We start from the raw sequence: 72,089 nt of genomic DNA on the forward strand, positions 1-72,089 counted from the left end.
ATCCGAAAACAATTTTTTTCTTTCCCATATTCTTAGAATTCTAAAATTTTTGCTAGGTGCTGTAGCGTCCAACGCATTTACTATACTATCAACAAATTTCTTCGCTCTCACATTAACATCCATATCTTCTCTTTTCTAATTTATTTTCCACTAATTTAATAAATTTATTTATATTAAACTCTCTATAATTCCTAATACTAAATTCTCTGTATTTATTATTAATTTTATTCGCATTTAGTTCAACTTTTAGCCATGCATGATCCGTTATTTTAGGTTTATGCATTACTTGCACTTCTATTTTATTATTAACGAAAATTAAATGTATAATTATCTTACTATCTTTCGTAATTCTCGTTGATTTATTTACATATTGTTTTATGCCTCAACATTGTCGTTTGCAACTTCCTTGTAAAACGAATCTAACATAATATCTATATTAAAGTCTCCTATTACTATATACATTCTCCCCGTATTATTATTAACTCTTCTATTATCTCCTCCAGAAATCCTACGAAATCACCATGCAATGCACTCGGTGAACGATATATTATCATTATTATTCCTCTATACAATTTTTCTTTTACCTCAATCACAGCACACCAACAATTCGATTCTAATTTTTTCACTGATATTATCTCATATTTAACATCATTTCTTACATATAAAACAACCCCTCCTGTATTTCTATTTACAGCATCACATCTAATTACTATAACCTGGTACGTTCACTTTACTGTTTTTAATTTCAGCAGTCAATCTACAATAGTTTCTGATAATGCTATAAATGCCGGATTTATTTTTTTCATAATCTGATGTTGTATCTCATCTTTATGCGCCATCAAACTTTGCGCGTTTGTATACAATATTATTTCCGCTTCCTTCTGTAGTTGCTATTTCGCATCTTCCCACCCGGCTCTCCTCTTCTCCTCCTGTATCGCCCTTTTAAATGTTGGACATTCTGGACTAAGGGCGTCGTGTTCATCACTTATCTTCAGGTTGTATGTTCGAATTTTAAACATACAATTTACACATTTTTTCTTTGTTGCCGCACATTCAATCGCTTTATGATTTCCCGCACATTTGTGGCATGTTTCATCTCGCGTACAGTTTTTTGCAATATGATAGTATCCCCAGCATTTAAAGCATCTTTTAACATTAATGTGATTGAATATAGGATATTTTCTCCATCCTACATTTAGTTTCTCTTTTTTCAACATCAATTCATGCGGTTCTTCATCTACTTCAATTATTATCAAACCTTCTTCTTTTTCTTTTCTTCTAAGTTGATCATTATCATTTCTTTTTTCTTGAACTATTTTCTTCACTATTCGCATTTGGAATCCATCATTTATTGCATCAATTCTATTTTGCTTCTTGATTGTAGTTATTAAGTCATCATCATCCAATCTCATTTCTTCTTCGCTGACATTGATAATTTTTATTTTGGGCTTCATCTGCGATGATTCCGTAACTTTGAAATTTTCTCCTAGTTTGTCCTGCACTGTGGCTTTCAACGTTTTCATTTCTTCTCCAGTTTCACAACCCATGATCACTATCCCCCTTGCTTCCTTTTTTTAGCTTCGTTATTCCCATCGCCATGATTTTGATATCTACCTTTTCTTTTATCAATTTTTTGTAACTTCACTCTCTTGTTGAATCTTGGGTTTGATAATTATAACATTCTCTTTCTTTTTCTCTTTAACCGCTTACTATAGCTCCTTTGTATTCCTCCTGTTGATCCACTTACTTCTCCCTGTATCATTCTTTTCACCTCTTCTAGCAGTTCCTGCTTAACATTTCCCGATTCTTCACGAACTATTTCCTTGACCATCATTTTAATTTCCTTCTTACATGCTGTTTCATCTTTTATTTCTTTTACAACTTTTACCAGCCAATCTATTTTTACGTCAATAGTCGATGATCCACTCGCTCCTGATATTCTATTTCCACTACTTGGCGTCGTAAACGAACCTGTAGATCCTAGCCTGTCCCTGCCGCCCCCGCCCACTGCCGATGCCTTCTTCATGTCTGCTTCACTTTCAATTGTAAATCTGACAAAAGGGCCAGAACACGGTACGAATTCTTGATTTTTATCGTAAATTCAATGCTTGCTTACACATCCTGGATGGTAAAACAGCTTAATACGATTTACCTGATAGCAAAACTTGCATGTTACCACCTGATTTTTTATTGTCTTTTTACATGCCGAGCATCGATATTCAGCATATTTATCGTCCATGCCGATAATTATCGGCCGAAACCGCTAATATCAGCGTAAGCGATCAGTCACCTCTGTTCCACTGTCACATGTCAGCACTTTTGTGTCCACCTTTAATGTCTATCTTTCGTGTGAGACTTTGGTGTCCCAGACAGAAAATGTACTTCTCACGCCCACAAAACAGCATATCCCGGCTAAATAACTCATGGCTAATGCCGGTCTATGCCGCTATGACTTGAATAACTTTCTATCACTCCCCGTAACTATTTAACCGTTTAAAAGTTATTACTTTTGCGGAGCAATGTTTGACACGTCTTCTCCACAGAGAGAGAGAGAGAGAGAGAGAGAGAGAGAGGGAGAGAGAGAGAAAGAGAGAGAGAGAGAGAGAAATCCTCCTGCCGCGTAGTTCGCTCCACTCCGTCTCGCTACTCTCCGATCGCCACCCCACCTTTTCTGCTTTCCGCTGTAGACGGCCGCTGATTAGCTAACTTTAACATCGTATAACAACGAAAAAAAAACTCAGATCAAAAAATGGTTCAGGATTTTTCGATTTGGATTGCTGTTCTGTATCTGATAGTATTGGCAATATGGGTTTGTTTAGTTACACTCTGTATATATACACATCATGACAAAATCAAAAGAAACAATATGAGCAATATTATATTATTGTGTTCAAAATATGTATGCGACATAGAGATCTGTGCTCTAAAATTGCTTGTACGAGATAGAAATACAACATTTTTTCTGTCTCCACATATTTAACACAACCCGAAAAACTTGGGTTTTATTGCTCTGTCTAAAATATGCATATGTCCCTGACTCTAATTATTCTACGTAATACTGTCGATAACGTAACTATAAAGTGTTGGTAATATACGGACACTTTTAGTTACGTTTAGATGAGGGCGCTAACCCGTCGGAGTTCGCGCGTCGCTCCAGCATTCACTTAAGGGTGTGCATTTAATTTTTTTGGTAAATCTTTTTGGTGGATCAGATGATATGCCTGACGAAGAGTCAAGAGACAATGCTGGAGATACTGATTCTCGATCAAGTTGTGATAAAATTATTTCATTAGGTGAAGCTTTTGAATGTGGAGCTGGAGGAACTGTTTTGTTTTTTAATAATGTTTCTGAACATTCTAATGGAGAGAATATTTCATTGTTACTAAATGCATCTGGGCTATGTGGTGAAGGAAAATCATCATTGCTATCAAATGATTCTGAAGAAGAAAATGAGGAGGAAGAATGTGTTATTATTAATTCATCTTCAGTATTGATATATAAAGGTTTGCAAGCGAGGGAGTCCCAGAAGCGGATCGGCGAGACGACTCTAATTCCGGGAGCTATTCAACGAGAAACGAGAGCTGATCGGATGCTGCTAGAAATCCGCATCTCTAAGCCGAAATCAGCTAAAAATTGGGAAATTACGGCGATGAACCCGCTAATACAACCATGACGATTACAAGGGCCGCGAGGATCACAGGACTGCGGAACAAGAAAGCGTCACAGATATAAGCGCGTTTTATCGGACCGGTATGTCTCCTATAGGACTCTCGCTCGGTACTGTTCGGCGAGATAGCGGGAAGAGCGCAGGCCTCAAAGAGCCCAGCGACTCGTGAAGATAAGCGAGCGATTTTTTTCGACCGGTAGGACGAGCGTCGTCGACGTTGTTAGAGCTGCCGATTTTTGTGTGTAATTAATCCGGATGAGTCGCGCCCTAATAAGTAGTTGGCGTGCTATGTGTTTTGTGAATTTGATATCTGTATAATTTGAGTAAATTGCGTCATAATGACCGACGGGCACAAGCCATTCACCTGGATCCTAAAATAAGCGCTCTCTTTCTCTCTCTGATAATTACCCGCCGCCGACAGTCATTTGTGTTAATATTGTGATTTCGTTTTTCGGTTATCGCATATAAGTAATAGCTATCGAGATTATTTGTCTCGCGTCGATCATGAGTATTGCGTAGCGACATCGTACACCACAGTCGCGCCCAGAAGTTTCTGTCTTTGTCTGTGTCCGCGAAACTCTTTGAGAATATTCGTAGTTCAAGTATAGTAATTTGAGGAGGAATAAAGTTCGAATAACGTTTAGAATATCTATCGGGTAGCTCTGAGCTCGCTGTTAATTTTCGCGAGTCTTTATATACGAAAATTGTATCCTGCGCATTCCAATGCAAAAGTCGTCGCTATTATCATTGAGACGCGTACCGATTCACCGTGAGCTCCGTTAAAGGAAATATTCGGGTCATATGGTGTTGAAATATCTATTGTATCGGAGCGGGTTCACGATTGTGTATAAAGTGATTACCGGTGCATTCGAGAAGTTTCTTTAGTTGTCATGGTTCAAATAAGCCACGTACGGCGGAAATCTTCGCGACCGAAAAGTCAAGCTTGCATCGTGTTAGATGTCCGGTAATTCGATACTTGTGCACGGTCAATCCCCGCGGGACCATGACGATCTCTTATTCGCGCTGAACATACCTTTCGACATTGAGGTTCATTATTTATTAATACGACTTGTTCTATATTCTTGCTTAACATATTCTTGTTAATTTTAATTTACATCTTGAGTGCGTACTGTTTGGCTCCCGGGTGTTCTCGATTCTCAAGCTCTCTCCCGTTCCCTCGAATCAACCCCTCTACCTTTTTGAGTGTACTGAATAGCCGCGTATTTTGTCGTTGTGTTAATTATCGGTTGACTTTTTTTCGGTGTTGTTATCGTTTTGCGTGGTGCGGCCTGCCGTACTTGGCGTCCAACAATTTGTTTTGTAGTAAATCAAATGCTCAGGATCGCGGAATCGATACTCGAGACACGCGCCGAAGGTGTGCCGAGGGCATTGAAGAATCGCCCGCCAAATAATTAAATAATTAATAAAAAGTAACACGATCGCAATATATATATGTATATACACTACGCGAAACAATTAGGAGAGCGCTTTAAAACTTGCAAATTTTGCCGATTTTTGACAAGCTATATCTTAGCTTAGGGGAATCGTAGGATAATGATCCTTGGCGCGTTTTAACAAGTGAAGCCTCGACTTTAAGACGGGTATGGTTGAATTATTCGCTTCATCGAACTGTTTTGTTTGCGACGGCCAAAATCAGATCGTAAAAATATTTTGGAAATTTCATGACTTTGTAGCAGTCCATGAGAAAAGCAGGGATGGGGCCAAAAATTCCACCATATGGGCTTTGAAGTGGGAAACTTCCCCTTTAAAATGGCGTAAAGAACATTGATCTACCGTACCTAAGAGCCGAGTCGGATTTCATAGTCACCCCTGCATTTTACAAGACTTTTGGTAATACCGCCGGCATTCGCGTTATCCAAAATGCACTACGGGGAGGGTGCTCGTTCGGATTTTGGATCATGCGTATGATGTGCGCGCGCGCGCGTGCGTGAATGTGGGTATCACATACAGAGATTAGGACCCATGATTTGTCACTTCGACGGTATTTACTAACTCCAAACCTCTCTGTTGCGAGTGTGTGTGTGTGGGTATCACATGCAGAGATTAGGACTCCATGATTTGTTATTTTCACGGTATTTACTGACTCCAAACCCTTTCTGGTGCGTGTTGTGTGTGTGCGCACGCGCGCGCGCATTATTTTTAAAATGAGGTGTTGTCGCCCCTTTGGTTACTAATCACTTCAGTTAGTTTATCCTTGATATTAATGCATCTGCTAATTTCAACTTGAGGAATTTCCTGGAAGATTCTTTCTAGTTCGGCTAATGTAGTTGGCTGTCTTGAACGATCTCTCAACTGATGACCCATCAAATCCCAAACGTATAGTAGTGATATTAAGATAGTTCTAACGCGGGTCCTCTGAGGGGGGGAAGGGGGTGAAGGGCGAAGGGAAACCAGCGCGAGGGGACCGCGGAGAGGGAGGAGGGGAACCGCGGCGAAATTGATTGGCGAGGGGTCCGCGGGGAAGAGAGAACGCACGCGTCCGCGAATAGGTGCGAGAGAGATAGTATGAGGCCTCCGCGAGTAGGTACGAGAGGGATAGCGCGAGGCGTCCGCAAATAAGTGCGAGAGGGATAGCGCGAAGCGTTCGCAATGTGTGGGAGAGAGAGCGTCCGCAAAGTGTGGAAGAGGGATAGCGCAAAGCGTACGCGAAGCTGTGTGAGAAGGATGGCGTTCGCATGGATGTGGGAGAGGGATAGCGTTCGCATGCAGTTGGGAGAGAGAGAGAGATAACGTTCGCATGCTAAATTTTGCAGACTGTGGATATCTATTACACTATTTTATTCCTACGTAAAGAATGGGATAAATAATTAAATTCACAGATATATAGTAAAATAACTTATTTATTACAAGCATCGTAAAGAATATCATTTACAGCACATGTCAATAACTCGCAATCTATGAGTGATTCGCCGTTAAACATATCACTTTCATGTATCGCTTTTGCAGCGTCGCATATATTAGCGATATTATTACGTTGTAAAATAGTTAGAAATTGTTTGAATTTTTCATTTATGATATGCGTATTTTCGTATAACCAGTAATACATATGATCTACACATTTTTCAAAATCGAATAAATATAATAAAGTTGGTGGTTTCATATATAAAGAATTATTGAATAATTCTATTTTTATAATATTCGAATCAGACATTTTAACTTCGAATGTCAAATCTCGAATCTGTAATGGAGTTTCAGCCGATTGTATTATAGAAGTCGTTCAATGTCCGCACGTTTCTGCATCAACGATTTCCATGTTTCAAAAGGCAATATTATTTGATTTCCTCGATTGACGCCAAGAGTCAATTCCACGCAAGATGCAGCTCCAACGTTTATTTCAATGTCCAAATATTTGTATGACGTCGGAGGTAAGGCGTATCGTCTATACGAACCGCATGACGAGGTTTGGATAAAATGCTAAGAAATAATAAAATATTTATAAAAATATTTAAAAAGGATAAAAATATTTAAATAATTCTTTAAGTTAATTAAAACTTACTTGCTATATTTCTTCTTCTTACACGGTGAAGTTTCATCAGCATCTTGAATCGGAACGTAATGATTCATGCGGCTTCCTTCAGTGGGATACATTTTTTATATGAATCTTTCACACAAGTGGTCAGATGAAATACTGAACGTATTAAACATATTTAAAATATGTATTAGCATTGCAAAATTGCAATGTAGTGGGGATTATTGCTGACACGATATTTTTTCTATTCAAGCGCCGATGTATGGCTGCTTCGCGATGACATCACTCTCCAGGTAGAGATTTAACCAAATGCACAAAAATGCAATGTAATATAAAATTTTCAAGCGCTAATATGCGGCTGCTTCGCGATGACATCACCCATAGATATCAGAATTCAAACACGCGTGTCAAAACATGACAAAACCGTGAAATATAAGAATAATTATCAAGGTTAAATTGTGCCAATATACAAGTAATTTAAAACTTTGCGATGCATCTGGGCTGAGTTAACATCATTACCAAATGTGAGATTTAGCCAAATGCACAAAAATGCAATATATTATAAAATTTTCAAACGACCATGTACAGCTGCTTCGCGATGACATCACCCTTAGATATCAAAATTCAAATGCGCGTGGCAAAATCATGAAATATAAGAATAATTATCAAAGTTAAATTGCACTAATATACTTGGACAGCAGCATGTAATTTGAAACTTTTGCGATGCATCTGGGATTTGACATCATCTCTAAACGACAAAAATACAATAATCGACATTAGTCAAAATGTACGTGACAAACCGCGAAATAAAGATTTAATTGAAATATGATATACATGATAGAAAGAGACATCAAGATAGAATATAAAATCGAGATAAAGAGTCAGTATTTTCGTCAAAAGTTCTGAAACATTATTAATAAGCGCATCTTGTTAGCAATATTTTTGGCATAAATTTGGAAATATGGCGGAAAACAGTGCCGAAATCTGCGTAAGCAAGCTGCAAGGGTGAATTCGATAGAGAAGTGCGTTGCTTGGGAGCAACGATGCGACGAATATATCGAATCGTTGGAAGAGCAAAGTCGAATCAAACGTCCATTATCGATTGGGATTCGAAATCGCTGATTGCCCGAATCGCGCAACTTGAGGGATTGAAGAACTCGTTATAGGCGTTTTGTATATGCGGGTGCAGAATGCAGTACGCGACAACACGAATTGATTTGGCGAGAGATCGATACGGCGTTCGACAGCCGCATATTGACTGGTGCGGTTATAAATCAAAATCACATCGAGCCTCGCCAATTTTTCGAGGATGCCAAAGACATTGTGCTCGAATACGTGCAAAATGTGATGAAAAAATACTTCAATGTGAAAATTAATCCAGTGTTCAATGTTGAATTTGTGACGGGTGATAAATGTGCAAATAAAAGTATCAATACGAGAAACTATGAACTCTTTCGCACATCCGATTTACTCGAATGGTAAGAGCGGCGCATTATCGAGCCCACTCTAGCATTGCTCGAAGAATTTCAGGAACGCGATAGCGGGTGGGCATTGTCGCAAATACTCGATTTAATTGTAAATATAAATAAATATAATTCTATGCGTGCGGGATATCATATAAAATTACCGCGGGCGATAATGATGAAGAAAGCAGTAATTAATGTGCAATTTAATGACAATGCGTGTTTCGCATGGTCTGTGATCGCTGCTCTACATCCTGCTGAAAGGGACGTAGGTCGGGAATCTTTGTATCCTCATACGACAATGCTGAATTTCCAGGACATTGAGTTTCCAGACTCAAATTAAAAAATTCGAGCTTCTCAACGATATCTCATCAATGTATATAGTATCGAAGAAAAGAACATTATTCCAATATGTCTTAGCAAGTTAAAGAGAGATAAACACATCAACTTGCTGTACATTGAAGACAACAACGTTGGACACTTCGCGTGGATCAAGAATCTATCCAGACTTGTGAGCTCGCAATTGAGCAAACATAATGGTCAAATACATACATCTGTGATCGGTACGTATATATTTAATAAAATATATTGTAGAAATAATTGAACAAAAAATAAAAAATTATTTTTTTGTAACGCGGTCACCTCGCTCGACGCTCGGATCAGCTTGTCGGTGTCCGGGTTCGAGAGGAGGGGAGATTCAAGCTTGCGTAGACACAGTATAGGTAGAAAGATAGTTTATTTTAGTCAGAAGCAAATATATACAAAGCAGCGTGCAGGGCCAGGCGGTGTCGGTCAGCGTGCAGTAGGCAGAAAGCAGGTGTTAGGCGCGGGGCGATGTGCAGCGGACGTGCAAAGCGGCGGGCGCGAAGCGGTAAGCGGCGAGAAACGCAAGGAGGCATGCGGCGGTAGCGCCAAGTGGGCGCGGCTTAATTTCTACGGCGGTTTTATTTACAGGCGAGCTTAAGATTACGGTGAGGTTATAACTAGCAGGCTCTTAGGACTAGCAGGCTTATCATTAACAGGCTTATTACTAGCGCGCTTAGAACTAGCGGACTTATAGCTAACGGGTTTATTACTAGCGAGCTTATTCCTACGGCGCGGTTAGAAGTAGTGGAGTTCTAACCAGCGGGCTTAAGACTACGGCGCAATATCTACAGGCGACTTATCACTACGGTGAGGCTAGGCGGCTGGGTATTGCCGGCAGGCCCGAGTGTCACGTCGAGCTCCGCCTGCAACGGAAGCCGGAGAAACCCGGCGGGGCTGAGGAAACCTCAGCCTGGGCTGGTGCGAGGAACCGGAGAAACCCGGTAGGGCCAAGAGAAACCTCGGCCCCTAAGGTAGCGAGAGCCAGAGAAACCCGGCAGAGCTAAGAAAAGCCTTAGCCCCCAGAGGTAGCTGGTTAGGTCGATGTCGGGAGTCGGATCGCAGGATGGGATCTGGTCCCGATGTCTCGGCCGGCCGGACTTATATACCCGGCCGGTGCCCCCACTATCCGTTGTCGGTCCGTTGATAGGAGTCGGTTCCGTGGGGGGGTAAGCGAGATAGCGCGAGTGGCGTACGTGCGAGCGAGATAGCGTGAGCGGCGTGCGTGCGAGCAAGATAGCACGAAGAACGTTATGCGCAAGTAGGATAGGTATAGCAGGGTGAGGAAACGAGGCATGCGAAGTTATATATATATTTACATATATTTACATATATTATTTACAGGGACGACTCGGTCGTTACATCTTTTTACAGATGTTTGCACTACTTTGGCTCAAACGGCAAGTTACGGTCACATACGGTGGAGAGATGAACGTGTGCGCTATCCGATTACCGAGCGATAAGAACAAGTGGCTCACGTTCAACAACTATAATCGGAAAGAGCGGCTTCCTTTCGTCGTGTACGCCGACTTGGAGTGCGTTTTGGAAAAGATGGAGGAAGAGATAAATTACCAACATCATAAAGTATTTAGTATTGCTTATTATGTACACTGCTCGTACAAAGAATTGTTAACCGCGTATCATTCTCGTCGCGGTACCGATTGCATGTCATGGTTCGTCGAAGAACTTAAAAATTTTGCACAGCGTGTAAAAAGTATTTTATCAGCTAATGTTCTTATTGTTACGTCCAGACTCGAAAAAGGATGAGTCGATGGAAGGGCGCAACAACTATCCTAATTATCCTGAAATCAGACGCCTTACGGCGTAAGAATCGGGTCGAACAAACTCTTAGGTCTGAAAGCCAGGTAAACGACCGTTCGGGTCGCTATTACGCTGTTTATTCAGACGTTCGCTCGGTGGTCCCTTTTCGGTCAGGGAATTTAAACCCTTTTCCCCGGGATGGGACCTAGTGCGATCTTCGTACTGGGAACGAGAGAGAGGTTAAGAATTGTTTAACTAGTTAAATAAAATATAACTTTATTCATTAAAAAAGTAAAAGATTCGAATACATGATATATATATATATATATATATATATATATATATATTTGTAGAAAGTGATAACATTTATCGTGTGAGTGTGAGTGTTTGTGTGTGGTTGAGCTTATCGCTCCGCGGGTTTTACAATGGTTCGGGGGACATCAGCCAGACTGAGTTGGGAAAGGCTCTATCGTTAAGATTAGAATTCTGGCTGGTAAATACAATATCTTCTATTATCTTTCGGAAAAAAATAAAAACATAGTGTAAAAGTAGGTCAGTGAGGAAATGGGTTATTGAACGAAAGAGATATGGAGATCTTTAAATTGTGTTAATCTTGGTAGGACGATGCTGCTTCAAAGTCAGGAAGCTCATCGATAAATTCTTGGATTGCCTTGTCTATGTAATCCAATTCGGGAGACTGAGGAGAGGGAGGGAGAGAATTATCGAGGATCACTGTTGAAAGTGAAGAGAATGATCGCGGGGAGGGGGATAGGTTTGGAGAAGGCAAGGAAGAATATTCAGGGGAGTAGGAGGGGAAAAAATAGGGAGGAGAATTTGGAGTAATGAGGTCGCTAGAATGGGGAGAGGCTCACTTGCGCACAGTACAATTAGACACGTTACAATCGCACACTGTGATATTGGACACATAAAGTTGCGCACCGTTCGATTGGACACATTTCAATTGCGCACGGTTCGTTTAGACACATTTTATTTGCGCACCGTTCAATTGGACACGTTGCTTTTGGACACAACACATATTTTTGTATAATTTAAAATACATACACACGCATGTATGCATGTATAATTTTGAAATTTTTTGACATTTATTATTAATTTTATTTGGTAAATAAACGTTTGTTACTGTTCGTTTACACACAGTTTGTTTGCACAAAGTTCTTTTGCGCACAGTTCTTTTGCACACATTTCTTTTGCGCACAGTTCTTTTGCGCACATTTCTTTTGCGCACAGTTCTTTTACGCACAGTTCTTTCGTGCACATTTCTTTCGCGCACATTTCTTTCGCGCACGTTTCTTTCGCGCACAGTTCTTTCGCGCACAGTTGTTTCGCGCACATTTCTTTCGCGCACATTTCTTTCGCGCACATTTCTTTCGCGCACATTTCTTTCGCGCACATTTCTTTCGCGCACATTTCTTTCGCGTACATTTCTTTCGCACACAGTTCTTTCGCGCACATTTCTTTTGCGCACATTTCTTTTACACACATTTCTTTTGCGCACATTCCGATCAAGCGTATCGCATCTGAATATTCATACATTCTGACTGTTGATATATTTAAGAAAAAGCTTTTCCAACTGTGATTTCTTGCTGTCAGATTTGCTGTAATCGCTTATAATTAGAAAAAGAAGATGAAAAAGCTTATAATTATAAACATGTTTCTACTTTTTATATGGTACGTGCTGTCCATAAATAATAATTAATAATTTTATTATATCATTTTGTATCTTTGCCTTGGACATAGTTATTATGACAGATTTCCTAACCTCTCGTAATGACACAGCGTAATAATTAATTTTTTATTTTTAAAGAGTCAAACTTAACTGTAAATTCTCCAAATCTTTTTTTCCGGTCGGTGTCATTGCACACGTAACAGACACAACGTAATGTAATCAGGAAGTAAGAAAACATATCAGTTAAATATAAAGTTAAATTAATTGTAATTTTCATCTGAGATAAATTCTCCTTTGAGCTTCAATTAGATACATCACAATTTCAGTAAGTATTGTGTATTCAAATACTTCGAAATAAGACAAGAATGCAGTTTAATGATATTCCTAGCAATAGTCCAAGAAGTAATAGATCTTTCTTATTTTCAGTGATGAATCATATCTTTGTTATAGATAGCATATCATGGTATTTTGTGCAATATCTCCATCAGTTCCATGAAAGAATTCTGTGTATGAAATTCTAATATATTATGCTATTTATTAACATTTTTTAACGCCTATTTCAGATATAAGAGAACTGAGAGTCAAGTATGCTATACATCCATAGTAATTTGCATAGCAGATCTGTCATCGAGCACTAAAAAAGAGTTCATTAACAAAATACGAGATTCGCTCGAGAGTTTATTAAAATTTTCTCCGGTATTAGAATCTTGTGAAATGTTATGAAAATATCGATATCTTCATCAGTGTTGTGAAAGAAGTCATTTACAATACAAGTTGCTGTTTCCGTAGCCTTAGGGTAATCTGCTATTTAAATCCTGTGAAATGTTATGAAAATATCAACAATCATCTATTTATATTTTTGGGAAATTAATCTTTTATTCTCAAAGCATGTTTGTACAATGACATTTATTGTCCATTATAAGCAATCAAAACAAAACTCTACAAAAAGCTACATCATACTATATATATATATATAATATAGTAAAAGCGTAAATTTAGTAAGTGTATGTACTTACTAGCCAATGTATGCATTTACGATAGGATTTCAGCAAAAGTATCTCCTAAATATAAAAATGTCTATTTCTGATAAATGTATTCATTTACTAGACAATGTATACATTTGCTACAATACATTATAGTAGAAAATGTATACTTCTACTGGTAGAAGTATAAATTCCGTTGCTTGTGAATACATTTACTTTTATCAAATTAGTACACATTTACTGTAACACACACACACACACACACACACACGCACGCACGCGCACGCACGCACGCGCGCACGCACGCACGCACGCACGCACGCACGCACACACATGAATATATACACATATATACACGACATTAAAGGTTTGCTCACAACAAAACACTAATAAATAAAATAAAAATACAAACGTTGTATATATAGAAATATACATGTTATATATGATCATTGTAAAATTAAAACACGTTTCTTGTTTGATTATAATTTGTATCTTTATTGAATATTATAACATTATGAAAATAAAATAAAATTGCAGCGCATTATACGTTTATACCCAGTGAGAAATCATCAGTTGAAAAGACGTCGAATCAACGACTTTTCAACTAAAGAGATTAGTTGATATAGACGTCTAAAATTTGGTCGATTAGACGTTTTTGTGTCCTTCGAATTAGACCTTTATAAGACATTTATTTAAATGTCTATTAGCCGTTTATAAGACGTTCAAAAAAACGTTTAAAAGATATCTATTAGTACTTATTAGACGTTTATTTTGCGATAAAATAGAATATAAAATTTTAAAGTACACTTGGCAACAAAGGAATATTTTAAGAAATGAATTTACATAGATATTGATATATACATATATGGAAAATGCATATATGTTCTGATATGTGTAAATTCATTTGTTAGGACATTCCTCTGTTGCCGAATGCACTTTAAAACTTTATATTCTGTTTTATTCTGTATAAACAGGTACGAGTAAAATAAATAAGTATGATTTTAAGAACTAAGTTTAATAAAATAGAATTTAATAAAACAGATTGTTTATAGGACACTTATAAAATATTAAAGTTTATATAATGAAGTTATGTAATAAAAAAAGATATAATTATATTATACATTAAAGTTTATAGAAAATTATCTTGCTCTTATCTTTATGACAAATTACAAAAAGAAACGGTTATTAACCACACTCTCTAATCCTTAATTCCATAATTACGGAAGTGATTTCTTTTCTTTATCGATTATAATTTCCTGCTTCCGATTTGGAGCTTGCTTAAGCCAATTTTGGCAAGCTTTTTTTATTTTATTTATGTCACAGCTTTCTTCTTTGTTATACATTACAGCGCCTGAAAATAAATACATAATTACAATTAGACTTATAGAATTACATCAACATAAAGATGTAACTATATTATACATATAAAATATGATGGTCAAATTATACAAAGATAAAAAACATGCAATAATTTACCTTGTATCATATTCCACAGATGACATTGTTCTAGAGGAATTTTTGCAGAATTTGGATCAATACCTTTAAAATTTATGTTCTTCGCTAAGCAATTGTACATCAATTTTTTCATTACATTCATTGTTGCTTTGGTTTCATCTAGATTATTGCCATAACAACTGATATATTTTATCTGTAAAAATATAAGAGCAAAAATATAGAGATCAAATAAAACCAAAATGAATAAAAAAGTTGCAATAAAATTAATAATTGTCACCATAAAAATTGAGTAAGTAAATAATAGGGAAGAACTGTAAAATAAAATATGTGAAATAAACAATTATAAAATGAGAAACACAAAATTCTAAGTGGTAATCAGGTGCGTGTATAATCATTATATGTCAGTGTAATTTACCATAACAGACATATTTCCTGGATCCTTCAAATATTTCTTAAATTTCCAAAAGTCATTAACAGATTTTAGAGGTAAAGCAGGTAAATTATGTGGTCTGATCATTTCTCTCTCGTGGGGCAAAAGAAAAGCCATCAATTTCATTTGATTTGCTATTGATACATCGAGCTTGCTGCTGATCTCATTAATTCTAAGAGAAATACTGTCAAGATATATGTTGACATCTTGTATATCAGAACCTATAAATGTAAAAAGTTTTGAGAAAAAGAAAGAAGCCAAACATAAAGCCAAGATAAATTAATAAGGCTCTACGAAATTCACAAATTCTTTAAAATCTCGGGTTAATAAGAGCCAAACGCGGATGTTGATGCCTTAAGTTTCGTAGAAAATTTTTTATCAATAGCAAATCAAATGAAATTGATGGCTTTTCTTTTGCCCCACGGGAGAGAAATGATCAGACCACATAATTTACCTGCTTTACCTCTAAAGTCTGTTAATGACTTCTGAAAATTTGAGAAATATGTAAAGGATCCAGGAAATATGTCTGTTATGGTAAAATTACACTGACATAATAATTATACACGCATCCAATTACTACTTAGATTTTTATGTTTCTCATTTTATAATTGTTTATTTTACATACTTTATTTTACAGTTGTTCTGTATTATTTACTTATTCAATCTTTATACTGACATTTATTAATTTTATTGCAGCTTTTTTATCCATTTTTGTTTTACTTGATCTCTATATTTTTGCTCTTATACTGTTACAGATAAAATATATCAGTTGTTATGGCAATAATCTAGATGAAACCAACGCAACAATGAATATAATGAAAAAGTTATGTATAATTGCTTAGCGAAGAACATAAATTTTAAAAAGATATTGATTGACAAACTCTGCAAAAATTCCTCTAGAACAATATCATCTATGGAAAATGATACAAGGTAAATTATTATATATTTTATCTTTGTATAATTTGATCGTTATATTTTATATGTATAATATAATTATAGCTATTTATAGTGTTTGGCTCTTATTTTAGCCCGGAATTTTTAAAAATTTATAAAGTTAAGAAGTGTGTATATTAAATGTAAATAAAAAGTCATTTTCTTACCAATGCTTGCGTTAACAGAAATCTGTTTATCTGAGGATACAGCCCTTTTGCATTGCGTTTTACTTTTTATGAAGTCTGATTCTGATCTGACAGTATCTGGTAAATCTGACAATGAGTTTGATCCTGCAAGAGATAAAAAAGAAGAATAACCAAACATAAAATCAAGAAATGTGTATAATAAATGTAAAAAAAAGTCATTTACTTACCAATACTTGCTTTGATAGAAATCTGTTTATTTGAGGATATAATCTTTTTGCACTTTTTATTATTTATGAAATCTGCTTCTGATCTGATACTATCTGATGAATCTGAATTTGATCCTGCAGGAGATAAAAAAAAAGAATAACCAAATATGAAATTAAAAAGTGTGTATAATAAACATAAGTAAAAAGTCATTTTATTCTTACCAATGCTTGTGTTGACAGATATCTGTTTATCTGAGGATACAACCTTTCTGCATTCTTTTTTACTTTTTATGAAGTTTGATTCTGATCTGATAGCATCTGATGAATCTGAATTTGATACTGCAGGAGATAACTCGTCAAATAATGAATTTTTAGGAGTTTCTTCAAATTAAATGAAATTAGTTTCTTCAAAAGAATTTGAAACTTTTGCAGAGTTAACTTGAGGCACAGTTCTTTGTTTATTCTCATAGCTTTGTTTATATAGATTGAGTTTAGATCTCACTTTTTCAAGTACAGTTAAATTTTTTTTTTTAGAATTATTTATTGAGATTTTCTGTTTTACTATATTTTTCGAAGTACTGTCTTCACAAGTAGGTATTTTGACCGAATCGATTGAATTATTAGAATTCAAATTTTCTGAGCAGAGCAAAGATTATTTCCTAACAAGATTCTGCACAGTATCAGACTGCATAATATCAGAATCAGGAATTGACTTGAGATTCGTATTTGCATTTGATAAATGTTGGCAGATGGGATTGTTGCTCATAACATTAACATTAAGAATATACTTTTGGTTTCCATCTGAAGTGGATGAATCAAGATTGTTTGTAAAACCTTTTTCTTTAATTTTAGAGCATGAAGCTGGCTGGAGATAGATATCTAAGTAATAGAAAAATTTCTGATGAGTTGAATTCTTGTCAATAAACATTAAAAAAATTACATTGAAATAACTTTCATTATTAAACTTTCTTAAAAAAGTTTACTTTTGCACAAATAACTAAATAAAATAGAAAAATTTAAAGAAAATTTAATCAAGTCAAGTCTCACTTGATGAATTAAGCTTCTTAATTTTATGGATCTTTATATCCTGAGATTTGAACGGAACTTTTGGAGGCGCAGGAAACTTGCTTTTCTTTTGAATCTCAATGTCTGAATCACTATCAGTTTGTATGATTTTACAAAATCGCTTTCTTTTCCCTTTTCCAAGTTCTTTCTCCGTTTCATAAGCTGAATTTTCTTCAAAACCTTTAGCACTTTTTCTAGCATTAAGATAATGACCTAGAAAAGCGAAATACACATAAGTGATGAAAATACATAATAATCACGCTTGAAAGAAAATTAAATTAAACTATAACAGCTGAAATAAAAGAAACGAATAATAATCCATTAATATAATATAATTAATAAAATTTAACATGATTGAACAACTATTCAAATTACTATTTTAAAAAATTGAATATTTTACGTAAAACAAATATAATTTTCTATAATAATTAATTTTTGTATATTAATTTATCTCCATAGTATCCATATATATATATATGATGGATACTATATATATGAGTATTATATATATATATATATATATATATATATATATATATATATATATATATATATATATATATATAGTACTCATACACAGAAACGATATACAATAAAATCAGCTATGCAATAAAAATCAATATTATTTGACATAAAAAATCAATAACAGTTTACAGATGATCGATACGTATACGTGTAAATACACAAATCTAAGCGCGCAATTTTTACGCGATGTTATTGATAATCTTTTATCGCTTATAAATCAAAGATTATTATATAGCCTCGATATTTTTGTATTAATATTTTTACTCTATTTTACTTCCACAATGTGTTACTAAAGCTTGGGTGATAATTGTGAGACATTCTGTATACTCTTTTTGACATTCCGTTTTTTGCTAGCAGATGAAGACCAAAAAAGACGACACGAACACTTTTCATTCAACCCAATATAATATGATATACTTACTATATCACCGCTTGATTTGTACAGGACAAATAAGCCAATCATCTTCAGGATCTCTCCCTTTCTTTGCATAAGTACTTGCCAAATATGGCTTAGGAGGCCAATACACAACTGCATTTTCTGTCTCATTTTTTTCTTTTAACCATTTACGATGTCCAACATCAAAACATACATCATCATTTTCATCACTGCATTCTTCATCTTTATTCTCCGTAAGAAATTTCGCAACAAAAAACTAAAGAGAAAGAAGAAAGAAACAAGATATTATTATAGAAGAAATTTTTTTAGTATTGTTCTTCTTTTTCAATATTGTACTTTTCAGAGTTAAAAAAAATTCTATAAAAAAATTATAAATGGATAAAAAAGAACAGTATTGAGATTTCAAATGCTAGAAAGAGCTTGAAAATACATTATAAAGTTGATTAGTCTTTTGAAAGTATATTAAATATATTTATCATATTTAATCTTTACTGCCTAAAAAAATTTTTCACTTATTTTCGAGAAATATTTTAATTAAAAATATATATAATTCTTTATATCTTTCTGATATATTGTATTATTTTTCCTTTTTATTGCGAATTCTCATTCTTGATATGATTAAATTGATACAATACCCTTCAATGAATTGCAAACATTGTGTGCAATAAAGGGATGCTGAGATACGATTCGCTGTGAGGTATATGAATAAACCAACATTTTGACTGTATATTGGATAACTGAAGAACATTCCTTGTTGTACTTAAGCGGCTTACTTTCGAAATACCAAGAACAGAAGAAGGTAGTGGATAATCATAATAATCTACGGAGTGACGATATTTATTGCCCACTACGCACACAGAATTGTCATTTCTCTGAATAATATTTGTTATGATCATAATATCACCATCTGATGTTTTTAGGCAAGAATCTCGCTGTCCCAGCTGGAATGTAACACCATTCACAATCATCTTCTTATACTGAATGCCTGGCGTTGTTTCAGTTGGGTCAATATGTCTCTGAGAAAGAATAATGTTACTTCCATCATAAGGTAGACGAATAGATCGAATTCTGTCTTTTTCCAGGTCTCGCTTCGCAACTTGCTCAAGCGGTTTACAAAAGGATCGAAGAGATTCTTTGATTGATTTCAATCGATTCTCAAAAGTAAATGCACTAAAACTGTCTAGTTCTCCATGTTCAGCACATTCTTTAGCCAAATGAAAAATAGAGTGTACATTATAAACAATGAATTTTTCTCCATATATTGCATCAGAATGAACGATAAATGTTCTTAGCAACTCATTAGCATAGTTATGCATTGTGCGAAATAAAACTGGACTGGCTAAGATATAAATAGCAGCATGAAGAAGGAGATAATGCTTGTAAATATTTGAATCTAATGGTCCAAAAAAGATAAAGATGCCATCATAAATACACATTCTTCGTAACTCAGTGCTTTTATAGAAATGTGCTTTTGAAAAATCTTGGCGCTTTCTATTAAAATCATTTGGGCAATACTTCAGACTAATTTTAAGCAGGTCAGAGATGGATGCAACGATATCTAAACTGAGTCTGAAATGACCTTTCCATTCAAGCCATGCCATAAGTAGCCTCTTGAATACTCCAGAATAAACAAGATGCATCGCATCCAAACGGAACTGTGATACCATTTTACTTTCCACAATAAGAAGAGGAGAATAACTTTGGTGATGAATTGGTTGATCTTGATTTTGAAAAGATTCATCAGTACGAAGTGGTTTATCAAGATCAGCAAAAGTCATTCTGTTGGCAATCCATTTGCCAACTACCGTGCATTTTTCACAACCACCATATCCATTATGTCCAATAATACATTTTATAAAAGCGCGTGCAGGGGCATCAAGAATATAATGGCGTACACTGAACTTAAAACGTGATCCATTCCATTCAAATCCATTCTTAAAGAAATCATTTAATTCAATAATCAAATTCTCTAAATAATCATAAACATTTTGAGGATCTTTGTGTCCAACATAAAGTCCAATGATAAATGGTTCATTTAAAGCTCCAACTAATTTACCTAACATTGGCCAAAATTTCAAGGTTGAACTATTTGAAACTGGAAGTCCATCCATATTAATATCAATTGTTATTTCACCATAGCGTAATAAATATTTGCCAACACCAAGTGCATTCAAATTCTGTTCGATTCCTTTATATCAAAATCGACCACCACTTTCAAAGTCAATAACAGGAATACTAGAGGGATATTCAGCAGAGTTTTATAACTCTTTGGACAACTGGGAAAAGCAGGATGCAGCCTATTCAAAAGGTTATCAAGCTTTTTCATAGATACATTTTCACTTTCCAAGGCCCATTCACTAAGAGATTCGATTACATATTGCTGTCTCTCTTCATCATTTTCAAAAATTAATAAATCATCATCACTCGAATTGAAATGTTCTGCTTCATTTGGATGACCTGTGGCTGGAGAATTTTCATTTTGAGCGATATCTAATTGAAATGCATCTGCTTCAATTGCTTGATTACCAAGATTTTCATTTTCAACTTGAACATTGTCTTCGATTAATGATCCATCTTTATCAGATAAAATAATGTATTGCTCCTCAGTAGTATCACTTGTTTCACTATCAGTTCGATTATCACCGTCACTAGATACAACATTTTGATATTCAATCAATGCCTTAATATTTTCCAATCTTCTGCGTTTGATTTCTTGACATATTCTATTTCTCTGTGCTTTACGCTTGAAAGATTGATGGAGCTTTCGAGCAACCTGATTCAATTAATGCCACAACAAAACATACATCAAGAATTGCAAATTATAAATTTTAAGTACAATAAATTTTTTTAAAAATATCAAATTATTCAATTATTCACTTGAGATTAACAAGAATATGAAATTAATTTCTGAATTACAATTAATAATTGTGTACACATTTGTGATGTGTAAGAAAGGTTGTGATGGAAAGAAAGGATAATGTAAAAAAAGATTATAACTTATTACAATTCTTATATTTCTGTTCTTACATATATTAGATTATTAGATACATGACAAGAATACAGTTTTTACTTTATTATGTGAATACATGCTTGCAGTTTATTTTGTATATTGTGTGTCGAAAAAGCTACATTTACTATATATTTAGTAGATAAGAAAAATAAAGCTTTTCATAACGGTCAAAAACAAATATTGTTTTTTAGAAATTAATGTTAGAAAATATATTATTTTTTAAAAATAATGAGTTTCAAATATATATATTCAATTATCTATATATATATGTGTGTGTATGTGTGTATGTCAGTATTCTAAATAAACTGTTTTTAAATATACAGCTTTTTTTCATTTACTCATATAATAAAACTGCATTTTTTTATGTAATCTTTTATCTAATATATGTAAGAAGAGAAATGTAAAAATAGATTCTTGTAACAGTCAAATCTAAATATCATATGTTAGAAAATATGTCTCGAAACATAATGAGCAATCATTGTTTCAAATAGCATTTAATAACAGTCAAACTCAAATATATTATTCTTAGAAATTAATGTTACAAAGTATGTCTTGAAACATAATGAACGATCACTATTTCAAATATATGCATTTAATTATGTTAGCATTGTAAAGAAAGTGCTTTTAAGGCTTCTGAGTAGTCGCCGCGGCCATATTGGAATGATGACGTCAGAAGCGAGAAATGACACGCTGAGAATTCTTGCGTGCCATTTTTAAATAAATAAATATTTTTAAAAAACAAGACTACAGATCGCTTTAGTATACTCGTAAAATTGTCCGAAAACTAAGCTTTTCCTTTGACAAGTAATAAATAACTGTAAAACGAGTGTCAAAGTAAGCCTAGTCATACGGGGAAACATGTAGTTTGACAGCTGTTGAAAGAAGTGGAAAATGTTCTTTTTACATAATACTTAACTTCCTAAGCTTAGTTTTCGGACAATTTTATAAGTTTCACAAATACGTTACACATCACAGCATTAGCATAAAGTGAATAATTACGAAATGGCACGCAAGAATAATTTGGGCTGCCAAAACGTCACTTTTCACGCCTCATAGTTCATCGATTTGCAACGTGAGGCGCTGCATAAAAATTCTGACAAATGGGTAACACGCTGGTAACTTGTAGCTAACACGTAACATATATATAGTATATATCTTTTATATATCTATTATATAGTGTAGTACTCTATTAGAAAAATACTTGAGCAAAGGAAGAGCGCAATGCTCAGCCATTTCCCAAAAAATTTGATTTTAATAATATTTAAATAATATATTTTCTTATATACAGCTCCGTTAGGTCGATTATTGAGAAGGCGACGTAGCTCGGGCATTAAAGCGGGTGACTACCACGCATCAGATCCGGGTTCAATTCTTGTCCCTGGCACTTTTTTTCTCATTCTTTTTTATACAATCTAGCAACGAATATTTATTCATGTAAAATAAAGTTAATTAAATTAAGTTTTTTTTAATTGCACTTTTGGAAGGCAATTTTCTTTTAATTTATTCAATTTTAATTTATTATTTTATACATTCTATGCGAACGCGAGACAAAGCGTCGCGTTCCTTAGTTACGCGTATCTGGAGACTCGTTGCTAACGCACGAGCAGTGAGTGGGGAACAATAAGCGTGAGTCACGAAATCGGGCCAAAATGTGCAAGTAAATCCCAGCACTGACTTATATGATAAGTCGTTGAACAGGGTTCTTATTCCTACCGCAGTATCTTTATTCCTATGTCGCCACCGTCAACTCGGAGTTTCACGGTGACTACTCAGGAGCCTTAAATATAAAATTTTTTGTTAGATAAATTACAAAAATTACAAAAATTCACATAAATTATTAAAATCACCTAGAATGAATTTGAAACCATTCAATAATATCTCTTACTTTATTTAATTTTAAGAAAAATGTTTTAGATTAGATACGATCTCTAGATAAAGCTAAATGTTGAGAAGCAATCAATATTTTACAATTTATATTTATAATTTTTCTATTATGTCATCTAATTATTTTTAAGAATATTATTTGATAAATGTTTACATTTGATCCATATTCTAGTATGCTAGAATTACAATCAATGTTAATTTATACATAAAATATTTAGATATGTGTAGTTAATATATTCCATATATATTTTTAGTTATTTAAGAAGAATGCATTTTACTTAATGTGCATAGATTTATTCATATTATTAATAACTGTAGCACTTTTGAAAATTTATATTTGTATCGTGCATTTTCTGTTGAAAGGTATTTATAATATATAAAAAAGATTATTCAACAACTCAATATCTTATTAGCATAAGTTTTATAATTGTACACAATTTTGGAATTAGCACTAATTGTAAACATAAGAAAGATAAGTTTCAGAAAAGACATGATATCTGCATGATTTTGTATATAAAACTGTTAAATTAAATATAGTAAATTTGAAAAACTTACCTCTTTGTTAGAATCCATCGATAATAAATTTGGGTTTTTCTCGAAAATTCCCTTGCTTTGTTTTAATATATTTCTATATTCTGTTTGATTATACAGGAATAACAATCTCCGCTTTGATGAAGATGATATTTATATGAATATCAATGTGATAATTAAAAAGCACTAGAAAAATACAATATTTTTTCAGAATAATTTTAAAATACTTAATAATTAGCAAAAATAAAGCAACAAGACATACCGTATTATCACTTCGTTGGTCAGCTTCGTTCTTTTCATACTTGTAAGGTATTGAGGATATTCCGTCACAGGAATATCAACACGAGTATTGGCTTATCAATTACTAACGCCAGACCCCGGAAAATATGTATCAAGAAATAGAAGAAGAGCAGAAAAAAGGGGTAATGGGTACGAAAGCCAAACACGTGAATGATGCAATCACAATGTTCTTTATATTTAGTAAAATACTAATAACACAAATATAGATACTGGCTTCAATCGGGTAACTCGATAGAAATACTCTCCTTACAATTACGAACAGATAATGTATAACCGTGAGCGGGGAAAACAAAAAAGCGCGGCAAACAAAGAAACGTACTTGCAAACAACTTTCTCGTGTCGTCTCTTAGTTAACAATGCGCACTGTGCAAATGACGACTCATGAATTGGCGATGACGTAGTAGTCGCGGTGCGCGCAATTATGGTATGCGCGCAGTCGGTAATATAACTCCTGTCAGTGAGAAATATAGACGTCTAATAGATACCTAATAGACGTTTTTTCATTCGGTATTTCTCATTGTGATATTTAATTGTTATTTATTTTTAAATTGTTTTATATTATAATAAAAGTTGCAAATTTGCAGAAAAACGTTTCTACAATCAATAGAAATAAAATTTTCGATTAGTTGAAAAATGGTTTAACTGGATACTAATTTCAACCATAAACGACATGGCCGTCTAATAGCCGTTTTTCCGATCCGTCATTTCTCATTGGGTACATATATATATATATATATATATATATATATATATATATATATATATATATACATATCAGGGTTGGCAAAGTTACTTTATAAAAGTAACTCGTTACCGTTACCGTTATTTTTTCTAAAAAGTAACTCGTTACCGTTACTCGTTACTAATTTTAAAAAGTAACTCATTACCGTTACAGTTACTAAAAAGTAACGAGTCGTTACAATTTCCGTTACTTTTTTACAATACAAACTAATAAATTATTTTGCATAAGAAAAACTTTTAAAAAATTGTAAGCAAGATTTCATTCAAGGTTTATTACAAAATAAATGATTAAATTTTATGGAAATTCTTTATTAATTTTTAATAAAATTTGTTGCTCCATAGTATCATCATTTAAATGCCCTCTTTGTGGTGTTAATACAGAGCCACCGATGCTAAACATTCTTTCTACAGATGCACTGCTTGGTAGAGCTGTATTATATTTAATAAAAAGTTTTTTAAGTTTTGGATAGTCGTTTAACATTTCTATATTACAATTATTTGATTTTAAAAACCGTTGCAATTCTTCTTGTTCAGATTCATCTTGCACCGTTTTTTGCTCAAAAATGAAAAAATCATCGCGATCGTCAGATTTTCCAGCTTTTGAAGAATTTTCAGTTGATCGGATTCCCAATAAATCCTCCAAGTAATTTTCAGCACGTTTTCTTTTTTCTCCGGTTAATCAGTTTAACTTAAATTTTGGATGTAAACATGCTGCTATTATTATTTCTTCTGTTTCAAATATTGTACGAAATCTAAAATCAAATATAGTAAATTAAGCGACATTGTTTGTTTTATTGAAATTAATACTTTTGAATCAATAGTTTAAAATAAAATAATATTTTTCAATTAAATCCTTATTTAAAATTAAATAACATATGTATTAATCAAATTAATAAGTTACCTTTTATTTAAACCTTGCTGAATAGCTTCAACTAATGAATGGCAATCTATAAGGTCAGATTTATTGAGATTTTCTAATTTTCGTTGCAAGGTACTTAGAACTGGTAGTAAATGAGAGCTCTGCTTTTCCGAAAAGATAAAGCTCTCATTGGATATCGCGCGTCGCGTCATCGCACTGGTCTGCAAGAGCCATAAGTTGATCAATCACATTCAAGCATTTTTACAACATAATAAGAATGCTAATTGGTCGATTTGCTTACGGCTTTACGGTTAAGATAAAAATTTTATCACGCACAATAGCAAGAATAATATCTTAAATAAATCAAAAAATTTGAAAAAAGTAACGATAAAAGTAACTGTTAAATTCGTTACTCGTTACCGAAAAATGTAACGAAGTTACTTTTTCCGTTACAAATAAAATTTGTAACGCCATTACCGTTACAGTTACCGGAAAAAAGTAACTGTAACGGTAACGGCGTTACAAGTAACGCGTTACTTCCCAACCCTGATATATATATATGTATAAACGTATAATGCGCTGCAATGTTATTTTATTTTCATAATGTTATAATGTTCAATAAAGATACAAATTTGACATACATATATATATATATGTATGTCAAAGGGCTATTTTGACGACATTCAAAAAATAAATATTTTATTGCATACATAAGAGTACATTTACTTTCTAACGCATACATTACTTTTATTTTTAACATAAAATGTACTAGTACATATGTATAAGAAATAAATTACCAATTGGCTAGTACAACGACAGTACAAAACTATTTACAATAATATATCATACGATTAATATGACGACACTATTATTTTTTATGAAACGATTATTTTAACGACATTCTATATATCAACTATCATATCATCTATTTTAAAATACACAAGTAAATTTCAAACACAATAAACGAGTAAAAAAGAATTAATGAAAAAAATATAAAGAATTAACAACACAAAATTACTTTTGATGAAAACTATTTTTAAGTCGATTTTAATTTTAATTATTACAAAACTATACTATAAAAAACGACATCCGACAATTGGAAAGAGATAAACTCTGAACTAGTAAAGCCATTTCAGTTATAAAGGATGTTCAAAATTGAAACATTCAATGCCTAAATTTCAATCGGCGAACGTCGCCGTTAAATTAACACGATTGCCTCGAGAAATAAAAACACGAGCGAGAGTAAGCATCGTCGCGATCAGCCGATCGGCGCGTGATCGCTTGATCATAACAAAGAAAAAGGTGCGTGATCGCATTCCTTTTAGAATGAAAAACTGTGACAAACAGCTAGTTCTCGAAGGTTCGAAATCGGAAAAACTTGTTATTCACATCGGCAGAGCGCGAGTTTCAGCGGTCGGTCGATTTAGTCTTACGCTGACACCGATACGAGCTGGTCGATAGCAATCGATCATAGTTTCGAATATCATCATTTCTCGTATGATATTCTTTCGCATATTCGAGCTCGTGTCGCTTACTCAGTGGGAGTACTCGTCTCAAAATCGGTCCGAAGAGTTTGCCGCTTACGACGATTCGAGCTGATCGATAGCAATCGATCATAATTTCTCGTTTCATACTCTCTCGTATGATATTCTCTCGTGTCATATTCTCGCTCGTGTCGTTTCGCGCTACTTATTGTGAACTTCGCGCTGTTTTGTTTAATCTCGCTCGTGTCATATGCGATTTAGTCATTCTCGCTGGAAATTCTCAACCGACATTCTAGCAGACTATCGAGAATCGAACTCAGTGCGAAAGACACCTCAGTGTCTGTATTCCTACCTGTTATGTACTTATCGAGTTTGTGAGTGTTAAGCGTGTGGAGTCCGAGAGTCGACGCGCGTTCACCGTTCCGCGAATGTCCTCTGCCTCGCGCCAAGCAACATCCGGCGGCCGCGTGCAAGATATCCGTTCTCGCGAGAGCTTCTAGCAAGAAGCTCTACAAGATTTCCGATACGCGTTGAAGGCAGTCATGAACAGGACATTTTGAAGATATCCCTTGGAGTTGCGGAATACGTGCCGTCGCTCGCTCCGATTATTCTAAATAAACGAATAATCAAAACAATCCGCATTCAAATCGTTTCTCATTCTCCTTATCCTCCAGCGGATCTACGGATTCGCGTAACACACTGCTTCTCGCTCATCTCTGAGCGTTTCTAAAGATTCGGGCGACTTCGTCGAGGTCGACTCCCGAACAAAGGATAAACTTCATTATTGCTTCAACAAATATTGAATAATATAAGTTCATAGATAAATGTTGATCATTCCATTATAGATTACAAAATTGTATGTACAGAGACTTTAATATTGAACTCTAGTTTAAAAGATTTTTCGTGCTTTGTAATGGATTACTTATTTATGTGCAATAATATACATATATGAAAGAGAGATACACATATATAGTACATATAATAATATATAAAAACAACATGCTCTTTATAAAAGTGTGATATGTTAAAGCACTGTCTTCCATGATTTATTCAATAACTGAAAATCAATATACAAATGTCATTTCACTATTCTAATAAATCAACAATACAAAGTTATTATAATTTCAACTATTAGTGACAATTAATGAATTAGCATTCCACTACATATAACAAGATTCTATTAGCGGAGATTATAATATTAAAGTCCCGTTCGAAAAATTCTCGTGCTTTGTATTGGATTTCATCTTGGTATTTGACATACGCTAGATCTGTGCATGCTTTGCCAATTAATATTCATTTATTACTGTTGCCTGTTGAAATCAAAATAAACATATATAATATTAATAGACAGCAAGACATTAAGATTTTCTTCTTTGTAAAGGAATCATACTTATATATGCAATTATTATCATCATGATTTTGTTTTTCTTTAAATTCAATTTAGTCTCTTCTTTTAAATTCAATAAGTAAAAACATACAAAACTTAAACATACTTTTTCATAATGTAGTTACAAAATTATCTCAATAGTATTCACTCCATAGACAAATTTATTATTTCTAATGTACAAATTTCACTATAAATAAAAAAGATCAAATATATAAGCAATATACAAATGTCATTTCAATCTTCTAATACTATCACCAATACAAAGTTCTTATTATTTCAATTATCAATATAAATGAGTGTTGATTACTCCACTACAGGTCACAAGATTCTATTAGCGGAGATCATAATATTGAACTCTCGCTTAAAAGATTTTCATGCTTTGTAATGGATTCCTTTTTAACATTTGGTGCACGCTGGATCTGTGTGTGGTTTGCAAATTAATATCCATTATAGTTACCTGCTAAAATCAAAATAAATGATAAGATATGATATTAATACATACGAATTTAAACATTTTCCTTTGTATAATAATCTTACCTGTATAATTGTTATTACCAAAATTCAATCCTTTTTCAATTTAGTAGAAACCACACAATATTTATATTATTATTTCATAATGTAGTTGCACAATCCCAGTATCGCTGATGTACTTCATTATTGCTTCAATAGATATTGCAAGTTGATGAATAAGCGTTGATCATTCCATTACAGATCACAAGATTCTAGCGGAGACTATAATATTGAACTCTCGCTTAAAAGATTCTCGTGCTTTGTAATAGATTGCTTCTTGATATTCAATGCAAGCTGGATCTATGTGTGGTTTGCAAATTATTTTATACATTATTGTTGTCTGCTAAAATCAAAATAAACATGATGTAATATTAATAGATATGACTTTAAATCATTTTCCTTTGTATAACAATCTTACTCATATAACTGTCATCATCACAATTCAGTCTTTTTTTCAATTTAATAGAAAACACAATACTTAAAAATATTATGTAAATTATGAAAATAATAAAATTACTCACTTTTAATTATAATGTGCCTTGTTGCAAAATTTTTAGAATTTGTTGTACATTCCTATAATACCTAAACACTTTCACGAACAAAATGTTTATTCAATGACACTTCAGTAAGATTAGAAAATCTAAAAAGCTTACAGATATATATTTTAAAAAACTATCAAAATGATAACTAAATATAAATATAATAATAGAAAGAAACACGCGAGGTTAAAATAACTGTCATGTACCTTGTTGCAACATTTAAGAATTTGTTGTACATTCTTATGGTACCCAAACACTTTCACGCAAAAAATGCTTATTCAATGACACTTCAGTAAGATCAGAAAATCTAAAAAACTTACAAATATATATTTTGAAACTATAAATGCGATCACACAAAATATAAATATAGAGAGAAACACGCGAGGTTAAGATAACTATCATGTATGCAGTAGGTAATATAGGCTACGCTACGGTTGGAAAAAAACTACAGATGTTCCGAAACACTGCATTAATCAATTATGAAGTGAGGAAATTTTATAATTTTTTAATCTCATTGACCAACCCCCAAAATATTATTCAGCATCTATATCGACTAATCTCTTATCGACTGCAGTCATAGAAAAAAGCATTATTAGGATATTTTTATTATTTATATACAGATTTATTTTTTGCATAAATTAAAATACGTTATTCAGAAAGAGCACCGGCGATAATAGATAACTTCGGTTTAAAACACGGCAACCGCTAATTAAGAAACCAATGTTGTTCAATGACTGACAAACGCGAATACCAAATCAAATTTTTTAATTAATTTCAAGCAAAATAAATGTATTTTTACTTGGAATTAATTTAAAAATTTAATATTGTATTTGCGTTTGTAACAAGTGTGTGACAAATAAAATTTTTATTACATGTCTTGTGAGGTGCAAATAATAATATATTTGTTTTTATATAAACAAATTTTTTTTATTAATACACTTGACGTATATATATTATTATATTATTTATTTAGTTCTTTACAATATAAAGCAAGAATAAATAATATTTATAATATTATATATATTATTTATTTAGTTCTTTACAATATAAAGCAATAAGAATATATATACAATTTTGTTATGTGTTTCACACCTTATTGAAACTTAGGGCAAGAAGAGGGTTGTAATTTTGGTATTAGAATAAATATTTTTATATTTATATTATATATACACTCTCTGAAATATATATTTATATTATATATATTTATATATATCTCTGAAATATATATTTATATTATATATATTTATATATATAATATAAATATATATTTCTGAGAGTGTATATATAATATAAATATAAAAATATTTATTCTAATACCAAAATTACAACCCTCTTCTTGCCCTAAGTTTCAATAAGGTGTGAAACACATAACAAAATTGTATATATATTCTTGCTTTATATTGTAAAGAACTAAATAAATAATATATATAATATTATAAATATATATATATATATATATATATATATATATATATATATATATATATATATATAAGAACTAAATAAACAGAATATAAAATATATGACAACATATAAATATATTTATATAAACATTCTGTATTATATATATAAGTATATCTATATACCTACTACATTTATAGGTATTTTAAATGAAAACAAAATTTACTTTTTTTTTGTGGGAAAACTTAAATCAAAAAACGAAATTTAAAGAAAAAGCAAAATTGTCTTTGGTTAGATATGGTCTTTTAAAATGATAAACATTAATTATAATTTAATCGTGATAAAATAGGTAAGGCCTGTTCTACAATAAATCGTATGTCGTTAGTCGTTAGCAAATTGACCAATAACAGTCGATTATTCCGAGAATATTCGATTGTAATTGATCAATTTGCTTACGACTAACGACATACGGGTTATTGTAGAACGGGTGTAAGAGCCTAAGCACGGTAAGTAGTACGCAAGAAAAATTTTTTTACGAACAAATATGCGATAAATTGCTTATGGAAGGATATTCGCAACAATTTTAAAATCTCTAACTTATATTAAATTAAAATTGAAAAGTATGTTCGACACATTATTAAAAGTGTATCTGTCATTTAAAATCTTTTTTATATTTTACTCTGTCTCTCTCTGTCTCTCTCTGTCTCTGTCTCTGTCTCTGTCTCTCTCTCTCTCTCTCTCTCTCTCTCCCTCTCGCTCCTCTTTATTTTCTATACAACACTATACAAACTCAAACTGTATACAAAACTCTAAATAACTCTATATATTAACTTTTTTTCTTGCACTTACCGCGGTTAGGCTCTTACCTGTCATATCCCGTCTAAATTGTTATTACGCAAAACCTGTTTCATAATATATCTAATTGTTATTACACAAAATTTATTTTAAATACTAATTGTTTTCCTTATTTTGTTCCTGTATTTCTCTTTCTTCCCTGTGTTCCTATATTCCTCTTTCTTCTCTCTGCTTCCTCTGCTTGGCGAAACGTAGCCAGTCCGCCACTATATGTTATCAAATTCGGCTTCTGTTAAAGAAGAGTGCTGTAGAGTGATGTCTCCTGAAAAGAAAAATATATAGTTAGTTAAACAAAAGAAATTTTGGATGATAGATACATTTTTAATAATATGTAAAACGTACTTCTCATAATTTTGATGAAATATAAGTCGGAGATTTTAAAATTGTTGCGAATACCCTTCCATGAGCAATTCATCGCACATTTGTTCGTAATATTTTGGAAACAGCACAATGAATGTTATCTCTGGGATTATTTCCCCCAACTTTCAAGAGAAACTCTCTCTGTAAAAAGAAAAATAAGCAATGCTTAAAACTTTATACAATTAACAAATTAATGTAAAACTTACAAATTGTGTAACTGCTTCATCCGTGTCATGCAGTAAAGCCTCAAAATCTTTTATAGCTTGAACCGTGGATAATGGTAAAATTTCGGCAATCAAGCTGTCATTGCCTTTTGTTGCAAGAGGAGCGCGGTTCCTCATAACATCTTCCATTCGGTTTACCAATTGTTTTATGTCCCTTAAGATTAAATTGGATGTAGCTTGTGTGCGTGTTATTTGTTCTTGTTTATGTATTATTTCTTGCTGTGTATGGTATCACTTGATTGAAGTATTCTGCAATGTACAATGTATTTCTTATTATATATGTTTTTATATTACTATTTAACTAAAAGCCATCATACGCATGTATTAATACATACTTTTTATATTGGAATCTGATATTTCATGAACTATTTCTTGCAGTTTTTGCTCTTCATGTTCTTCAGCTAATGAAACATAATCTACAAAAAAGAAATATTAGACATATTACATATATAAATATTATAACTAATTTTTATTGATTAACTAAATTTTGTTGAGCATCGATATATAAGCGGACGGACGCCAGCTGTAGAAAGAGAGGTACTATATAAGAGGCTTTTATCTAGCACCTTTTTGGTCATTTTTTCCCCCTCCAATCTGGATGATCAATAAGATGCTAGTTAAAAGCCTCCTATGTAGTACCTCTCTTTCTATAACTGGCGCGCGGCTTCTTATTCCATGTTCAGTCCATTCTCCTTCATATACCTCCAAATATTATGGGTATATTACTAATCTGATGTATTTCCTCAGGTTTTGTACAAGAAATTTTCTTTTTCTTTGGAAATGTATACAATATGTAATAAAAATCAAAATATCATAGATTATAATAATACCACATACTATACATACCACAAGAAGGTTGTGAAAATGGTATTTTGCGTACTGTGTCAATCACATTTTTGACTTCATTGTTAGAAAAATTATTCAAGGTTAAATTATCCGGACATGGTGAGAAAGCAGATATAATTTTATTCGTACTGCTTGCTTTCTCTTTCCCTGTAAAAAATATAATTTTTTTATCATTTTTTGCTTATATAGCTCTTTAAAAATTAAAATCTTCTATCTTTGTTTTACATAATCTTCTGTACAAAAACAAGACAATTGTTAATCTGTAGAAATTGTTTAATTTTACTAAACATTTCTTAAATATTGTATTAAGGGCTATTCGATGATGCGTCGCGAAGAACTTCGTTGCCAATTGCAAAACGTTTACGATTCAATTAGTATCAAATTAGCTCGATAGTTATTGGATTACAAATGCTTTGCAACTGGCGACGAGACATTTGCTATACATTGTGGAATGGCTCTTAATCTTTAGGAAATATTTGATATGTTATTTATAATAGCTACAAATATTTTAAGATGTTTAGTAAAATCCTGCTTTTCTATCAAACTCTGAATTCGTTATAGCCTTATAGTCTTATGGCTTCAGCACATAGGACGCGGAAACGCTTGCCGCGCGGCAAAAAGCAACGCGGTAGTCAATTAATTTGCTGCTTTTCTGTAAAAGCGAAAGAATGATTGGCTATCGCGTCGCTTCTTGTCGCGCGGCAAGCGTATCCGCGTCCTGTTTGCTGGAGCTATTACAATATATTATATTACTATCATATATTCTCCCCAAACTGTGTTTTGATATCTTTGTTAAATCCCAAGATAATCTGATAGTTTTAAAATTGAGACTCTGTATCAAATATGATAAAACATGCTGTTTTAATACGTACTCTTAGTTTTATATGGTCGATGTACATAATGGTCACTTTCTTCTTCTTCACTGTCATACCGATTGTACAAGGTATGCTGCCTTTTGCCACGTCCCAATTTGTCTTCGGTGTTTGGTAGTTGGAGTCAATTGCACTTTTCCTTGCAGATTCCAAAAATGCTATAATAAAAAAATAGATATACTTATGTTAAGTTGCACGTGCATTAATAATAATAATAATAATAGTAATAATAATAATAATAATAATAATAATAATAATAATAATAATAATAATAAAGCATTATAATTAATATTTTCTGCTTTAACTTACATGATTTAATAATATAATATAATATAATCATAACATATACATATAAGATATAAATACATAAGTACTTACTACAATGTTTTATGACATCAACTTTCTTACTTATTCCAAGTTTCTAAATTCGGACTTGCGTAGTTTGCGATTAGAGATACAGCATTTGCTGTCCGTGGTGGCCACAAGCACATCTTTTGTTGATTGTCATCTAGTATAAGCCACGATGTTGGTATTTCTGAATAAGAATTATCTATGACAAACTTGACAACGGAATATTTTTTTCCTGCAATTTCACTATAATCCATTTTTTTCTATAAAAGAAAACAGTATATATGTGTTAATTTCTCCACAAATTCAAACATGTTTGTACATCTAATCACATTAATTATATCTTATCGACATTGGAAAAACATTGGTAAAAAAAATTGATTGCTTTAATGCAAAATTGTAATATCACTTTTGATATTATGTAATATAAAAGTTTTCTTTTTGCATTAATAAATAAGAAAGAAAAATTTTTGTTAAGAAATAATTCTTTTATATGTTAATGATTATCGATCAATCAAAATTATAATTTTATGCATAAGATTTAAGTACATAAAGTATTGCAAAATTAAAAAATTAAATATTAATACAACATATTTGTAAATATTAGACTCACCTTACAAATATTTGTTAAATTTCATTTGAATATTTGCGCTTTTCTAAATATACAAGTTAAAAAATATTTTCACTAAGACAAAGGAATACATTTGAATGACATTCATATTATATTATTCAAAATACATTTTTGATTCTCTGCTAAAGTACGGAAAATTAAATAAAAATATTTAATTATTAACTGTGAAGACAGCATCTAATTATTAGTATGTAGAAGCGGTATTGTTATATAATAATCAGCCTGTATTTCAATATTAAACATTTTTGTTTTATTGCATTGAGTGGAACCGTTATAATTTCTGAAGCAGTTGTGCTTGAAATGACAAATATACCAAGTTTTTCAGAAGCATATGGCACAATAAAAAAAGATTTCGGATTTAAAAAACGTTTTGCGCGGAAAAATAATATATCTTCTTCTTCAATTACATCCAAAATAAAAACTACAGAATTATCGTCAAGCAAAGCACATTTATCATTCTCAGTTATTGCAATTTTAAAGTTTTCATATTGAAAATATGAAATTTTTACTTTATTTATATATATAACAACCGGATAATTTACGATCGGGTATTGTATAATTGGTTGTTGTAATTCTTCAAATATGCGATTTGATAATTCTTCTAAAGGTTTTCCACATTGATGCAATTTCTTTTTAATCTTTTGCATATTATTTTCGTATTTAAAGCAACTGAAATTATCAAGACAACCAAAGTTTTTTACATCATTAACAATATGAAGAAGGTTATGAATATTATGTGATAGATATTGTTCACCGTAAATAGTACCGTAATTGGATACAAAATATAATAATAAAGAATGTGCATAAGCAAGAAATGTGTCATTTGTACATATTTGTGGATTTGCCATTATTCTAATCGCAACACTAAGAGAAAGAAAATGATTATACCAAATCGGAGGAATGGTTGAGTGCAAAATTACTATACCAGTATACAATAAAAATTGACGCAATTCCGTAGCTTTCCATTTATCAATATCAACTAAAGTTCTAGGCTTTCTAGAAAATTCATATGGAATGTTTTGTTTAATATTCATTAAATATTGTGAAATTGAATCAATACTTTCTGTACTCAACCTGTTTTGTTTATTTCCTTTAATCCATAATTGCAACAACCGTTTCATAACACCCAAGCAAACAAGGTGCATACAGTCGAGCGGAATTTGTGAAACCATTCCGATGGAAAGCTTTTCCAATACAGAATTGCCTGTGTGATGTTCAATTTGAATTCGATTCTTAAACGAGTCATCTGTACGTAAAATGTTATTAATTTCAGGAAAAATTACTCTATTATGTACGAAGTTGCCTTCTTGTATACATTTGGAACACGAAAAATATCCTGTGTGACCTTTTGTGTACGTTATAAATGATTTAGCTGGAGCATCGCAAAGTATTGCGTTAATATTCACTTTATATTTCTTGTTATCAACAATTATGCCATTTTCAGAAAGAAACAGAAATTTGTTAACAAAACTGCTAAGAAAATCATTCGCATCGCTCGGCTTACACATACCATGATATATACCAATTACGAATGGCAATGTACGAATAGCGATATTTTCAATAGATGCCATGATAGGCCAGAATTGGCTACTAGAACTTTTCGAAATTGGTAAGCCGTCTACATTTATATTAATTTTAATTTCATTTGTCTCAATAAATTGGGAGTAAATTTTTATAGATCGTTCCAGAACAGAAGTAAGGCCAAAATGTGCATAACGACCATTACCCATATGTTTTATGTTTACGGATGCATTACCATTACGTGGTGTATTAACTAAAACTCTAACATCACTAGGCAATTCAGTATGACCGTGCTTTCTTAATATTCTCAATAATTCATTAGCAATATTGTGAGGAACATTACGTTCTATAATTAATTTCTGTAAGTCTTCCTGTAAGCTTAGCTCATTGTTGTACTTATTATTATCTGTCAATGCAGGTATATTATTTTCCTTATCAAAAGTACATATATCATTGTTTTCAACCTGAAAATCTATTGATAATTCCTCCGATTGGTCTGTATCGTCGAATAATGTACTATTCGTGCAAAAATTTTCTGAATTTGTATTAATATTAGCCGCTTCTTCTATTACATTAGATGCTAAATTTGATAAAATGGAATATGAAGTAGAACTTGGACTATGTAATAAAATCGAATCTTCTACGTAAATCTCGATTAATAATCTGATTCCTTCGTCTTTGTGTTAAATATCTAATATCTTTAGGCATGATAAATAAAGTTATACCTAAACAAATATTGTAAAAATTATACGCGCGTTATACACCTCAATATCTAATCTGAAAAGAACCTTAAAATAAAAATATATTTTAATTAAAAAAAATATATATATATATATATGTATAATATTCCTCTCTCTCTCTCTCTCTCTCTCTCTCTATATATATATATATATATATATATATATATATATATATATATAAGTCTATACAAGTAATGTGTGCAATTGTGTTCAAATATGCAATAACGACAGACACGTGTCTATGTTATACTGTTATCTATACGCTTAGATACGCTTAGATATGCGTGCGAGGCAATAGAGCAGTAGAAATACACGATGTTGTCCGATTTCATCATATTGAACACAATTCTCTTTCAAATATGCATAAAACATGCAGAAATATTATCGGTAACAGCGGAACTAAAATTATTGATATTATCGATAATTTCGGTCGGTGTTATCGATAATTTTAGTTACGCTTAGATGAGAGCGCTAACCCGTCGGAGTTCGGCCGTCATTTTAGGATCCCCTTAAGTCATTAACGATTAGATATTCTGGATCAACTTCAAAATTAGAAAAATAATCAATTTATAATATATTAATTTTTAAAGACAGAAAAAATGATATTACTATACACACACACACACACGCGCGCGCGCGCGCGCGCACACACACACACGTGGGCGTGTGTGCGCGCGCGTGCGGGTGTATGTGTGTGTCCAAAAATTAAAAAATTAGATAATATCTATTAAGTAATATAAATCACAAGTTTAAAAATTTATAATATAAATATCTATTACCTGAGGTTTGCATAATACCTATTATTTCGATTTTATCACCTTTATTTATTTCGAGTTTAAGAAAGTCATCATAAGAAAAATTTATTATATGAACTTCTAATTTATAAATGCCATCTGTTATTGGCCCGCAACCGATAAATTTATTCAATTTATTATTATGTGTTTCACAGTAAAATTTGTTTTGACAAACTCTTCCAATACTACAAAATATATAATAAAGCTTTTAAAATAAAAGTCACTGAAAGACTTTTCAATTTAAAAATAGAAAAACTTTTTAATTTTATAAATAGAAAAAATATTTTGAATAAAAAAGAATTGTTTAATTTAAAAGAAAACAAAAAAAATAAAAAGTATAAATTACTATATATCCTGCTATGATTATCTTCTAATTATCTAATTCTAATTAAAAAATAAATTTAAATAAAACGGTTTTTCATCAACAAATATATAGAAAATGTATTTAATATGGATAGAAATATCATCATTAACATGACTATAAAGATATCTATATAAATATATATTTAGTATACATAAGAGAACTTACTAACGCGACCGGATGTATTTAATATTTCACGTAATTTTGTTAATATAGGTTTATCATTTAATGTGCAAATTGGTTCGAATTTACCCAAGTTTGTAACAACAGTGTTGTTACGAATTAATAATTCGTATGAAACATTCCCGTTGTTAAAATTTGCAATTTTTGGTGTTCTGGCTTGAACACCATCTAAATGTATAATCTATACATATGTATCTTATATTAAATATTTTTGATACATTACATATATATATGCGTTAGTTTTTAAGGAATATATATTAAAGATAAACTAAATAAGATATTATTAATAAGATATAAAATATTATTATAAGATATTATAAGATATTATTATAAGATATTATAAGATATTATTATAAGATATTATAAGATATTATTTATTTTATTCTTTTATTATTATATATTTATAGAATTATAAAGAAAAAAGATAAGGGCACTTACACGATTCGATATATATTATCGAATCATGTAAGTTCTACATGATCGATGTCTTCGTTCCATACAACCACTTGAACTCTTTTTCCATTATTATTATTCAAGTAGAATTTAAAAAACTTATATTGTTGTTTATTTCCGACTAGGCGTGGAGACTCAATACCATCAACATAGCCGATTATTTCACTATATATTGTAATATAGAATAAATAAAAATAATATAGAATTAATAAAAATAATTTTTTTTCATAATTATATATAAAACATTCGATAGTTAAGACACTCTAAATAATAAAAAGAAATTGATATAAGAAAGGAGACAGGTTTATAAAAATAATTATACAAGATGGTTTAAAAATATGTAAACGATCAAATATTTCTCATAAACAATACATTTTACAAAAAAAAAGGTTTCAGGTAAAAGTTGTATGAGCAAATTATAATTTTTTTTAATAAGGTCCTTCGCGAGCTTAATATTTCAATAAGAACACATTGATAATATAATAGATACTTAAAATAACAATGATTATTAACTCTTTAAAATTTTGGGAAATATTTTAATTTGTTCGCGCGTGAATTAATATATTAAAATATATTTTACTTTATTTAAAGATTTTATTGTTAGATAAGATTTATATAGGTATATTTTCAGTAATAAAAGTTTACGATTAATTCAAGGTAATTTCCAATTTATCAAAAAAATAATTTACGAGACTTAATTTTTAGTTAGTTAATGTTAAAAGTTTAAGAAGAGATTGTAAATATGTATATATGTTAATTACGTAACATCCTTGCCAAATTAAAAATTTGGTTTAGAAAAAACATTTATAGAAAACATGAGAAAAATTTATTAAAAAAATGAAAATAACCGTAATGCTCTGCCCTAAAAAATCGTTAAGACATAGATCTAAATTTTTTCGAAATTGTACATTAGTATTAATAATTATATTAATAATTAATTTTATTGTATATTATCACTTCAATCAAACCCATATTTTTGTTGATAAATAAAATTATAATTATTAATTTTTTGCTTTTAATAAAAATGAATTTGACATTTACTTACACAGTTGAATCGTAAATTTATATATTATCCAACACATCATTAGGAGTTAATAAGCTTTCTGCATTGTTTTGCAAATCTTCCTATTCTTTCTTTTCAAACACATCATTAGAGATTAATAAATTTTCTGCATTCTCTTGCAAATCTTTATTTTCTTTATTTTTCATGTTTCTTCGCGTAGTTTTCCACTTCTCACTTTTCAATTTCGTACCGTTGAATACAACAAATTCAAAATAATAAACATTTGTAATTTCGTTAAGTTTATGTTTAAATTGCAAAATTCAAGAGACAAAAAGTTTGATCAATATTTGTTACTCTGAATGTAGTCAAATATATTCAATAAATATATTCGATTATTTATGAATGTAACGGAGATCAAAAAGAATCAGAACAAGAAATATATATATATATATATATATTGCGACGACTTTTCTACCGTCTCGCGGCTGAGCGATAAACGCGGCCGCCGACTCGTTCTCTCCGTTGCGCGGGTGTAAATTGCGTCGACGAACAGGAGCTAATTCGCCGAAGGGGAGAAGCGGAATGGTCGTTGACAAAAACGGAAAACGGAGAAAAAGGGGTCCACGCGCCAGGTGGGAACGGGATGTTAGGAGTTCCGCGCGTACCGTGACGAGATCCGAGAGATAATCGCGAGAATCGAACTTGGGCGCCAGATACGATCTTTCACGTATCAATTCACGAAACACGCGAGATAAACGCGATGTAAACGCAAAAGCAAGTTGTCGGAATTCGCCACGGGCTGGCTAGCTCGCCTAACGGTAGAGGGGCAGGGCGAGTGTTGATCGAACGCGATAATTTATGCAAGAGGCGACAATTACGGAAACGGCAAACACAACTGAAAAGAAACTCGCCAATTAAACAAAGAGGTTAACAGATTTATTATAATAGCGGGAGCCGCAGCTCCTCGAGAATAGTAATGATAAACCACGCGGATATACGGCTGCAGTAAAAGAAACGCGGCTGCGAGACTGGGTGTTAAACGCGGGGCGCGAAACCCCGTAAGGCGTACGCCGAGACCAACCCGTTAGGTCAGCCGGAATGTCCGCTCGGCTTGAATTACGCCTCGCACTGCGAAGAAATTGAATAGTACGTTCTTCTATAATTCGGGTGCAAGACCGCATCAATTCTCGATATTGCCTCGCCAACGGCGATATTATCGCCCGCTATTACCGCGAAATTATTACGACGCAACTTAAGATTAACGTGCACTTAATACAACGCAGACATGCTTCGATTTCGGACGGACATCTTACGCAGAATCGAATGCTCGGCACACACACGCACGCAATTCATGCAAGAATCGCGAGGGAATTCTCACCAAAACGCGCTCACAATTTCGAGACGCGGTGCTTTACAGCCGACATGATACGTCGAATTTACGCGATTCACACTCTCACGTAACCCGTATAATAATCGCGAACGACAGATGCATCGGGCGTGTACGCACAGTTTCGACGCGAAGATTCACAAACGAGAGACAAAAAGAATATAACAAATTGACGCGAAACACACTCACACTCAGACGACCGACATACAGTACCAACGAGTCTTAACCGCTAGACGTGCGAGACCCAACGCAAATATAATCTACGGAATCCGAATCTCCAGAGAGACGACACACGGTTTCTTAAAAACGCGAGGTAATGTCTCGATCCGCGGAAACCGATACTTTCGAGGCTCCGGGGCCCGAATCGCTTGACGACGTGGCCGTGACGCGAAAATCTACACTAAAGAATCGGGCTTAGCCCGTACACCAAAGTACGAATTCACGGCGACGACGACAGAACGAAACGATTCCGGGCGCAATCGCGAGTGGCGAATATGGCGGAGGGTAACCTCACCGGTACTCTTCCTCCCGTCGGGACGGTCAGGGGTCGACGAAGTCCTCTCGTGCTCACAATTCTTCGCCGTCGATCGCCGGGATCCTCTCCGCTCGTTCACGCAGCAACGATCTCGCAATTGTTCTCGCCACAAACGGTCCTCTCGATTACGCTGTTGCTCGCACGCAAGCTCACGCCAGTCTCTTCCTGGATCGTCGCGATCCAGAATCGATACCTGTGGGCCGGCTGGGGCTGCGCACACGGGGTGCGTATTATCGCGACCAATCACGCGTTATCACGCGTTGTAGCCGGCGGGCGGCGCGCTCACGGTCGTAACGGGGATGCGCGCGCCCCCGGTATTACGAATAATAATTCGCTGGGGCCCGTTCCGCGGGGCCGTCGCGAGGTCTAAGGCGAACGGCTTGGCCGGAAACATCGCTACCACCTTTCTTTCCGTCTCTTCCGGGGCCGCGTCACGCCATCGGGTGCAGGATTGTAGTCCCGCCGCGGGGGCCGTATCCGCACGGGCCTGAGCCCTTGCGCGAGGATTTTCTCGCTGTCCTGTGCGTCGCGCATCACGTGTGCGGGTCCGGATCCCGTCGTGACGTAGCTAGCTTGGCCGTTAGATAATTTGGATTTCCAAATTGCTGGCTCCTTGCCCCTCTAAGATCTTCCTTGATTGGCGATCGTAGTTTCCGTGACGTTTCAGCGACTCTCCGCTCCTTCGCCGATGAGGCTCCCAAATGAATTATTTATACGACAAAAAAGCATAAACTAAATTAATATTAAGCTCGAAATCTCAATTAATGACGCCTCTCTGGAGGTAACGGTACGGTTCTCGCAATGATTCGACTGGCGCGGCCTTTTAATCCGCGCTTTTCGATCGGAGAGGGACTCGGCGGACGCGCGCGAGACGGCAACGTCACACCCCCCACTCCCCAGAGAAACCGTACCGGCGTCGATCACCCTCCGCCGCCACTATTCCGATTTTCCCAACTCTCAAGCCGGGCGTCGGAGAGCAATCGGAACCTCCAGAGCAAAGGCCAAAACACAAAGCGAACAATTCACAATCTACACACTCGAGACAATAAGACCAACGCGACAACTCTCTGACGACATTGAACGCCGATTCTCGTCTCTCTGCAGCCGGGACATCAACTGCACTCGCCGGATCGTCGGTGGTTATCGTTCGCAGACGTTCGCAAACGTTCGCCCTGACGGGGAAAAATGGGGCGCGTAGGAAATATTACGATAACATTGCCACAAGCAAACCGGGCCCTTTTATTTCTTTCGCCCAAACGCCGTACATAACGGGGTACGCAAACAAACTTTTCACAGCGTAATTGAGTCGCTAACTTATAATGAAAGGAAACTAATAATCTCGGCCTCAAGTGCCGGGTCGAACGGGATATCGGCTACCCTTGCTATCCGAAGAAAAAAAACATTTTTTTTTCTTTTTTTTTTTTTCTCTTCTTTAGTGGCAGCGCTAACTCTCAATATACAACCTACGGATTGGATTAGACAATGTAGGGTTTCAAGTCCTTAACATGAATTTTTCCTATTACGCTATCCTCCTGGTCCGCAATCTCGTACACAACAGGTGACAAGACCTTCGCGATCCTAAACGGTCCATGGAACTTCGTGGCGAGTTTCGCTGAGATGGCATGCGCTGCGGATGACAATACATGCTGTCGCTTCAATACCTGATCGCCGACGACAAAACGCCTATCGCGCCTACGCAAATTATAATATCGTGCCTGTCTTTGATGAGCGGCCTCTAGATTTTCTACCACCCAGTCTCGCAACGCTTGGATTCGCTCCATTCGCTCCTTCCATTTCGCGGTCGCCGCTTCCTCGATTTCAATCTCGGGCTCCGGCCCCTCCCGCCGGGAGCTTACTGACGGCGGTTCCCTACCAAAATTTAAAAAGGCGGGCGTAGCCTGCAAGGACGTATGATACGCAGTGTTGTACGCGAATCGAAATTCCGACAAATGTAAATCCCAATCTCGATGATCTTGCTCGATAAACGCCGTAATCATTGTTTTTAATATGCGGTTCACTCGCTCTACGGGATTCGCTTGAGGGTGATACGGCGGTATTGTTACGTGCGCGATACCATGCTCTTCCGCGAAAGCTTTTAATTCTCGATTGATAAATTCTGTCCCGTTATCGGTCAACATTACGCGAGGTGCTCCCCATCGATTAATAATTAAATCGTCTATAGCTTCTCGGATCTTTCTACCATTGGCCTTTCGGAGCGGGCAACATTCGACCCATTTCGTAAATAGATCCTGCAAAACCAAAAGGTACGCGAATCCACTCCGAGAGACGGGAAAAGGGCCCATAATATCCGCGGCTACCACTGTCCACGGTGTTTCGACCTTTCTCCGCCCCATTAAGCCAGCGGGCACGTTCTGTTCGACTTTAGTTCGTTGGCAAGTATCGCAACGACGGGTATAATTCGCGACTTCCCTAAACATACGCGGCCAATAATATTGTTTCGCAACGCGCTGATACGTTTTCTCGGTGCCTAAATGACCCGCCTGAGGGGTATCATGGCTCGCTCGAATGACGTCAAGGCGCGAATTTTTCGGAAGCACACGCTTCCATTGCTCCAAATCGTCTCCTATCTGTGATATAACCGGATTCGGTTTCCGGAAATACAGCTGATCGTTCTCGATTCTCCATCCCGGATATTTTCGTGGCTCATTTTCGACATTTCGCACGCGTGTATCGTACCATTCGTCGCCCGTAATCGCGACGGCACACAGTTCCTCGGCGGACTCATAAATTCGCGATAACGCATCGGGAACATGGTGTAGCGCTCCTTTGCGGTGTTCAATTACGTAATCGTATTCCAATAACTCGAGAGCCCATCTCGCCAACCGACCTGTCGGATTTTTTAAATTATGCAACCATCTCAAACAGCTATGGTCGGTAATGACTCGAAACTTATAGCCTTCTAAATAGGGTCTGAATTTTCGAATCGCCCATACTACCGCTAAACATTCCTGTTCGGTCGTAGAATATTTCTTTTCCGCCTCCGACAATGCGCGGCTTGCAAATGCGATAACGTGTTCAACGCCTTCGGATTCTTGAGTTAATACGGCGCCTAAACCGACCGAACTCGCGTCTGTTTGAAGGACGAACGGTAACTCGAATTTTGGACACGACAACGTAGGTGGCGAGGTAATGCACGATTTTACCGCCTCGAATGCCAATTTTTGGTCATCCCCCCACTCCCAAGAGTAGTTCTTCCGGAGGAGACGCGTTAACGGTTCTAATTTCGTTGCACATTGTGGTATGAATCTCCGGTACCATGACGCCATGCCGATAAAACGTCGTAATTGCTTAATATTCTTCGGCGGCGGGTACTCAACAATCGGCTCGGTTTTATCGGGATCGACCTTCAACCCCTCCCGTTGTACCAAGAATCCGAGATACTTAACCTGAGATCGACAGAATTTGCTCTTTTCGGGATTAATAGTTAGACCGGCTTCTTTTATTCTATCCAACACGCGCTTCAACCAAACGAGATGCTCTTCAAACGTTCGAGTCACGATAACAATATCGTCTAAATAAGCAAAGGCATGCGGTTCCATTTCGGGTCCTATCAAGCGGTCAAGCAAACGTTGAAAAGTCGCCGGTGCTCCTGTGAGACCAAACGGCATTCTCGTGAAATGAAATAACCCTTTGCCCGGTACCGTAAACGCGGTTAGCTCGCGACTATTATTTTCTAACGGAACTTGGAAGTAGGCTTGACTGAGGTCGATAGTCGAAATGTATCGGGCAGCTCGCAATTTATCTAGGATCGCGTTCATGTAAGGCAGTGGATACGCGTCCTTTTTCGACACACTATTCAATCTTCGAAAATCGAGACAAAAACGATACGTGCCATTCGATTTCTTAACCATCACGACCGGGCTAGACCATTCGCTTTTCGACGGCTCTATTATTCCCGCTTCTAACATTTTGTCTACTTCCGCGTAAATTGCTTCTTGAATTTTTGGCGACACCGGGTAGTAACGCTGTTTAATAGGCGCGTGGTTTCCGACATCTATCCGGTGTTGCGTTAAATCTGTCACGCCGGGCTTGTTCGGATCCCCCACGATTTCCGATTCGAGAAAATTTTTCAACCGACGCTCTTCCGTAGCCGATATCTCCACTAATCCGCAACAGATAGGCGAATTTCTACACGAGTTACGAGTTCGCGGCCGTCCGCGCTTATTCGCGATTTTCGGCAAATGCGTTCGGTTATCCGCCGTAGGCGGCCGATTCGGCCCCAGCAAGATTCCTTCCGTCTTCACGGCGGCTCTTCTTGCCGGCGCGCCCTCGCTTTGCGAGGCATTTACGCGGAGCGACGGATCCCCCCGTCCCGCATCGAACTCGTATTCCATCATCGGGTTTTCCGAAAAATACCACCTCTTTGTCGCGAAATTTACGCCAATTCCAAATACCGACAGGAAATCTACTCCGATTATACACGGTAACGCCAAGGTTGGTAACGCATAGACTTTTAATGATTTTACCCGATGACGGAGCGTAATGGGAATTTCGACCTCCCCCTTTATTCGAGTGGTTTGACCCGTAGCCGTTGTTACGCGTTTGCCGTCCGAACTTCTAAACCGTAACTCTAATTCTTTCACCAATTCGACCGTGGATGGTCCGAGAAACGTACGACTCGATCCTGAATCCAATAACGCAAGGACTTCCTTCCCTAATATTCCGACACGTAAAAACAATAACGACGATTCATCACGACAACCAAATGCACTATACGAAAATTCACACTTATTTGACACGACACGAATAGGGGGTTTGCTTAAAATAGGAGTCGGGTTTCCCCCGCGAATCGACTCCTCTACCCGTTTCCCGTACAGTCGGGGCACGTGCGTAAGGTTACTTCGGCGCGACCGCAGCGATAACAATGCCTTCGCGGCGCGGCCTCACAATCTCGCGATAGATGACCAATGTCATCACAATTCCAACATTTTGCTGTAGAGACGCGCGACGGTCGGGTTCCCTTTGGCGTGGATCGTGTCGATGACGAACTCGAAGCCGTTGATCCCGTTTCCGACGTCGAAGTGTTCGCGGCGCGGTCCCTTCGTCGCTTCTCTTTTCGCGATCCGGCCCCCGAATCTGTGGAGCTAGCGGAGGTATTCAGCGCGGCGATTGTATCGTGCCGATTCGCGTGACGACCAGCATTTCGCGGAGATCGATACGCTAAATCGGGAAATAATGATTTTTCGGGTGTCGGCGGCGCTCGATAGCGGTGCGCTAATTGGTGGCTGCCTTCCACGCGAGTCGCCACGTCCTCCAACGCGTCGAGATCCTCCACCTCGTCCCGGCGCATGGCGATTTGCAAGCGCGGCAACAAATTGCGGAACGCGTAGCTAACTTGCTCGGCGTCGCTCCAGGGTGGTGCCAACCGATCGAACATTGCCCGTAGACATGTGATATAATCCGCCACGGATTCTTGTTCCCCCTGAGTTCGCCTTATTACCTCGTCGCGAAGAGCGAATTGGAAATCGGGGTCCCCGAAGCGCGTACGCCACGCGGATTTAAAAGTCGCCCACGTAGTTAAGCGGTTGCGCTTACCGCGGAACCAATGTAGCGCGATACCGGACAAAAAGAATGGCAAACAGCGGAGAATGTCCTCATCCGCGACCGGCACTAAATCGCGACCTTCCTCAATTCGCATTAAAAACGTCTCGGCATCTTCCCCTCGAGTTCCCGAAAATTTCAAATTCCATTTCCGCATGACATTATACGCAGTCATCGCGGAATTTTCCGGTGTCCCGCGCGACGATTGGTGTCCGGCCGAACGCGGAGTACGAGGAGATTGCGACGATTCCCGCGACCCTCGATCCGCCATGGGGCTATCCGGACGAACCGGCTCCTCCGGAGGGAGCTCCAGATGGTCGTGATTCGACATTTCGTCTTCTCCTTCCGCGAAAGATAATCGAATTCCGGTACGGTCACCCCGCACGCGACGCAATAATCGAGCGGTTAAAATCGAATAACTTCCTTCGGTTGGAAGTCTCCGCCTAGTTAATTCGTCGATAAGTTGTTCGTGATTTAATACGAAAACCCACTCGTCCTCGGGATCTACACGACTCATACGGTCTTCTCGACTTTCCTATTCCAAACGTAAACACACGCGACCTTTACACAACGAAAATAACACAGCGAATACCCCAAAAGGACAAAAACGATATCTCGAACAAAGGAACGATAATATTACACGAAGATATGAGAGCCTTGTTTTCCAACCTCTCGCAACGGTTAATTTCGAATTTATATTCGCGACGAAATTTATCAACTATTCCCCAATAAATATTTCATGGTACTTTCGAAGACCGAAATATTTTATGTTATTTTCGTGGGCCAAACATATAAAATACGAACGATGAAATACCTTTCACGATCGGGAATTTCTTTTATTCAGGGAAAAAGAAAATTCCTTCCAGACCGTTCCTCGCGAAGCCTAATCTTAACCGAAGTTTCCCCAAAGCCAAGCGCCTCCTGCGCTCCTTCAAAATAGTCAACGTGGCCCCACGTTGGGCGCCAAATTTTTGCGACGACTTTTCTACCGTCTCGCGGCTGAGCGATAAACGCGGCCGCCGACTCGTTCTCTCCGTTGCGCGGGTGTAAATTGCGTCGACGAACAGGAGCTAATTCGCCGAAGGGGAGAAGCGGAATGGTCGTTGACAAAAACGGAAAACGGAGAAAAAGGGGTCCACGCGCCAGGTGGGAACGGGATGTTAGGAGTTCCGCGCGTACCGTGACGAGATCCGAGAGATAATCGCGAGAATCGAACTTGGGCGCCAGATACGATCTTTCACGTATCAATTCACGAAACACGCGAGATAAACGCGATGTAAACGCAAAAGCAAGTTGTCGGAATTCGCCACGGGCTGGCTAGCTCGCCTAACGGTAGAGGGGCAGGGCGAGTGTTGATCGAACGCGATAATTTATGCAAGAGGCGACAATTACGGAAACGGCAAACACAACTGAAAAGAAACTCGCCAATTAAACAAAGAGGTTAACAGATTTATTATAATAGCGGGAGCCGCAGCTCCTCGAGAATAGTAATGATAAACCACGCGGATATACGGCTGCAGTAAAAGAAACGCGGCTGCGAGACTGGGTGTTAAACGCGGGGCGCGAAACCCCGTAAGGCGTACGCCGAGACCAACCCGTTAGGTCAGCCGGAATGTCCGCTCGGCTTGAATTACGCCTCGCACTGCGAAGAAATTGAATAGTACGTTCTTCTATAATTCGGGTGCAAAACCGCATCAATTCTCGATATTGCCTCGCCAACGGCGATATTATCGCCCGCTATTACCGCGAAATTATTACGACGCAACTTAAGATTAACGTGCACTTAATACAACGCAGACATGCTTCGATTTCGGACGGACATCTTACGCAGAATCGAATGCTCGGCACACACACGCACGCAATTCATGCAAGAATCGCGAGGGAATTCTCACCAAAACGCGCTCACAATTTCGAGACGCGGTGCTTTACAGCCGACATGATACGTCGAATTTACGCGATTCACACTCTCACGTAACCCGTATAATAATCGCGAACGACAGATGCATCGGGCGTGTACGCACAGTTTCGACGCGAAGATTCACAAACGAGAGACAAAAAGAATATAACAAATTGACGCGAAACACACTCACACTCAGACGACCGACATACAGTACCAACGAGTCTTAACCGCTAGACGTGCGAGACCCAACGCAAATATAATCTACGGAATCCGAATCTCCAGAGAGACGACACACGGTTTCTTAAAAACGCGAGGTAATGTCTCGATCCGCGGAAACCGATACTTTCGAGGCTCCGGGGCCCGAATCGCTTGACGACGTGGCCGTGACGCGAAAATCTACACTAAAGAATCGGGCTTAGCCCGTACACCAAAGTACGAATTCACGGCGACGACGACAGAACGAAACGATTCCAAGCGCAATCGCGAGTGGCGAATATGGCGGAGGGTAACCTCACCGGTACTCTTCCTCCCGTCGGGACGGTCAGGGGTCGACGAAGTCCTCTCGTGCTCACAATTCTTCGCCGTCGATCGCCGGGATCCTCTCCGCTCGTTCACGCAGCAACGATCTCGCAATTGTTCTCGCCACAAACGGTCCTCTCGATTACGCTGTTGCTCGCACGCAAGCTCACGCCAGTCTCTTCCTGGATCGTCGCGATCCAGAATCGATACCTGTGGGCCGGCCGGGGCTGCGCACACGGGGTGCGTATTATCGCGACCAATCACGCGTTATCACGCGTTGTAGCCGGCGGGCGGCGCGCTCACGGTCGTAACGGGGATGCGCGCGCCCCCGGTATTACGAATAATAATTCGCTGGGGCCCGTTCCGCGGGGCCGTCGCGAGGTCTAAGGCGAACGGCTTGGCCGGAAACATCGCTACCACCTTTCTTTCCGTCTCTTCCGGGGCCGCGTCACGCCATCGGGTGCAGGATTGTAGTCCCGCCGCGGGGGCCGTATCCGCACGGGCCTGAGCCCTTGCGCGAGGATTTTCTCGCTGTCCTGTGCGTCGCGCATCACGTGTGCGGGTCCGGATCCCGTCGTGACGTAGCTAGCTTGGCCGTTAGATAATTTGGATTTCCAAATTGCTGGCTCCTTGCCCCTCTAAGATCTTCCTTGATTGGCGATCGTAGTTTCCGTGACGTTTCAGCGACTCTCCGCTCCTTCGCCGATGAGGCTCCCAAATGAATTATTTATACGACAAAAAAGCATAAACTAAATTAATATTAAGCTCGAAATCTCAATTAATGACGCCTCTCTGGAGGTAACGGTACGGTTCTCGCAATGATTCGACTGGCGCGGCCTTTTAATCCGCGCTTTTCGATCGGAGAGGGACTCGGCGGACGCGCGCGAGACGGCAACGTCACAATATATATATATATATATATATATCTTTCTTGTTCTGATCCCTTTTTATATATATATATCTATATCTACATATATATATCTATATATATATATATATATATATATATATATAAGAGAGAGAGAGAGAGAGAGAGAGGGTGTATGCATATATAAATATGAATATTATGTGTGTGTGTGTGTATGTGTATGTATATATTCTACATAATATATCTGTACACGTATACACGTATACACATATGCACGTATATACGTATGTATGTAGATATGTACCTAATGTACCTAATGTACCTATGTACGCATGTACATACGTATGTATGTATATATGCATATATGTATGTACGTATGCATATGTATATGTGTGTGTGTATTTGCGTGTGTGTGCGTGCGTGCGTGTCTGTTATTTATTAAGGAAAAAAGCGCGCGCGTAGCGCGCGTCTGTGTTGTTCTAGTATGTATATATATATATATATATATATATATATATATATATATAATGAGTGTGTGAGCGAAGCTATATATTACAACGTGCCGTAATCGAAGGTTGTTTTCCTCCCTCTTTCTTAAATGCTCTTCTATTACATCACTATCCGCGATACATTTGAACAATCGCAAGAATTATATTCTTGTTAGATGACAAAACATAATCTAGCACGAATGTATTTAACAATTATCGATTATATAAATTATAAAATATGAGTCGCACTTTAAGTATTACAAGATGACATTTTTGCACCACAGATCTAGGAGACAGAAAAATGTGATTTAGATATCATTGCATTTACATTATTTCGTTCGTTATCGAAATATCGAATAGATAAAATAATTTCAATTTTTTTCCAACGGCAACACGTGCTCCGATTTGTACTGTATCCCGTATACGCTGTATGGACGTCTTCGACCAGAATCCATGTCCATTTACCCGCAATACCACCCTCGACGAGCATGCATTGTACCCGTTCGTATTCTGTGTTTGTACCCTTTTAGTGAATACGCCATTTTATCCGCGCTCATGTGTGCAGAAGCCCACACGTGAACACCTACACGATCACGTGTATTTGTTCGCGGATCGAGAAGGGAAGAAAGGGGTGCACGACAATGCTAATCAGTGTTCAGGGCGGAACGTGGCAATTGGCGGTTGGCGCAGCGGGGTGAGATGAGGGAGTGATTCGGGTCGAAAGGACGTGCTTGCTCGTATACCTCTTTCCTACCTCCGGCTTTATTTTTCTCCGTTTCGCCGCGACACTGTCTTTGTCTTCTGGCGAGTTTCCTCCTGGGAAACTAAAGGGGAAATGCGGAAATGTGCCGTAACCCTTAACTTCATTATTCCAGAATGCTTTAATTTCAGTCGCGTCGCGTCGCGAAAAGGAAGAAGGAAACAAGAGATATCGAGAATAATATTACATCCGAAATACGGACAATGTATAGTAATAATTATATAAAAAATATGTATATTGAAATCCCAAGACATAATTGCAATAGAAATTCTAACTGAGAAAATAAAAGTAATTAATTTTGAAATTTTGAAAATAAAAATAATTAATTTTAACCATATCGCGATTATCTATAAAACGAATGATAATAATGCGTATAAATAAAACGATCAAACAAACTCTCTCGTTTACGAAAGAGTAAATATATATCCTTAAAACGACGGTATCTTATAAAATGTATAACGCTTATCCATGGAGCTTGAATTCGATGGAGCTTTTCGCCCGTCCGTAAAACTGTCAGATCGTTCAAATATTTATGTGAACGAAACTCCTTGAGCTGCATCATAAATAAGATTGAATTGCGTCTGCTACTGCTTTTGCATTAAGTGTGTACTCTCATCATAACAATAAATACAATCATAATAAAAACTGTAAAAAGTTTTAGTAATTATAATAATAATATTACGAACTATGAAACAGAGTTCGTTCAGTAAAAAAACATTTTCCAAGTAATGATTCTGTCGCTGCAGGAACTAGCTACATAAGGCTGTAAGTGGCAAAGACTTGATAGACTAGCTATATAGTTTGCGAGAATAACACGAGTTACCCGCGCTCGGCTAAGAGGCAATATACGTAATAACGAAGCGATGCATTCTTTATTGACGCTCGTCACGATTATCTTGTTTACACGTAGAGATTGAGAGAAAATATTGGGCAGTAGATTGCGTACTTTATCCACTTAATGGCAATCGTATAGCTTGCACAATCCCGGTACTGTAATAACTACCTCGTATTGATTTCTTTAAAGTGCACGCTCGAGCAATACAAACGTCACCTCGTTCAGTTGTTGCAAAATTGATCTCATAAATTGAATAATTACATGGATCGTGATGTGATCACTTGCCATCGCAAATCTCGAGAGTTTACTCGATATCTGCGTAACAACGTACGAGGAAATTATATATGGGACCTTCGCCTTTATGATGCATGCCCATTCCCTTCGTGCTCAAAACGAAATGATTATATTATGCTTGGCGCGTATAGTGCATCCTAATCGCGCAAGTAATTTGCATTAACGAATCGAGGAGGTATGTATTACCCAAATATTGTAAATTGAATGTAGCGACGATTGAAATCTGCATTAATTGTACTCTAAAGTTACGCCGATGGGGAATTAAGGCTGAAATATTCCGGAATATTTGCACGTCTTGTTTTACTGTTTACTCGCTTCACTTTACGATCCCCTTTGCACGTTTCTCATCGCGAGAACGAGCCGTATGCTTCATTGTTATCACCGTTTTCGTTTGCTCTTCGCGTTGTATTTGTTCCATATTAGCGCATTACATTTCATACTTAATCGAGATGCTTGCCGCTAATATATACAGCGATATATAATCGCGTAAAAGAGCATCAATAATGCTAGATAAATAATAAATCTGTTCAATGTTCTTCTGTAAGCTAATTCTATTATTAGAGAGACTCTGGCAATACAATTGATATGAAATATTTTTACATCAAAGTCCTATCTCGCGAGAATACCGTAAAAAATATTATCATCAATATCATACCGATTTTTGTTCAACTCAATGCAAACATTATATTGTATACAGAAATGCCTTCAGGCATTCGTAACGCATATTATGTGGCGACGATTTAAAAGAAAGCAGCCTTACATATTTACCGTCGGTATATATTTGAATATATATATATATATATATATATATATATATATATATATATATATATAGTAACCGTATATTTCTTTTAAAATTATTTAATTAATAATTATTTATTCGGCGGGCGGTTCTCCGATGCCCACGGTACACCTTTGGCGCGTATTTCGACTATCGATCTCGCGATCCACAAAAATTCCCGGAATCGCAAAATAAACCAAGTTGGGCGCCAGGTACGGCAGGCCGCACCATTCACGATAAACGCAACACCAAAAGATAATCGCGCGACCGATAATTAACGCGACGGCAAAATTCCGCGGCTATTCAGTATACCCGAAATGGTAGAGGGGGGGTTCGGGGAAGACGGGAGAAATCTTGAGAGTTGAGAACACGGGAGCCAAAATAAGCATTCGGTCGATTAAAACAAAGATAACGATAATATATTTAAAACGAAAGAAACAAGAGTATAGAGCAGTTCGTATAAATAATAGCCTTGGATGACAGTAATTATTTTACAGGCGAATAAGATATATTATTTCCGCGGAGATCGGCACGACCGTGCGCAACAGTATCAAATTACCGGGCGTCTTACGCGCTTTAACTCGACTTTTCGGCCGCGAGGATTTCCACCGTACCAGACTTAATTAGGCCGCGACAGCTAAAGAAATCTCTCGAATACGCCGGTAACTACTTTACGCACGCTCGTGAATCCGCTTCGATATAATAGAAAATACTAGGTTGCACGACTCAAATCGGTCCGTTGGTCCGGCTCGCGGTAAGCCGATATACGTCTCAATAACAATGACGGTGACCTTTCCGTTGAAATACCGAATATCTAACTCGCATGACTCGCGGAAACTAATAGCGGGCTCACAGACACCCGATAGATTTATTGTACGAAGTTTTAGGATTTCGCTTTCTCCTGACTCTAATTTCTTACAATACTCACAGAACACGCGCTAGCAATACACAGAAACAATACGGAAACTATCGATAACGACTGTGGTGTACGAGTCGCGCGGCGCAATACTTTGCGCGCGTCGGAATATCGATCGCGTGAACGCAAAAATCCCGATAATTCACAACATATTATACAGACAAACGCGAAAATAACACTAATGACTGTCGGCGGCGGCGAAGTGAATAGAGAGAGCCTATTTTACCTAATTCGAATGAGCGACATGTGCCCGTCGGCCGTGCGACTTAATCTACCAAAAATATTCACCAAGTTAATCCACCAAAACGCGTGGCTCGACAACTATTAAGGGCGCGACTCATCCGAATTAATTACCTACAATTATTCGGCAACAAAATCGGTCGACGATGCTCGTCCCACTGGCAGGAATGTCTCGGCCTTTCCTTTGCGATCTCGTGCTCGCTCGTACGCTCTGGGCGACCTGCGTCCTTCCTAACGGCTCGCCGAACAGTGCCGAGCGAGAGTCCTGCAGGAGACACGTCGGTGCGATAAATCGCTATCGCGCCACTTGTGGCGCTTTCGCGTTACGCAGAGCCGTCCTGCGGTCCTCGCGATCCTTGTTGTCATCACAGCCATGTTGATGGGTTCCTCGCCCCGAAATTTCCTAAATCGGTTGTTGTTTGACTGACAGATGCGGAATTTCGGCAGCGTCCGAGCGGTTCTCTTTCCTATTTCGAAAAATAGGTCCATGGTCAAGAATCCTCCCGTCGCTCCGTCCTTGGGACTCCCTCGCTTCGCGCGGGTGGAGTGGCCGCCCCTTCGGCTGGTTCCTTCCGGTCCTTCGCTTCTGTTCCTGTCATAGTGATATTAAATTATCGGTAGCGAGGTATATTGGCCACCATGAATGTAGTTAATATTGAAAGACTACGACCTGATGTCTCCTGTGTCCTGGACTCCCGCTCTTGGCCGTCGCTCTTCTCTCTTCCTCTCCTTCCACCGGATGGGATCCCGCCGCCCGACCTCGTGCCGACAACCAATTCGCGGGCTCATCTCGAGCTTACATTTTCGATTTTTCTAACCGAAAGTCAGATCCCGCTGATCTGACCATCGGGCCGTTCTCTCCCTAAATTAGGAAGACGCAGGCCCCCGAAAAACCGCCCCCGATCGGGCCATTCGGCCCTTGTGACGGACGTCCCAAAAACGTCACAATATATATATATATATATATATATATATATACATATATATATGCATATAGATGATTACCATTGACGCTAGGTAGCCCCCACAAAAGGCATCATGGATCGTAGAAACGTCATGCATTCCGTTTGGCCGACTTACTGCTCCCAAAGGCTCGTTTCGCACATGTGGTGCATAGCGACCCTTTGGTCTCTAACCGTCTTCTGCTTGATGTATTCCCGAGGGAATCGATTAATACGCGCGGTTGCGGATGCAACGAGCCGCTTCCAAGACCACGCATACCGTAATGGTCAAACGACAGTATTTTCATGCCCTTTAAGCCTGAGCGCTTCTATTATTCGCAGACGTGAAATTAAATAGAGGAACGCATTATATGCGATTTGCATTATGCTCATAATCTGATTATGTTAAATTCCTTTTATAGCGTACAATAATATTGCAATAATTAATTTACGAAGTAATCTATTTTAAAGTTATCAATTTGAAATAATTGTACGTATATCCTTTGATAAATGACATAAATCATTAAAACCATTAATGTGTTCTGCAATGTAATGAGTAACTAGATACTGAGTATACCGTGGATAAACCGCGCATAATTAATTGGGATAATTACAGCCATAGTTACGGAGATACTGATTCATCTCTAATCAGGGTTGGGAAGTAACGCGTTACTTGTGACCGTTATGACTCGTTACCGTTACAGTTACTTTTTTTCGGTAACGATCGTCACTTTTTTCCGTTTGTAACGGTAACGGTAACGTCGTTACATTTTTACAGTAACGGTAACGAATTAGCCGTTACCCATACAGCACAGAACATTGCAATTACATTGCAGTAATATTACAATCTTGCAAGTTGCAATGTAATATTGTTGAGACATTATTGGAACATATAACTGTAATATTTTATGAGAATGTGTTATAGCAACATTTCAAAAACATTACAAAAAACAGTTTTCAGTAATCGCTAGTTCGTTTGTTTACTGCTATGCGGCGCGCGTTGCGTTATCTATCCTGCATTTAAGTTTCAGTCACGATGATTACATAAAGCTTGCAAAGAGCGGCTAATAAGATTAAAGATATAACTATTTTTATCAATTTAATTTATCCGATAAAATCCCAACACAGGGAATTTAGATATTAAACTGATTGTTCAGTAATCGGATACATAAATATCTAAAACAGTTAAAATTATTCGTTAATTGTCTACTTAAGATGTAAAATAGAGTTTAATATCTATATAAGTAAAATTTTAACTTTTATGAATAAAATTATTTAATCATTACTATTTTCTTAAACTTGTAAATTATTTATAAAATAGCGATGTTAACTAGATAACAGGAAATTGTTAAATAGTTTCCATTCCTATATAAAACCAAAAATTTGATAATAATTTTTTAATATGTACACGATATTTCAGATTTTAATAAATAAACTTCGAGAATATATAAAGACATCTAAGAGAGAAAAAACTCGTAATTGCGTAAATTCACAATCTTTTTTTTTATTTCTCTTGGATGTCTTTATATATTTTCAAAATTTATCTATCAAATTTAAAGCGTTCTGCATATTTGTAGCAACGCATTTCAATATTACAAATACATTGCACCGTAACATTACTGTAATATTACATTGTAATATTTCTAAGGGCGGGCATTTCAACGTTGCCGCAGACTTGCAGTAACATTGCAGAAATATTTCGCAATTTCCATGCAATATTACAATGTTTCAATGCAAGGTCTATGCAACGTTTCTGCAATCTTTCGGTGCTGTATGGGTACTTTTATCCTTATTTTTAGGTTCTTTATTATCTTATATCTATTCAATAGATGTATTTTTTGAAAAATATTTTGTAGCCTTCTATCATAGGCTGTATTCTGATGCCAGTACTGAAAATCTATAGTAAGGTAATATTGGTAATATTCAGACTTTACAATACTGATAGCGAATATTGGAATACACTCTTAATAATATCAATATTTCTCTTATCAATATTTAAAAACAATGTTTGATAAAAATTTTCGACAAAATTGAAATTTGTAAATTACAATTTAAATTCCTATAAAGATAAGTATATTAAAAAGTAAAGATATTAACATAAAAAATTAAAATCATTAAATAAGTTTAAAATAAAAAACGCTTGTGCTATATAGAGACTAATTTAGAATTTTTAATTGTAACATAGATTATTACATTTAATATTGATTATTAAATAATTTTATAATCTAATAGCTTATTTTAGCATTACAAAAAACAAAAACATAACGAAAAGATAACGAATCGTTACTTTTCAAGTAACGGTACCGGTAACGCGTTACTTTTTAAAATCAGTAACGAGTAACGGTAACGAGTTACTTTTTACAAAAAATAACGGTAATGGTAACGCGTTACTTTTATAGAGTAACGTTCCCAACTCTGTCTCTAATCAAAAGAGTAAGTCTCCCTATATTCTACTTTGCGGACATCGCAACAGTACAAGGCAACCGTGTCCCATGTGCAATAGGAGTTATTACGTTGCTTCTGTCGTGCAATTGCAACTTCGAAGACGTCAGCTCCAACTGACGTCTGCTCCAACTTCTAACTCGAAAAATGTACGTAGAAAAGGACATACTCTGTTTCTTACCCCTTGCGTTCTCTCTCGCTCGCATGGAGCATAGCGCTTTCGTTCGTCATGCTACGTACGAGCGAGAGAGAACGCAAGGGACACGAAACAGAATATGCCCTTTTTTACGTGCACCTCGGCTCCCACTCCTCAACATTCGGTCTAGATATACTATGTCTAGAGTCTAGAATGAGGCTTGATGCACACGGGTGACGTTCTCGAACGCAGCCGATCAACGTTTATTTATTGTGCTAACGCGATACGCTTTCATTCTCTTCATAAATTGTTCCTGAAAAGATAAATGTACTCTTGCAAAGTGAACGGATGCATTTAACGAGTGAATGCGTTTTTGGACGTAATTTTATGCCTTTTTTGTGTTTTGCAACATTCTTGCAATCAGCATAAATTATTATATAGCAAAATTCATGATCTTCGGCGTATGTTGTTTCAAAGTAATATTGTTGCATTGTGTTAATAACGAAAATTAAATGTGGATGATAAATGGCGTACGCATTGCATAAATAATAGAAAAAAATCAAACTATCGATTAAGAGTCTGTCTATTAGGAATTTGATCGGTTCAAACGTTACTGATAATGAGATCCAATAATTTAAAGTACACTCAATTAAGTATAAAGTATACTCAACTAGTGAACCGCGTATAGATGTATAATCTGTCTGTATTACGCTTGACATGGCGCAAAACGACAATGTCCCTTGATGAAACAAAAAATTTTTTATTAAATGAAAGATGTTATATTTACATTAATGTATTTCAATATTACATTATATTATATATTTAATATAACATATTAAATATTACATATTTTAATAATAATTTAATATGCAAAATTACAATCTTTTGCGACATGGATATCTTCTGTCCTTGCGAGATTGAAGGAACATTCGCATTAGTAAGATATATGGTATTTCTGCTATTAAAGATAATACGTAAGCACAAACGTAACTAATCATCAAGTATCCTATAAACATAGGAATCTAAAAATTGATAATAAATGTTAAAAAGTCTTCTGTTAGTATCGAAATTTTAGAGATAATCTTCACTTACCAGAGGCAGTAATTCCAAATGAACGGATGTTTCACTAAAGAAATGAATCGATTGTATAATGAAGGGATTTACGAGATAAGCACAATAAGTAAGTTTGCTGAAAGGGATAAAGACTTTCAACGATAATAACCGATTAACAATACCTGTAACATAATAAAATAATTTGTATATATATATATATATATATGTATGATGATAAAAATAACATTTTTTAAAATTATAGAATTATTTTTATGCGTTATGCCATTAAAAAAAACTATAAATTAAAAATAAATTAAATGAGAGATGCAAGAAATAATATTACACAATATTATTATTATATTAATTATAATATTACAATTTATTTGCGTAGATTTATGTGTAAATGTGTAATAAGATTTATAATATTTTATGAAATATACTAACCACCATGCTTAGTAAAACACGCTATTACAATCCATGCTATACCTATGGCCCAGAGTGTTCTACTTAACGCAACATAAACAGCAACATACAGAATAGATACGTTTCGTTCATAAAAGCCTAATAATACGAAAATAATACACGCGCTACCAAGACACCGACATAAAATTACAATTTTCTGAAAGTAAATTGTACACAAATTGTAAAAATTCACAAATATTTAATTAAAATATAAATATATTAATATATATAAAGTAATATATAAATAATTAAATAAAATCATCTATTCATGTATTTTGTAACTATTTTTATAATTGTTTAATAATTGCTTATTTTTCACATTAAAGAGTCATATGATAATCAAATTATACTTTACTTTTCTCAAGACCAATTTTTTATTTAGTCTTCTTACAATGTAACCAGTAATTATGCCAATAATATGGTCCTATTCTGATCCATGGGGGATAGTACAAAACACTAAAAAGTCTATATTGTTCGTCAAATCTGCAATAAGACAATATTTAAGTAATCTTATAATTAGCAAAATGTTTTTATTACTTACGTCGGAATATATTTGTAAATATATGAAATATAACCGGTAAGTACAATAGAGCCTATTAAAAGTGCACCCAATACGACAACAGTCATGTAGAAGTACCTAAAATTAGCAATTTATATTTATTTAAATATATACTTAATATATTGTGCTGATTATAATATCCTTGATACATCAACTTACACAGTTGACAAAATCAATAGCACAGTAGCAATTATAAAATATTGCATGTCATTGGCTAAATACCAACTCCAAATCATGCACTATAAGAAAATAGAAAATTTAAAATAAAATTTTAATATTTTTTAAGCAATATTAAATTAATTATAACTATTTAAAATATATTTATATACCATCGAATCGAGATCGAACAGATTATTTATGTATACAAAATTTCTCCACCAATATTTCGTACAAATTTCGTGCAATCTAAAATTTGGATAAAATTGTGAATTCTTGTCGTACCAAGCCGAATTTAATTGTAGTATTCCTATCATCATCATGTACGCAGGTGTCAACCTTAATATAAATTGTTTTGAGATATAAATATATATACAATATATAAAAAGAGATAATATTATTATCTTAAATTTTATTTCTAAATTGTTTTTATATGCATTGTTCTTATTTATAGCCTGTATAAATAAAGATAATCAGCGAGAAAAACGTACCGAATAAATCTTTTTATTATATGAATAAAGAATTCATTTAATTTTGCTTTGTAATTAATCGATGTGGTTTTATCTTTACCTATCTTATCCTTCAAATATAAATAGGCTACTAAAAATCCGCTTGTAAACAAGAAAGTATCTGTCGATATGATTATGTTACATAATACTTGAATGAAGAAATCCGAAAAGATTCTCCGTAAGAATGTTTTATTGTCTATATATACAAAATAATCTCTGTTATATATAGAAAACAAGATGTATATATGTATTAATTCTATAAGTCTTTTTCGAATTACTCACCGATATAATTCAACATGAAGAATATTGTATGAACAAAAATTATCCAATTCATAGTCAGAAATTTTAAACCGTGAATAGTAGGTATTGCGTTAGCATCCAATTTTGTGCTGAATATTATTTTTGTATTTGTGTACACAGAAAAACATATTAGTATTTTTGCAATTCTATTTTCTCGATGTGAAGATAAAGATGTTATTTCCATTTCCTCGGACATGTTCTCCACATCTATATCGCAAGATAGAATTTTCAGTAATATATTTATATAAAAATCAACATATGCTTTAATTACATAAGAAAACTTGAAGAAAGAAGCATTATTTAAATTTAAAAAAATATATGCATATACAAGATGACTATTAATATATAAATCTATATATAAATTTTTGCTGATCTTTATTAAAATATTTCCTTATTAAATTATTCGACTTGAAAATACACTAATTTTAAATAGTCAAATATCATTTTAATGTACAATGCATAAGCGTGATTTTTCAAATACGAGTATAATACATAATCAAAATTACGAATAATTTAAATACGATACTTACTAGTTGTAATATTAGTTTTATCTCTTGCAAGTAAATATTTTTGATGCACGAATATATCGTACATTGTGCCAATTATCATTATAAAAAAAGTAAGCGCTAAAACACTACAATTATAAAATAAATACAAAATATATCTCTCTATTATTTCAAAATTTTGAAAACTATACAAAAATTTGCTTGTTATTATTCACTATTCAAAAAACAAAGAATAAAAAACAGTATTTTAAACACTAAAAATTAGGATATTTTCGAGCCGTTTAAATCCGCGAAAAATCATCGTAAGAAAAAAATTAAAAAGCATTTTGAAACTTAAAATTTTAACTTTAACGCGCTCTCAACAGTTTTCTCAGATTTTTATATTTTTCTTGTTCTGTGCTTTAAAAACGAATACATTGTTTTGTTCTTAAAATTACGTAGTTAATACTTTGCAGCTCGATAAAAAAATTTTTCTCGAAAAATTTATTTCAAGTTTCATAAACTATAATATTTTATCTACAAAATGCTATTTTTTAATAATATATTTGACCGAGTTACTTGATTTTGAAACCTGTATTTTTTAGAATTAATGTCGATACTCGGCGATATCAGATTAAAATTAAAAAAGCCTGAAGTTTCAACTTTAACGAACTATCGAATTTTTTATATTTTTTATATTTTTTCAATTCTGTGCCTTAAAAAGGATGTTTAAGAGATACTAGTTTAGTTTCAAAATCGTGTAACTCGGTCCAAAAAAAAAGAAGAAAAAAACAAGAAAATCCTCTCTAAAAAAGTCATGTTATTGACATTGTTGCCTCTTTTCCACGATGCTGATTAGTTCTCTCTTTTAAAACTACCAAAAAACGCGCTAAAAAGTTAAAAAAGTTAAAACTTCAAGCTTCAAAATGTTTTTTAATTTTTGGTCTGATGATTTCTTCGCGGAGTTTCAGCGATTTAAAAATAGCCTATTTTTTAGCGTATGAGAAGTATTCCTTATTTCTTTTGAGTAATGTTTTGTTATTTGCTGGTAAAATAATAATTATTTTATAACAGAGTGTTTCATTCATAAAAACCATCCCTTCTTTCAATTTTGACAATAAAATTTCAAAGCGAAGCAATTTGAAATTTTTATAAAAATGGCGATAATTTGAAAACAACGCATTTCCAGATCTATGTTTATACTAAGTTTTTTTCTTGTTTGTGGGTCCTCAATAATCTCTCGAGCGATGGACCTCTACTTTTGAAACACCTGTATATTATTAATTATATATTTTTTTTGCTTTTTTGATATACCAGATGAAAAATATTGCATCATAAGATAACCATTGTTGATCGTCTTTTAGATTTTTAATCTCGATCAATTTGAAATCCACGGAATAAAGGTCACTGATAAAAAAAATTCTATCGCGAAATATTTTTTCCAGAATTAAAGTTAGATCATTTATAGAACATGATGCTGGTAAACAGAGGCCGAGTGTAATTAAATCCTAAAACAAAATATATTGTATAGTACATATTAAAATACTTTTGTGTGTATATGTACATATATTATATAATATAGAACATTTTATAAATACACCTTATATAATTATGTATATTAGAATGTTTAAAAGAAACAAATCAGAGTTTATTTTAAGATTTAAGAATAAACATAATATCTAGGATTAGTTTGTTCTATAATATTGTATATATATATATATATTATTGCTAATAATATGTACTGAGTGATTCAGGACCACTGCGACAAACTCTGAGGTACGCGATACGAAACCTATCGTTCCTCAGAGTTTGTGACAGACAATTATATATATAATTTGATAAAAAATTGAAAAATCTATATTAGTTCACTGGCTTTAATTTAATTTATAATTTGATATTCTTTCTAGCTTACTTTATGTATGGGTAGAAAAAAAAAGAGAGAGAAGCTTATTTTATAAAAATGAACTTACTTCATTGGTATCGACATTCATATGGTATTGAAGAGTACTGTTGTGTGTGAAATGAGAAACAAAGTAATTTACTTCGAAAGGCGGAAATTCCTTTTGTGGATCACGATATATCGTATTATTTAATATATGCCGTTCTGCGATTTTTAGAGGAGCTGTATTCATTGTATCGAGACATTGACTACGACTCCCTAGCCAGTAATTATTTCCATAAAGAAAGCCTGGTTTAAATCCCCCGCTAGAATCCAGCACTCAAAAATATAAAATAAACAATTATTATTTAAACATAAATATTGAACAATAATTTTTATTTATTATTAGTACATCATCAATGTTTTCATTCATTGTTGAATTTAAAAAGTAATCTTTAAAAATTTCATTATTTAGACCCGATCGCACCAATGTTTTTTTGGCTTTAAGCGAGATCTAAAACTTTTTTGGCATTTGGTAATAATTAATATCATATGTCTTTTGGCTTTATTAGACTTTAAACTAATCAAATATTAAATTATAGTCTAAAGCTTAAAGCCAAAAGCCAAAAGCTAAATGACATTGACTATTGTCAAAAGCCAATATAGTTTTAAATATCGCTTAAAACCAATATAACATTGATCAACTGGGAGAGAGAATTACAATATCGGGAATTAGATTATTGAATACTTATACAATTTGTGTTATATTGTTATTATTTAATAATCATAGAATCATGTTTTAAATAGAGAATTTTAAATAATTTTTCTCAATAAGTTATAAATTTTTGCGAAAAATAACATTACTGTACATCTTAATATACTGGGTGTCCCATGGGCGTGTTATTAAAGTCATTTAGAGTTGAAATTGTTTAATAAACATATGTTCGTAAATGCTTCTTAATAAAATTACTATCATTCAAAGTTAATGTAAATATTTGAAAAAGGAAAGAAAAAAGATTTTTAATTTAACTTATTTTAACTGTTTATTTACAAATGCATTACAAATTCTATTCAAATTCACATTTGAAGAATCACAAATCACATTATTCACATCAACTTTCAATGGTTATAGTTATGTTAGAAAGCATTTACGGACATATGTTTATTAAACAATTTTAACCCTAAACGACTTCATTAACACGCCCTTAATGTATGAATCTCGAATCATGAGACATTTTGTATAATAATATAATAATAAAATATATAAGAAAATATCTCAATGTATGATTAAACTAATAAGGTAACATTATCAGTTTTTTATTTTACGGCTGAGGGTTAGTAGCATTAGAGAGGGAAAAAAAATTATATACAAATTTATTTCATTGACAAACAAAAAACAGTAAAATAAAACGTTAAAAATAAAATAGAAAATTGAATTTTAAATATTAAATTATAATGATCATATCAATGACTAAACTGAAAAATGATCATATTCCATTAAAATAAGAGATCCCATACTATTTAAATAGTATGGGATCATCTTTCTATCCAGTTCATGAAACCGGCTTATGGTATAACGATAGAAAGTTTGAACATCTCTTTGAGTAAAGCATATGCCTCATGTAAAAATTCCAAATATTTCGTAAAATTATATGAATACAAGGATAAAAAATAGGCTAATAAGAGCCGGGTGCAGTAAGTCGGCATAAAGAAATTCAAATAGAAATCTTCTTTAATAAACGTTTCGGTCCTTTTTCCGGATCATCTTCAGCAAACAGATAAAAACTCGTATGTCCTGACCTTTGATCCCGTAGTTTCCTATCGGTTCTAGTCGTTAAGAGATGACATAATGTTCACAGGATAGGACATTATAAAGCTGGAGGGAAATAATTAAAGATCAATAATAAAAAAGAAAACCTTTCCGAGGTATAAAAAACTAAAAATCTTTTAAAATAAATAAAGAGTAGCGGGATGATTCACCAAATTAAATGCAAAACAGAGAGCCGAGATCAAGAACATCCGAGAGACATACGATACACACTATACAAAAATAAATAATAATAACACATGGATTTTCGAGACAAAATTTGTCATTGTAACATTTGCCTTCTGTTCTTCTGTATAACATGAGTAACTCACTCTTATTCTTCATATTATTATTGTCACATTTTTGATATAATATATTGCATTTACTTTGTAATTGTGATGAGGATAGTCCAAAAAAAGGGACCGAAACATATGCTTTTTGTGAATTTGTCTATCACGTAGTCAAAATATCAATGTAATTTGATTGTAATAAAACATATGCGTACAAATTACTGTGCTGATTCTTGATTGCTTTTTATCTCTTTCGTATAAATTTTTTATCAATTAGTTTTTTTAATTTTCGAATTTTTTTGATATAAGCATGATTAAATAAATAAAATTTTACTTACTTTTCAAGCTCCACAATATTCGTTGATCCACGGCGTCTCGGAAGTCTCGTAATTCCTTTCCGCATATAGTTGAGTTAACAAGATCGGCTCTCGAAGCAACGATATAAACAGGCAATGTATGACTAATAACTTTTTTATATTCATTTTCGTCAGATTTGTTAACTTGCGCAAAAACACTAATTAAGGCGTCAAAATTTACACAGATACATAAAATAAATACAAATCGATAAAATAACATAATGCAGAATATTTCAATATCAATTATAAACTGCAATAAACTTCAGAATTTTATTTATTTTTTGTTGGTTTTAATAATAATATTAAATGCAACTAGTAACCCTGTTGAAATAAGAAGATTTATCATAAATGGATTATATTGTATTTGTATTGTTATGCCTCCGGAGACTCACTGACTTTAATGTAGTTGACAATGACACTCTTGTAGTTGGAATAAAAATATATATAAATATATATCTATTTTATTCACAAATTGATTTAATTACAAGATTCCTGCACGTTAGCTCACGTCGCGTATCGCGATAGCGGATATCTTGGCGTGCGTATGTCTGGAGTCGAGTTTCGATTGCGAGACTCACTCCTCGTTCTGTCGTATTTAATTCTGCCGACTGCGTGGCTTTAACTTAATATTGACAGCCCGCGTAATGTTGATTAATGATAGAGACTACTCGTCGCTTATTAGTAATCGGTTTTTTGTTCTCTTGGTTTCCCGGGAGGGGATCGTTTGGCGGCCGGGCTACGTGTCGCTCGATTTTGGCGGCAAGATCCGGATGCAAGCTAAGAAGTTCTAAGTAGGACTTCCTTGCTTGCATTTTCGCAATAGATTTGTAACAGAGTTACTTCTTAAATATATTTCCTTTACTACACGTGTGCTCCGTACAAAGGTCTAGCCGGAAAGAGAATCGGAGTAATCTCGCTCTTATGCACATCCCGCCGGATATCGCACAAGTCTGTCTCTTTCACTCATCATACCACGCACGCGCACGCCTTCTCTTATTCTCGAGCGCGCATAGCTCATGCAAATATATAATATATAACACTACAATCCACAATAAGTTTTTTTGCAGAACTCTGCAAAACTTATTACTTTTTCTCTAAATTTTTAAAAGTTTCTCGTGTAATTTTATCAAATTATATTTATAATATGCTAATTTGTTTATTATTATATTATAAGTACATTATTATATAATATTTGAAATACATGTTCATATTCTACTTAGTTTCAACTGAAAGATCCATTTTATAAAATTCAAATCGGTGAAACGTGCGAATTTTGGTATACTTCTAAATACAAGGTTAATTTTTCCTTGCGTGTTACTCGTTCGAATGTCACTTTTGTATTGGCTGTAGAAAAGTAGATATACACAATTCTCTCTTCCTGACCCCGGTTTATGACCCTTCCCTCTATTCAATCCAACAGTCAAAATCAAAACTAAATTGAAACTTTATTTTTCGACTTTTGGCCAGCTTTTCGGGGTTTGGGACCACTGTGCGATGTACCGACAATGCTTTTTGGCTTTTTGTGATAGAAACATAGACATAGTATATCTAGACCAAATATTAAGGAGTGGGGATCGTCAAGTATTAGACAGAGATAGCATGCTTTGTATCACCATTCTATCTTCATTTTTTCCATCCCTTCTACTTTTCTCTTTCCAAGTTAGATAAAGACAGATCAGTGATCGTACAGCAGCTGTCTCTTTCTATTTTTTGCCGCGTTCTGAGTATGGGAAATGTAGAGACGCGCAGTCTATACAGGGTATCTCTAAAGTCTGACCTCACCCCTGGATCTCGGAAACGGCTTTTAATATGGAAAAATGTTTCAGACAAAAGTTGTACGGTTTCAAGGAGGACATAAGGTGGTATTATTAATTTGACCTTGAATAGTTGCTTGAAGATCACGTGCAGGTCACAAAAATAATTGTTTTTAAAAAAAATATATTGATTTGTCTCATTATTTTGTACATAAAAGTGTTACGGTAAGATTATCAAAAACTAAATATTTTACAAGACATTTTAATTTTTATATCAAAATTTGTCAGATTAAAACATAAAATAACTCAAAAAGTACTAAATGAAAAAATACTTTATTATAATGTTTTGAAAAACTCTCGAGATAAGCTACAACAAAATGCAATAAAAAGTAGGCGGTTCCATTTAAAAAATTGAAGGTGACTTTTAGGTGACCTTCACACATCTATTTAAGGTCAAATTAATGACATCACTTTATATCCCCCTCGAAACCATACAACTTTTGTCTGAAACATTTTTCCATATTTAAAGTCGTTTCCGAGATCTAGGGGTGAGATTAACTTTAGAGATATCCTGTATATTATACGTCTATGGGTAGAAAGCAGAAATGCAACAAGAATAACAGATGCTCACTTTTTATGAATTTTATGGTTACATATGCATTAAACATCCCTCTCTAAAAAAGGCATGTTATTGACATTTTTGCCTCTTTTCCGCGATGCTGATTAGTTCTGTTGCTGTGCTTACTTCACTGAGTAATCATTGTGGAGGTGGTATATTTTGATAATTTGTAGAGATTACACGGAAAAAAAATGCTGTTGCTTCCAATAAAGTCTACGTCACGGGCTGCCACAAACATACATGGTTCATTCAATGATATTTTTATTGGACCAAATATCTGGATAATTGTTTTAATAATCCAGATATTTGATCTAATAAAAATATCATTGCATGAACTATGTATATTTGTGGCAGCCCGTGACATAGACTTTGATTGAAGCAACAGCATTTTTTTTTCCGTGTACGTATTGCGTATTTATTATACGACACGTGCATATAATTCATTTACATAATAACTTAGACCTGGTCTACCGAGCGGTTCGATGACTATGCATATTGCGTATAATGTTGTCACACAAAGAGTTGTTGAAATTGTTTTTAAGAAAAAATATGTAATTATTTACAATGTATTTTTTAAAACAATTATTTGTTTTTTCCTTTACACTGATTGATTTGTCTCATTATTTTGTACATAAAAGTGTTACGGTAAGATTATCGAAAACTGAATATTTTACAAGACATTTTAATTTTTATATCAAAATTTGTCAGATTAAAACATAAAATAACTCAAAAAGTACTAAATGAAAAAATACTTTATTATAATGTTTTGAAAAACTCTCGAGATAAGCTACAACAAAATGCAATAAAAAGTAGGCGGTTCCATTTAAAAAATTGAAGGTGACTTTTAGGTGACCTTCACACAACTATTTAAGGTCAAATTAATGACATCACTTTATATCCCCCTCGAAACCATACAACTTTTGTCTGAAACATTTTTCCATATTTAAAGTCGTTTCCGAGATCTAGGGGTGAGATTAACTTTAGAGATATCCTGTATATTATACGTCTATGGGTAGAAAGCAGAAATGCAACAAGAATAACAGATGCTTACTTTTTATGAATTTTATGTTACATATGCATTAAACATTTCCTCTCTAAAAAAGGCATGTTATTGACATTGTTGCCTCTTTTCTGCGATGCTGATTAGTTCTTTCGCTGTGCTTACTTCACTGAGTAGCTGTCATTGTGGAGATGGTATGTTTTGATAGTTTTTAGAGATTACGTATTGCATATTTATTATACGACACGTGCAGATAATTCATTTACATAATAACCTTACAGAACGGGTCTACCGAGCGGTTCGATGATTATGCATATCGCGTATAATGTTACAAACGTATATCGTAACACTATTATAAGTTTACTGTTGCGTTCCGTATGTATTACGACGCCTTATGATATTTCTTTATGAATCTTTATTTTTAATTGGCGCAATTTTTTTATATCATTATTTCTGTGAAATTTTATAAATACGTTTACATAACAGTTTATGGTACGTATACGTGTGTGTGCGTGTGCTTGCGTGTGTGTGTGTGTGCTTCAAAATTAGATCTAATAATTCAAAAAATATCTAAAAATTGTTTAACTTAAGCGGCCAACTTAAACATTTCAGTCAATAAAAAAAGGAAAAGGCTAATTGGAGCCCGGACGTGGTACTTAGGGCGTAATAAATGTGTGATGTTTTTAAGAAATAATGTTAATGAACTTAATATAAATTAATAAATAAATAATAATTTAACTAAACCAAACATTTTGGCCCACTTCGATTCCTTATCAATAAAAATAATCAAAATTTTAACACATAAAGGGATCATGAGGCGGAATAATACATACAGAATGCAATGATTATAATAGTGTTACAATACAATATTATCGATTGGTTCGCAGATGACAATATGACTATAAGTTTCCGCATAGGTCAGACTCACCCCACAGACACTTAATTTTGCTTCTAGAAATGGTGAAGGCAGGCGCAAGCAATGGATCCCTAACAGCACATGATATCATACGAATATTCTATATTTATACTGAATGTACTATGATCATACGTAATTTACTGAGAATATTTATATAATATCTCTGTAAACGTTATTTATCGTATATTCTCAGGATATACTCAGAGTATAGAAACTAAGTTTCGATACTTATACTGAATATACTATAATTAACTTTAATATACTGAGAATATCCCTATAATATCTTTATGATACATCGTTTGTCCTCTTTTTCGCACATTTTTCGTATATGGTACTCTCAGAACATACTCAGAATATATAAATTGAACTATTGGAGCGGTTATGTCTATAACTTTATACAAAACAGTGTTATTTTAATTGTATAAAATAAATATTTTAATTTTCTAAAAAAATAGATATCAAAAAATTCTGTTAACTGACATTAAAAACTATATCATAAAATTAATTTCTTTTATGATTATTTAAATAGAAATATTTTAACCAAAAATACTGTTGTACAAAATAGTTGTTTAAATTTCCTACAAAAATAATGATATCAAAAAATTGCGCCAAATGAATAAAAATTTATGCTATATAAAATTCATTTCTTTTATTATTATTTAAATAAAAACATTAAATTAAAAATTAAAAATTCAAACAAAAAATTAAAAATCAAAAACTTATGCGAAATTAAAAATTAATACAAAATAAAAAAATAAAAAAAAATTTTAATTAAAAAAAATTTGGCGCTGCTATGTTTCCAAATTAATAACTGCAATGTATCTTAAACTAACAAATAATGAATTTAATTTAAACATTACATTAATAATTGCAATGTAAAAATATGGAGTACGTTAATATCATTAACACATTGTTCAGTTTAGCAGCGCCAA

The 72,089-nt window shown here is 34.6% G+C and overlaps 3 protein-coding genes and 1 pseudogene across 7 annotated transcripts; all 4 read right to left on the reverse strand.

The window, feature by feature from the left end:
• Positions 1-14,503: 14,503 nt before the first annotated feature.
• On the reverse strand, positions 14,504-18,793 carry LOC138942462 (uncharacterized). The gene is made up of 8 exons (XM_070312701.1): positions 18,736-18,793; positions 17,632-17,862; positions 16,807-16,965; positions 16,606-16,719; positions 16,400-16,522; positions 15,285-15,520; positions 14,891-15,062; positions 14,504-14,765 (listed from the first exon to the last, which is right to left on the reverse strand). The coding sequence occupies exons 1-8, from the start codon at positions 18,791-18,793 to the stop codon at positions 14,632-14,634; spliced, it is 1,227 nt and encodes a 408-aa protein (XP_070168802.1). The 3' UTR covers positions 14,504-14,631.
• LOC138942363 (uncharacterized) lies at positions 16,894-24,626 on the reverse strand. Of its 5 annotated transcripts, XR_011448295.1 has the most exons (6): positions 24,259-24,626; positions 24,021-24,182; positions 19,207-21,344; positions 18,596-18,827; positions 17,632-17,862; positions 16,894-17,463 (listed from the first exon to the last, which is right to left on the reverse strand). XR_011448295.1 is itself a non-coding variant. In XM_070312546.1 (3 exons), the coding sequence occupies exon 3, from the start codon at positions 20,680-20,682 to the stop codon at positions 19,210-19,212; it is 1,473 nt and encodes a 490-aa protein (XP_070168647.1). In that variant the 5' UTR covers positions 20,683-21,344; positions 24,021-24,182; positions 24,259-24,626; the 3' UTR covers positions 19,076-19,209. The 5 variants fall into 5 exon arrangements, 2 of the variants coding, with proteins under 2 accessions (XP_070168647.1, XP_070168648.1); XR_011448296.1 differs by lacking the exons at positions 24,021-24,182; positions 24,259-24,626 and having other exon boundaries at positions 19,207-21,409; XM_070312546.1 differs by lacking the exons at positions 16,894-17,463; positions 17,632-17,862; positions 18,596-18,827 and having other exon boundaries at positions 19,076-21,344.
• A 7,593-nt stretch (positions 24,627-32,219) lies between these two features.
• Positions 32,220-37,582, reverse strand: LOC138942463 (uncharacterized; annotated as a pseudogene).
• Positions 37,583-59,887: 22,305 nt separating this feature from the next.
• LOC138942464 (nose resistant to fluoxetine protein 6-like) lies at positions 59,888-67,157 on the reverse strand. Its single transcript, XM_070312702.1, is given in 14 exon segments — positions 59,888-60,034; positions 60,105-60,247; positions 60,510-60,684; positions 60,883-60,943; positions 60,945-61,010; positions 61,069-61,164; positions 61,246-61,325; positions 61,416-61,581; positions 61,734-61,947; positions 62,034-62,258; positions 62,582-62,685; positions 63,851-64,044; positions 64,507-64,754; positions 66,851-67,157. Coding segments are annotated over 14 exon segments (2,157 nt in total). The 5' UTR covers positions 67,089-67,157.
• Positions 67,158-72,089: the final 4,932 nt, after the last annotated feature.

The sequence above is a fragment of the Polyergus mexicanus genome, unplaced genomic scaffold, assembly GCF_030449975.1.
Source record: "Polyergus mexicanus isolate NDT 795.1 unplaced genomic scaffold, iyPolMexi1.0 SCAF_22, whole genome shotgun sequence".
In the NCBI taxonomy this organism is placed as follows: Eukaryota; Metazoa; Arthropoda; class Insecta; order Hymenoptera; family Formicidae; genus Polyergus; species Polyergus mexicanus.

What these genes read in the sequence shown, in the direction of transcription:
- LOC138942462 (XM_070312701.1), bottom strand. Translation starts at nt 18,793, where the DNA reads ATGAAGAATGCAGTGATGAAAATGATGATGTATGTTTTGATGTTGGAC. An exon ending in ATCTGTCAACACAAGCATTG is followed by an intron (nt 16,720 to 16,806) that starts GTAAGAATAAAA and finishes TATCTCCTGCAG; the next exon opens with GATCAAATTCAGATTCATCA. An exon ending in CAGGAAATATGTCTGTTATG is followed by an intron (nt 15,063 to 15,284) that starts GTAAATTACACT and finishes ATATTTTTACAG; the next exon opens with ATAAAATATATCAGTTGTTA.
- LOC138942363 (XM_070312546.1), bottom strand. Translation starts at nt 20,682, where the DNA reads ATGGATGGACTTCCAGTTTCAAATAGTTCAACCTTGAAATTTTGGCCA.